We start from the raw sequence: 72089 nt of genomic DNA, 5'->3' as shown, positions 1-72089 counted from the left end.
TAAGCTTTAGAGGTGGGAAGATTCGTGACGCTTGGAGGATGTGTATCGATGATGAATGGAGTCAAGGGGCCGAGCGTTATTCGATTCGAGGATGTAGTTTCGGTTTTATGTCTTTTTATATGTATTTTCGCACTAGTTATGTAATGTTTTATTATTTTAAATTATGTTTTTGTTTTAAAGACAATGGGATCCCATATCCGTTTTGGTATTTACTTTGTAAATAATTCTTATTTTGCAAGTTATTCAATAAATTATGGTATTTTCGTAAAAATGTAAGTTTTATGTATAGTTTCGTTAATGGTCCAAATAGTCTAGAGTAGTGGGTCATTACATTATGTGTCATGCTTTTAGTAGATTTTCCTTGTTGGGCATTAGGCTCATTCCTTTGTTTTATATGTGCAGGAAAATAGTTATGGCGGCGGTAAGATTCTTGGCAGCTTGGGATTGTGTATTGAGGGAGAATGGATTCGGTGGACTGCATGAACGATTAGAGGATGAAGTTGTTTTTAGTCATTTTAATTATGATTTATATGTATTTTTCCGCACCTGATCTTGTAACGAAGTTATTTTCAATTTAAGATATGTTTTATTTTTTTCAAAACAAAGGGATTCCATATCATACCCGAATTTTATGTATGATAACCTTTGCCTTACAGTTTATTTTATAAAGTTATGAATGTTTCACATGTATGTTTTCTTAAGATTAGTATCTATGTATAGTAGTAATTAATTGTCCAAAGTCTAGAATAAGTTGGGTCATTACACAGTAGGCTTACGTGCCTCGTCCTCAACAACCTCCTAGGAATGTCACAAGATCAGGAACCATCAATTTTAGTTATGTTAAGAACCTTTGTGGCTTCAAATATACAGACCTAAGTTGTTCTTCAGAGTACTTAAGCGCCCCTCAAGAAATTTGAGAGTACTATGGGACAAATTGCTACATCATTGAGTAAGCTTGAGGTGGATAATTTTATAGAATTACCCACAAAATTGGAGAGTAATGACATCGATAATGATCCTTTCCCTGAGCCCCTCGAAAATCCTAGTCACGACATTAATAATACATTCGCTAGGGACTAAATCCAATAACGGGTTCCAAAACTAAACCCTAGATCTTAGGACCTCCAATTCCATTAAACACGGTAATGGAATCGTCCCTTGAGCCCTCAAGTGGGCCCCAAAAATAGATCCTCGAAACCCAAGCCTAATTCCCAAAAATCTGAAGAAAAAAAATGACATTTTTGGGCATCTGGCGGGATAGCGGCATCAGAAAGTTTCGGGTTTCCAGACCCCTAGCTCGGTCGCAAACACCCCTAGTGCGGTCACACTATTAAAAAATTGAGGGCCTTCTAGGACACTAGCACAGTCGCTTTAGACCCTAGCAGGTCGCGCTAGGTTCCTGGAACCTCAATTCGCAGCCAAGAATTTCCCTTTTCCCAAATTGTGAATTTCAGCTATCTCAAATCGACCCCAACCAATTCTCAGCCAATTTTTATGTAGAATCTGACCTCAATAAAATTTATACAATCAATATGCAACATAATGATGCTATCAAAACTTTAAATTACCACTTAAAACCACAAATTGCACATTCTAGGGTTCTAACACCCATTTGCCCCAAATCCGAGAATCAAACTAAAATTCTTGAAATTCAATACAAATTCAGGGCTTATATCAGTTGGTAAAGACGTTTCCATCATTAATCTACCCATCTAAACAACCTAAGACCCCTTAAATTTTGAAATTCAATAAAAGCCTCAATTTTACCAAGAACGCCATTAAAGAACAAGTGGGGAAATCATACTTGTTGTTATGATTGCTTGCCTATGAGAAAAAAGGAACCTAATCAGCTGCAAATCCTTCTTGGAACTCAAATTACACTTAGCAGCTAAGGAGAAATTGAAGAAAATCCTTGATCCTAACTTAAACCTTTCGTGTAAGGAAAGTGTTTTCAATAGGATAGAAGAAGAGAGGGAGAGAGCAAATAACGTGAAGTGGATAAAGAAATCAGAATTTGGCCCTTTTTTCTAGTCATAAGGTCAAATGACTATTTTGCCCCTTTCCTGACATTTATCTCGTAAGCACATACAATGGTATTTTGGCCTTTTTACTTAAAACTCTAATTACACCATAAATCTCAAAATTTATCAACTATTATATCGAACATACTTATTCCACCAATTAATTTCATTTCACTAATAATCCTAAAATATTGAAATTCCCAAAATACCCCCTAGGCTCAACCTGAGGTGGACATTTTTCCCCATTGTGACTTTTCCACTCATGTCAAAAATCACATATATCCACATAATAAAAGGGTGTCAAGCACATAACACATAATAATTACAATTATACCCTCAATAGGTCAAAATTATGATAATACTCATTTTTAACGAATGCGAGTCTTTAAACACATTTAATACACATAATCATGCATACTCAACCATATAATAATATAATTCACATAATGACCCCCACATGCCCTCTCGGTACGCTAATCAAAGTACTAAATCTCATTAGGAGTTTTAGGACACTACAACTATCCCCTCCTAATAGAAATTCATCCTCAAAATTACCTAAACAGCTCGGTATACTGGTCCTGCATATCCGACTCTAACTACCAAGTTGCCTCCTCTACCTTGTTGTTCCTCTATAACACCTTCACCAAGGCGATAGTCTTGTTCCGCAAGACTTTATCCTTCTTGTCAAGAATTTGTACCGGTCTCTCCTCATATGATAAGTTCTGTTGTAACTCCAAAATCGCATAACTTAGCACGTGTGTTGTATCTGAGACATACCTCCGAAGAATCGATACATGAAACACATTATGGACTCTCGATAAAGCTATAGGCTTAGCCAATGTATAAGCTACCTGTCCAATCCTCTCCAGGATCTCAAAAGGTTCAACGAACCTAGGGCTCAACTTTCCTGTAATGCCCCGAAATCCCTAATGTGGTTTAATGGCTGGATTAGTAGGCCGGGAGGGCCATAATTGTTTTATTATGCCATTAAATGATTATATGCATGTTTATGTGAATTATATTATAATATGATGTTAAATACATGCATGTGGGTCCACATTTGATTATTAGGGCATTTTGGTAATTTGGCCCGTTGAGGGCGTAATTGTATATTTGTATGCATGTCGGTGACATATTGTTGAGACCACATTATAATGTGGATTTGTTCAAGCCATTCGGCATGAGATGATCCTTGAGTAAAAATTAGCGGTTTAGTCATAACGGGTTTAAGTTCGAGGCTCGGGGTGAGTCTCGGGGTGATTTTAATGATTAGAGCGTTGCCGAGAATTTAAGGGTAACAGGATATGAATTATTGGTGTTTGAGAATATTGAGATTAACGGGAATTGGGGAGCGTTAATTATGATTATCGAAATAGGTGGAGAATGTCAATTTTTCCCTTGGGAGCCTTTAGAAACCTTTATTTGACCTAGGGGTATTTTGGTATTTTCACCCCTAGGATAGATTTAAGCCATTGAAGGCTGTAGAAGGAAGGGGAAAAATAGAGTATCAAACTTAGCTATCGTGCACCATTTCTCTTCATTTTCTCTTTGGATTTTTTAGCCTAACTTGAGGAATCAAGCTTGGGAAATAAATCTTGAGGGCTTGGGAGTGTGTTCCACCATTGAAGAGCATCATAACCTGAGCTTGAGGTAAGTTTCTAGCCACTAAATCTCTGGTTTGCTCTGTTTTTTCTTTGGAATTCAGTTGAGATTTCTAGGTTGGTTGATTGGTTATGTTGGGAGTTTTTGGCTAGGGTTCTTGTGGTTGTGATGCTTTGGGCTTGTGGGTATGTTTTTTGGGTTCATTTGGCACCATAAATGAGGTTTGGAAGCATTGTAATTGAGTTGGAAATGAAGGAGTCGAAGGAAGAAGATTCAGGGGTTGATCAGGCTGGGTGTAGCGCTACAGCGCCCACAAGGGGGCGCTACAGGGCTACCCAGGGGAGGCTAGGGTGGTTTTGGGTTCTGAGAAGAGCGCTGGGGCGCTAGTGAGTAGTGATGTAGCGCTACTCTGTTCCTTCAGAATCCTGTTTTGAGTGTTTTTAAGGGTTTTTGGCTCGGGGTTTCAATCCTTAAGGCCCGAGATTGAATCTACTCACCGTGCGGGTATGTTTTGGGGTGCCGAGAGTGGGGTTAGGTCAAGACTTTCATTGTTGATTTTCATTAATGGAGGTTATAATTGTTAGGAAAATATGTTATTGCTCAATGGAAATATGGAAAAACCAAAATACAACTCTATGCAAAAATACAATGGACAAGATAGTTGATTAAATAAATATTACAACTCAGTTGCTCAAAATATAAGTAAATAGAAAGATGTAGAAGAAGAAGATTACAAACTCAATACTATAATAATACAAGTAAATAAGAAGAACAAAAGAATGAAAACACAAACAAACTCTCACACAACCAAAGTGTAGAGTAGTGGGGATCACCAACTTGAACAAGGTTCAAGACCTTTGTCCAAAAGCTTATTTCCCCCTATTCTCTAAGCACTAAGGGATCTCTCTAGGAAATAGCTCTCTGGAATTATCAAGCCTTTTGGTGTATTTTCCAGCCAAGTGCTTTGTGGATGGAAAATGGTGTGTCTTACAAGTGAGCATTAGGCTCCTATTTATAGAGTTTTGAGACACCCTTTGAATTTCAAATTCCACCAACCCCCATGGATGTTACCAATGATTAATTGGATGTTTTATGGAATTAAAATAGAGATTTGGGAGTTACTTGGCTGTTGGAAACGTTCAAAATTGGATAAAAACTGAATTTGTATGAAGTTGTTAGCCACTAGCGCCACGGCGCTTGTTTCAAGCGCCGCAGCCCTTGGTCATTTTCAACAACCAATTTTTTTAGTTTTTTCCAAAACGTTCCAATTTATTCCCACTTGATTTTGTAACTTCCATACACAATATGGGAGTTAAAATCACATCTCTATCAGTCATTTCTCATATGGCTTTATGAAATCCAATCTCAAATGTGTAACATATAATATACACATTATTGGGTAATATTTGGGAGTTACAAATTTGTAACTGATTTTGTAACTCCAAAATATGTCACATTTGGACACACACATGTGCCAAATTTTGTGACTCTCAATAATATGTTACAAGGTGTGACAAATCACATTTGTGTGACAAATCACATTTTGTCACATTATTTAATCTAATATTATATTATATGAAATAATATAACAATAATTGGTTATGATTAGGTAACCGCTAAGGAATCAAAAGGTCGATCGTTCTCAGGAGTCGTTCTTGTTTTATTTCTTGCTCGAACCAGAGGTAAGAAAACTGCACCCTGAGTATATGACATGCGTGGTTGTTGTTGAGGCATGTTGGTTATTAAATGTGGACATTGACCTGTAACAACTGAGGGAGAAGCCTCAGCTTCTGCTTGTGTCAATGCGAACACTCAAGCTGGGGTCGAGCTGTCCGCTTTTCTGGGTTCTTCCTTTCTTGCCTTAGGGCAATCCTTTTTAAGATGACCCACTGCTCCACATGAGAAGCAGGCCCTTGCCCTACATTCTCCCAAATGACACCTCTTGCATCTAGGGCATTCAGGATAAGACTTTCAGGCTTCACTACCACCTGGACGACCCATTGAAATACCACGGGGACGCCTATCAGGACCTGGAACTGGGAAGATGTCAAGAACCTTCCTCTTCTGCTCACTGTGGCCTCCACCCCTACCAGAACCCACAAATGGAGGACCTGTCCTCCTGAACTCTTTTCTGGCTGCACTGTCTCGCTAGATCTTGTTCTCTGTACTCTCAGCTGTGAGTGCCTTCTCCACCACCTATGCATAGGTAGTAACCCCAGCCACAGTGGTAATACGTACATCACGGGCTAATCTGGGATGTAGCCCCTGAAGGAATCTCTCTCTTCTGGTCCCATCAGTGGGCACCAGTTCCAGGGAAAATTTTGCCAAATGATCAAACTTTAAGGCATACTCAGTGGCTAACAAACCTCCCTGGATTAGCATAATAAACTCCTCAGCTTTAGCTGCCCTGATGGCATCATTGTAGTATTTCTCGTTGAACAGAGTTTGAAACTCTTCCCAACTCAGGGCATTAACATTCTTGGTCTGGGTAATCACCTCCCACCAAATTCGGGCATCCTCCCGAAACATATAAGTGGCACAGGCCACCCTCTCATTACCAGTCACCCTCATGAAATCTAGGATGGTGGCAATCATACTCACCCATTGCTCTGCCTTGGCAGGATCTGCACTACCCTAAAAAACTGGAGGTATTTCCCACTTATCTCGTTAATCATAATTAACGCTCTCCAATTCCCGTTATTCTCGATAATCTCAAACATCAATAATTCATATCCCATTACCCTTTAACTCCCGGCAACGCTCTCATCATTAAAATCACCCCGAGACTCACCCTGAGCTCCGAACTTAAACCTGTTATGACTAAACCGCTAATTAATATTCCAAGATCGTCTCATGCCGAATAACTCGAACAAACCCACATTATAATGTCATCTCAACAATATGTCACCGACATGCATACAAATATACAATTACGCCCTCAACGGGCCAAATTACCAAAACACCCCTGTAAAGTAATGTGGATTCACATGCATGCATTTAACATCATATTATAATACAATTCACATATACATGCATATAATCATTTAATGGCATAATTAAACATTTATGGCCCTCCCGGCCTACTAATCCAGCCATTAAACCGCATTAGGGATTTCGGGGCATTACATCAAGGATGGTCCAGTTTTCTTTTGCCTTTACCTGCACCACATAGCACCCGTGAGCCAAAGATCGGCATGAAAACTTAATATGCTCATGAACAAGTAATAACATGTTACTAAGTCATAACAAGCATGCCTAGCAGTAATAACCCTACTCATGCATGCAAGCAGGTACAAATAAATGTTTGTGAAGTCCTACGCTCTGAGTAGATGACTAATAAGTCTCACGCTCTGAGGTAGATGACTAATAAGTCTCTCTGAGGTAGATGACTAATAAGCCATTCTTTAAATAGATAACTAATAAGTCTATCTCGGTCAGATGACCGATAAGTCTATCTCGGAGGTCCCATACCCTCCTAGCCATGTGACGTGTAGGTCACCTTAGCCTTTCTGGCTCTGGCTCTAAATAACTAGCCTTTAGACTAGACAAGCGCTTTTAGTTTTCATCGAACTTAAGGTCGGTCAAGAATTTCATGCTCAGGACGATAATACTTATTTCAATTAGATCTAATCTTTTCAACTTGCGTTAAACACGCTAAAAGCATTCTTGACTCTTAAGCCAATACCATATGACCAGTGCTCAGTACTACTGTCGAACCTGACTATTAAGTCACAGCTTCACAGTTAATACCGACACCATTGTGGATTCTGACTAATAAGTCAGTGCCATTCACAAGGAAGCAAGATTTGCTAAGCATTTGATATGCAATCAATGTCCACATTTAAACACTCAACATGCCTCATGAATAACCATGCATGTCACATATAGGATGCAATTTTCTTACCTCTGGTTGGAGAGAGAAATAACAAATTAACGACCCTTGAGAACGATCGATCCTTTAATCCCTTAGTGATCACCTAGTCATAACAAAATATAACTTCCAATTAATGAAATTAACAATAAAAGGTTCTTGACCTAAACCTCACTCCCGGAACCCTGAATCGTACTCAAACGGTGAGTAGATTCGATCTCGAGCCTTAGGAATTGAAACCCTGAGCCAAAAACCCTCAAAAGTGCCCAAAATATGCATCAGGAAAAACAGGGTAGTGCTACAGCGCTGCCCCCTTAGCACCCCAGTGCTACAACCAAGGCAGTCTAGCCCCGGACAGTGTTGTAACGCCCTCCCTTGGGCGCTATAGTGCTAGGACCAGGCTGAAACAACCCTGGTTCTTCCTCCTTTGAGTTTTCCATTTCCAACCTTCAAAACATGATCCCAAACTCCATCCAAACCTCCAAATGAACCCCAAATATCTACTCCACATGTCCTAGGCATCATAACCTAACCAAACTTTGCCAAAAACTTCCACCTATTCTCAACTTACAAATCAAAATCCCAACTGAAACTCAATAAGAAAAACAGAGCAAGAACTAGAGTTTTAATGGCTAAAAACTCACCTCAATCTTATAACCATACCCTATTCAATGGTAGAACATAACCCTAGCTTATCAAGACTTGATTCCCTAGCTTGGTTCCTCAAAAAGAGCTTCAAAATCCAAAGAGAAATTAAGAGAAAATGATGATCGGGAGAAGGTGAAGGTGGTGCTCTATTTTCTACAGCCTTCTTCAGCTTAATGGTTGATATATATCCTTTAGGGTCAAAAGACTAAAATACCCTTAGGTCATTTAAAATCCTCTTAAGGCCAACAAGGGTAAAACCGTCCCTTCTCCTATATCTCGTTAATCATAATTAACGCCCTCCAATTCCCGTTATTTTCAATATCCTCAAATACTAATAAATCATATCCCATTACCCTTTAATTCACGGTAATGTTCTAATCACCAAATTACCCCGAGACTCACCCCGAGCCCTGAAATTAACCCTGTTATGACCAAACCAAAAATTTGCATTCAAAGATCGTCTCATGTTGAATGGCTCGAATAAATCCACATTATAATGTGGTCTTACTCATAATTCACCAACATGCATGAAATACACAATTACGCCCTCAACGAGCCAAATTATCAAAATGCCCTTATAATGAAATGTGGACCCATATGCATGCATTTATCATCATATAATAATATAATTCACATAATCATGCATATAATCACTTAATGGAATAATAAATCAATTATGGCCCTCCCGGCCTCCTAATTAAGGTCCTAAACCTTATTATGAAATTTGGGTCATTACACTAGGTCTGATGAATCCTAGGTCAAGTAACTCTTGTAACTGAACCTTCAATTATACCGGATCCATTCTGTATGGTGCGTTGGATGTTGAGATTGGTTAAATATAATGTTTAAGATGTTTACACATTGAGGTGCTAAACACTTAACGGTTTTCACTTAAGGTGAATTGAAAACATGAGATTGTGTAGAAGGAATCTAAAAGTGACTTTTATGAGTCTAAAGTGACACAATTAGGTATCCAAACATTCCCAAAAAGTATGGTAGAATTTGGAGCAATTTTAGGACCATTGGAGGGGTCCAAAGTCAAAGGGGGTGGCGTAGCATCACCAAAATGTGAAGGGCTTCAAAATCCCATTCTACTTAGTTGAAGCTTCAAGCAATAAGGGAAATCTTAGAATAGACATTTTGGACAACAATATTCTTATTTGTGTATAAGCCTTAGAAGTTCCCTAAGTTTGAAGATTCAAGTTGTTCTAAATCAAAGATTGTATCTATCTAACCCTAACATTGTTTTGTATTACTCTATTGTGTTTTCATTGTTAGTATTGATGATTAAATATTTCTAAGTTCATCTTATCATCATTTAATCACTTAGTTTCTTATATTCAAGATTGACATTCATATCATGAATATGTTTCTTTGATTATCAAGATTTTCATTTATACTTTGAATAAGGTTTTTTATTAGCATTTAGGGTTTCAAATATTGAACTATTCTCATTATTAATTGTTGATTTGCAAAGTGTAAATCTATATATTCCCAACAATCAAAATCTCTATTTCTAATTACTTTATTTTTATGTTTTGCATAATCAAAAATGAGGGAAATTTGTTCTTCTTCTACAACCTTCAAATCCTTGTTTCAAGATTTAGTTTGTATGAAACACATAACCATGAAAGATCAAAGAAAGTTCTATTTGGAAATGCTCTACATGAATGTGGATATGGATTCAAAGTCTTCATCAACAAATGATGGGACAACTCAATGGGATTACATACTTAAGGAGATTGGTATCATCAAATTACTTATTTCTAAATGTGTAGATTTCAAGAATTTGAATGAAATGTGTTTGCTGCCATATCTTTGTGAGTTTGAGTTTATTGCTAATATTAATAGTACAATGGTGAATGTTAATGAACAATGAAAGGGTGATTTTTACACTTGTTTTGTTTTTAAAGTTATTGATCATCATATGAGATATTGATCATCGCGACCTTAGAAAAAGACTTATGTTTAGAGAGAATCTATAACCTATCAGAAACTTGTGTTTCAACTTGTGACTTAACTTGTGTTTTGAACTCTCTCTTAACATTCCTTTTATAGACTCAATTAGGTCATTTATTTAATTTAAAAAAATCAATAAAATAATAGCCAATTAACAGCCCTAGGTCGAAATTATCATGAGCTTTAACTTCGTGAAATTTTCCATTTGATTATAAGCTCATTGGACTTAAAATCAAGGCATGTATTATTTTCTATTGATTTAATTAATTAATTAATTATTTAAATCCTTTATCAAATTAATTATTTATAATTTGAACCTTGATTTAAACTTATTTATTAATTTAGATATAAATTTATCTTAATTAATAAATCTGCCATACTTTCTATTCTTTCTCAAAATTACATAACATTGTGAAACTATCCAAAATTGACCTGGTCAACTTTGATAATTAAATCAATTAATTGAGACTATTTAGATGATTTTATCCAAGGTACAGTGGAGACCATGTGCCTATGAAATCAAGCTCTAATAAGTTATCATAAATCTAACAAATAAATTTACTAACTTATTAATTCCTCATGACTCCACTAAAGACTCGGAATTGCATTCTTGAATTCATAGAACGCTCTATAACAAATATAGATACGTTATTAATTATCCATTGTTACAACCATAATTGTCACCCAATCCTCTATAGACGGTCTACAATGAGATGGGACTAAAATACCATTTTACCCCTCATTGTATTTTATCCTTAAAACACTTAGTTCCTTGTAAATGATATTTCGGTAAACTAATTATTAATTACTAAAATGAGATCTCTATCATTTAGCACCTTGAACCAAACTAAAAGGAAACCATCATTTCACTTCTTCATCAGAAGTTATAGATGTTCATATCTATGATTAACACTCCCACTCAATTATACTACCGAGTTCCCAAGATGTAAGTATGGGCTAGTCCGTAGGGTAAGCTGGTAACGAACAAGTCAAAGAACTCAAATAATACAATCAGTTAGAATATTAACCACTCAGAATTGAGATTGAATTGACCTATGGTCAACTATATGATATGACTAGAATAGATAATAACGGTATGTTTACTTATCCTATCAACTGTCAATATCGGTCCAGTCCGATGTAACAAATACATCTGATCTTATCTACTTTGTTAATGTTCTGGAAAGAACATAACACTACAATGTGTAAGTAGATCATATCGTAGATTGGCAAGTCAGAGTAAATCATGTGCACTGACTAATCTTAGGACTAACTTATTTTTAACATATAATCATATTTATATTCAACTGTGATTACGTCACTATTAATATGATTAGTTATGTGCTCGGAATTTAATAAAAGTTTATATTAAACAAAAAATCATAAAAATAAAACATGTGAGCAAAGTGATTGACCAAGTCAAAAAATGATTTCTATTATTTTATTGATAATAAATGAGATTACAAAGAAATTGGGTTTTAATTAGGGCATAAAACCCTAACAAACTCCCACTTGCACTAATTGAAAGTAATGTCTTAATTCTACTAATCTCATTTCTTTGATATGCTTATCAAATGTAGCTTCTGGTAGTGTCTTTGTAAACGGATCTGGAAGATTGTCTTCAGATGCAATCTTCATAACCTTCATATCTCCCCTGGCCACATATTCTCGAATTATGTGATACTTCCTTTCTATGTGCTTACTCCTCTTGTGACTATGAGGTTCTTTCGAGTTGGCTGTCTCTCATGTATTGTCACAAAACAACACAAGTGGTTTATCCATTTATGGAATAACACCAAGATCCGAATAGAACTTCTTTAGCCAGACTATTTCCTTAGCTGCTTCTAACGCGGCTATGTACTCAGCCTCCATGGTGGAATCTGAGATTGCAGACTGTTTTACGCTTCTCCATATCACAGCTCCACCCTGAAGAGTAAACACCATTCCAGAAGTAGACTTCCTCTAATCGACATCAGTCTGAAAATCTGAATCGGTGTAGCCTACAGGGTTCAGAACACTACCCTTGTAGACTAACATATAATTCCTAGTCCGCCTTAAATACTTCAGCATATGCTTAACTGCTATCCAATGTTCCGGTTCTGGGTTTGACTGATACCTACTCACTACTCCTACTGCATAGCAGATATTTGGTCTAGTACACAACATGACATATATTAGACTTCCAACTGCAGACTTATAGTTGTTAATTAATATTTCTAAAAATAAATTTTGATTTTTCAAAATTTTGAAAGGTTTACCTGGTGAAAAAAGTGTATTTATAATGAAAATATAACATTGAAAACTTTTTATTTTTCAAATACATTTCAATTTCTAAATATAGCTAGTGTCTATCATTGGTTGGAAACAACATTAATTATATAAAAAAATAACTAAATTTGAAATTAATGTAGAAAAAAATTATTTACATGTTGATGATTTGCTATACCAAGTCACTATGTTATCAAATCATTATAATTGTTAGTACTTATCTATGGGTAGTAACTATTGAGAAGTCTTCTATATATATATATATATAATCAAGAGTAGTTTACATAAATATGGGAAAAATATATATAGTTTCTAAATTTATGGGGAAAAAATAATTATACAGAATATGGTAAGTTTTGGAAAAAAAAAAGTTTAAAATATGGTAATTATTACCATAAACTTAATTATACAACTCTTTCTTTCTCCTCTTCCTCGATATTCTTCTTCTTCTTCTTCTGAATCAACCCACCATTCCAAAACTACCCTTTCCTCTTCTTCTAAGCTCGTTCTCGTTGTTTATATATATATATATATAATGTCTATGTTTTTGTTTATTTCTGTAATTAATTTTTTAAAGAAACTAAGGAAATTTGTTATGGCATTTTCAGGGCAAAATTTGTCTTTTGCTGCGTGACCCTGAGAAAGCAGCAATGTTATTTGGTGAACAAGATGAAGAAAAATTACAGGTTCCAAATGCATCCTCTCATCTCATGGGAATTCATTACTAGTTTTTATTCTTCTTTTTCTTTCTTCAAATCTGGTTTTATTCTTCTTCTTCTTCTTCTTCTTCTTTTTCACATTTGATTTTGTACTTCATATTTGATTTTTCTGGGTTTTTTTTTCCAAATCTGTTTAAGTAACCAGGTACTATAACGTCTGGTTCATTTTATTCATATCAGATTTTTTTTAGACCTAGGTGTAACCAGTTACAATAACGATGAATTTAGATTCTTTTGTTTAGATTTGATTTTTTTATCGCACCTGACTAAGTAACCAGGTACCATAGCAATTGGTTCTTTTTTTTAGATTTGATTTTTTTTTTCAAACCTTGCTGTAACCAGTTACGATTATGATTAGTTTAGATTTTTTGTTTGAATCTTTTTTTTTCCAAGTCTGGCTAAGTAACTGGTTACTATTGCAACTGTCTCTGTGTTTTGTTCATTTTTTTTTTCAGACCAAGTTGTAACCAGTTACCTTCAAGATCAATTTAGTTTATTTTTTTCATATCAGTTTTTTTTTCTTCCAAATCTCACTAAGTAACCAGTTACAATGCAATTGATATTTTGATAATGGTACATTACTTAAAAAAATAAAAATTATTTTTATAATTGTAACCAGTTACTACAACACCACTTAAATAATAAAACTGATTTTTATAGTTGTAACCGGTTACCACACATCATTAAAAAAAATGGACAGTGGCATATGATTATTATCACACAAAAAAAATCAAAATTGTTTTGATAGTGGTAACCAGTTACTGTGGATAAAATGTTGATTAAAGAAGATAAAAAATGGAAGAAAAGAAGAAGAAATGAGAATAAAAAGTAACTGGTTACACCTAGGTCTAAAAAAAAATCAGATATGAATAAAATGAATCAGGCGTCATAATACGTAGTTACTTAAACAGATTTAGAAAGAAAAAAACCCAAAAAAATCAAATATGAAGTTCAAATACAAAGGCCGATTCATTTGGCTTTCTTACATACCAAGAGAGTGGTTTTCGGATGAGCAGCTAAATTATTGCAGTGTCATAGAGGCTTCCTTTGTGAGTGACAGTACAAGAAGATTGCATGTGGAAAAGTGTGGCCTCTGCCTTTTATTTCAGCATGATGAAGATGAGTTTAAGAAAACAATTGCTCGCTGTATGAAGTCATCGTCACAAAATGAGGATCTTGTTTGCTCACTGCCTCAGAAGTAGTAGTTAGGATAATCAGCTTGGATGATATAGTTGGCAGGATTGACCGTGCCAATAGCGAGGATGGTGGCCAGACCCTCAGCGCATTGAGGCCATGGGATTTGGTCCACAATCATGGATGCCATTACGTGATCTATAGCGGTGATAGTGATTGCCCACAAACAGAGCTAACTACATATATTACTATATGGAGAGGATTGAATTTATACCAGACAACAAGCGTTATACATATACATATATTTATATGTAAAGTCGTAAATAATAGTTAGGTGATGGAATGGCCATCGATCTGGGTGACCTTGCCTTGTTCGTGAGTGTTAAGGTTAGGCTGTTCAATGTGTAGTATGTAGGGTAGGGACCAATGGGTGTTCGGTTGAATTTCATAGTTATCACTTAAAAACTCCAATTCAAATATTGATTGGTTATTAGGATTTGAGTGTTGCTATTTGACACCTCAAAATAGATTAAATTTATAAAAAAAATAATCTCAAAATAATAAAAAATAGGTACCTTGAAAAGAATAAAAGATAAAATATAGTATACAAATAAAGTTTTACAAATATATGGAAAAAAACTCCCATAAAAATGTAAACAAAAAAAATATGCCATAAAAAATTTAAAAAGAAAAACTGCCATATTTTTCAAAGTTTATAAAAAAATCTCATATTTGGTGTAATTTCCTCTCAAATCAATTAAAGAAAAGAAAGTGAGACCACAAGCAATGATTATTATAAATGAAAATAATTAAAACATCACGCCGTTGAAAAGGAACCTGAAGACTATAATTATAATTAGGGTAGGTAACCATTTGTTACCCTGTGTTTTTACAAAGTATCATTTTGATACCCTCTGTTTTCAATAATGCTCATATGGTACCCTGTATTTTAAAATCGTACATATTTGGTACTCTAAACTCAAATTTAATTAATAAAATTTTACTAATTTAATCAAACTACTGTCAATTATGTAAGTTCCAAATTTAAATTTAATTACTTAATTACATATAACTGATGACAGTTTGATCATATTGACAAAATTTTATCTATCAAATCTGAGTCTAGGGTATCAAATATGTATAATTTTAAAATACAGGATACCATATGAGCATTATTGAAAACAGATAGTACCAAAATGATACTTTGCAAAAACATAGGGTACCAAATGAGTAAATTCTCTTATAATTATTTCTAATAATTAAAAATAACTAATCTATAAATGAGAACATGACTGTATTAAATGAAGGAGAGGGGAGATTTATATCCAAAAAGCTGAATAGTCATATTAGTTTTGTGATTATCATATAATTTTAATTTGATTATTGGCAAATGTTGGACCCAAAACGGGTATGTTTAAAAATTTATATATCGCAAGCGCACGAATTGTCCATATAGAATAGTGATCGCGTAAGCAAGGATGTCGAACCCAAAGGAGTTGTCTAAAATCGAAAATGAAACTATTTTAAATCAAAAATAATAAATTCTAACCTAGCTCTAAAGATTGATGAGTTTTAATATTATGAACATAAAATAAAAGATTGAAAAATAAAGCTATTTAAGAGAATAAAAATAAAGCAATAATGAGTTGAAAATAAGTGTTAAAAGAAAAGATTATTAAGATACTAGAATCCACAAAATGTAAGTTTAATAATATTTATTAGTATATTGATTCCCAAGTTTTAGTAATAGTTAAAATAATTTAAACTATCATTTTCCAAAAAAAGATTTATAATTTTAAGCACAAATTTCTTATAAAAAGATAGGATTTTTCTTCACTTTTCAAAATTATAATTTCAAAGCATTTAGTGTAAATCAATCTAATGAAATAACAAATAAATCAATGAACATTATTTATGAGGCAAAACATAATAGTTTTGTTCTAAGCATGGATGTGTACAATTTAATGACACATCTTACACAAAGAATATTATGTTTATGCACCAATGAAGAACAAAGTGTAAATATGTTCTAACAATCTAAAATACAAGATATTTAAGATGAAAGAAATATATGAAGAAGAAAAATCCATAAACTTTGTTGTATTACAAGGGAAATCAACATACAACATAAATATTACCTAGTTACAAGTTGCTTCATCATGATCTTAATAATCTTATGAAAAAGATTAGAAGCACATAACTAGAATAGAAATTACAAAATAAATGACATACATACTTGCAAAATGCTCTTGAAAAACCCAAATGGAGGAGAGAATGGTAGAGAGAAAATGGGAGAAAAAAAATGGTAACCAAAAGTTAAGCACCCCAAAATGGTCTTCAAAACCCTTATTTATAGCCAAAATGAGATTATTAAAATAATCAATTTAAATTAAGTAAATTGATTAAATTAATAATAATATGGTAAATAGGGGTAAATTGTAGGAGTGATGATGATTTTGGGGTAAAAAGTGTGTAGAAAATGGGTAAAAAGTGTCATTTTTAGACAAAAGGGACAAAAAGTACATTGTGGGCTCAAGAGGCACCAAAGGGGCTGTGGCAGGGAGTTGGGCGGCTGTAGGAGGCTTTACACAGCTGGGGTCACGGCTGAGAAGTGGCTGGGCCGTACGGGCCTGGGCCTTGTGCTATGTTGGGCTTCGGAAGGCTGCATAAAAAAGGAGACCATGGCTGGGCATTGATGGTTTCGGCAGACCATGTGAAGAAATTGGTGGGGTGGACAGCTGGCGTGATGAATGTTGCTGCAGAGGTGAGTCAACATGTGGTGATGATGCTGGGAATTGGCAGCAGCTGGGTCCTTTTGGGCATGGGCCTGGTGGGCTGATGGCTTTTCAAAAATGCCAGAATCTCTTTGTTTTTTCCACAAAAATGCCACAAATGAAATAATTCTCCTACAAAATAAATTATAAACTAAATTAAAATTAAATATTTTCATTAATAAAATATACCATATAATTCCCATGAAAACATTAATTAAAATTTAATTTACATAACATTCACTTTTCAATAAAATCAAATTTTTAACATTCAAACTAACAATACTAATTTTAACTAATTCAATTACAACATAACACAATAAAATATCTATAAAAACATATAAAAATCTAGAAAACTACAATAAGACTAATAAATTAAAAATTACATAAAAACTTAATAAGTTAATTAAAAACTCAAGAACTAAGCAACAATTAGTATATAAAATATAGTAAAATAACTCTATTTTGTAGAGTTATCAGCAAACTTAAAAATATATAAAAATATGTAGAGTTTATACTTTTTGGACCTTGGTTTTTGTCTCATTACTTGTTTGAACCTTGTATTTTGACAAATTACTTTTTGGACCCTATATTTTGTAAAATGGTTCAAATAGAACCCTAAACCCGATTTTGGTCAAAATTTTCTCAACTGAAATCACAAATAATTTTCTAAACTAACAATTCAAAACAAAAATAAAATTATTCTGATTAAAAACTGTGTTGGTGTGTTCATTTTTTTCTTCATCAAAATTGAGTTTAAGGGTCTATTTGAACCATTTTACAAAATATAGGGTCCAAAAATGAATTTTATAAAACACAGAGTCCAAACAAGTAATCGGAAAAAACACAGGGTCCAAAAATAATGTATAAACTCAAATATATATATATGGTCAGAGGGAGGTAGAAATTTGATTGGCTAAGACAAAATTCTAAATATAAATATATTGGAAAAAATTTAAGTAAGGTGATGGACCCAAAACGGGTATATTTTAAATATTTATAAATCGCAAGCGCACGAATCGTTCATATAGAATAGTGATCGTGTAAGCAAGGATGTCGAACCCAAAGGAGTTGTCTAAAATTGAAAAGAAAACTATTTTAAACCAAAATTAATAAATTCTAACCTAGCTCCAAAGATTGATGCAAATTTGTAACAATAAAAATAAAATAAAAGACAATAGTATAGAAATTAAAGACAATATATATAAATAAATAAAAGACAATATATATAAATATAAATTAATAATAGAAATGAAGATGGTAAAATAAGATTATTAAGGATTAGAATCCACATAATATAAGTTCAATAATATTTATAAGCACATTGATTCCCAAGTTTTAGTGATAGTTAAAATAAATTAAACTATCATTTTCCAAATAGATTTATAATTTTAAGCACAAATTACTTCTAAAAAGATAAGATTTTTCTTCACTTTTCAAAATTATAATTTCAAAGCATTTAGTGTAAATCAATCTAATGAAATAACAAATAAATCAATGAACATTATTTATAAGGCAAAACATAATATTTTTGTTCTAAGCATGGATGTGTACAATTTAATGACACATCTTACACAAAGAATATTATGTTTTAGCACTAATGAAGAACAAAGTGTAAATATGTGCTAACAATCCAAAATACATGATATTTAAGATGAAAGAAGATATTTGAAGAAGAAAATTCCATAAACTTTGTTGCACAAAATGGGAAATCAACATACAAAATAAACACTATCTAGTTACAAATTGTTTCATCATCACCTTAATAATCTTAAAAAGATTAGAAACTCATAACTAGAATAGAAATTACAAACAAAAAAATTACAAACATAAATAGGAAAATTTGGAGGAGAAACCCCCAAAATTTTCCTCTAAAAATACATAGAAAATAACCAAAAAGAAGAAGAAGATGAAGAGAATGGAGATGTTTTGAAATGTGTAGAATTTTGGTATGGTAACCTCCTCCCAAAAATGGACACCAAACTCTCTTATTTATAGCCAAAAAATAATAATTAAAATAATCAATTTAAATTAATTAAATTGATTAAATTAATTTAATTAATTATAATATGGCAAATATGGGTAAATTATAGGGTGTAATAATGATGTTTTGGTAAAAATGTGTAGAAAAAAGGGTAAAAAGTTGGCATTTTTGTCATAGGGGACAAATGGTACACTTGAGTAATTTATGGGCTCAAGAAGGGAAATGGCAGCAATGTGGTGGCTGGGTGTTGGAGGGGGGCCACGGGTTGGGCCTGGAGTGGGCCTGGGCGCTGGCTGCTTGGGCTTCACATGGTTGAGCCTAGGCCCGTGGGGCTTGTGAGGTGAATGGCTGGAGCAATTGGCGTGGAGGCTGAAGCTTCAGCATCAGGCGGGGAAGACTTGAGGATGGACTTGGGTGAGCAAGAGTTAACAGCTGGCTGGAGGAGTGTGGACAGGTGGCGGCAGGAGCAATCTTGCTGGAGGCATCATGTGATGCTGCTTGGGGCTACTCGGTTGGAGAAAGGAGGTGTGCTGGAAGCAGGGACTGGAGTGGCTGATTGGGAAGTGGAGCTTCATTGGGCCTGGCATTTGGTGCGGCCCAAGGGGGTTGAAATGCCAATTTTCTTTGCTATTTTTCACAAAAATGCCACTTTTTTTCATCATTTTCATTGCTTTTCAAGAGCATAAATTCCCTACAAAATAAATATAAAATAAATCATAATACAATATTTTCAATTATAAAATAAATCAATTTAATTCTTTGAAAATATTAATTATAACTTAATTATATTTTACATTTAAGTTCAATAATACAACATTTTTTTACCACTAACTTAACAATAATAATTCAAATAATTAACTACAACATTTTACAACAAAATGATTATAAAAACACACAAAAGTATATAAAATCATGATAAGACTAATAAATTCAAAATTACTTAAAAACTTAATAAATTATTTAAAAAACTCAAGAATTAAGCAACAATTAGCACATAAAAAGTGGTAAAATAACTCTATTTTGTAGAGTTATTGTGGATGCCAAAAATCCACCAAGAAAAAAATCTCCAGTAAATGGTTAAAATACAAAGCTATAGGTCACTTAGTCACATTATCAGGCTCAGACCTGTAAGTCTTGTGAAACTGGGAGATTATCCCAAGGGAAGCATCACCTTGTGGACTGTGAAGTATGGCCTTGCTAGGCTAGGAGGCCAAGCTACGGGTCACAAGGGGGCAGGCGCATCAAGGGCCTCGCGCCATGCACCCCCCCGACCACACACAAGGGTCTCGCTATGCGAGGCTGCCCTTCCCCCGCATGCGAGGCTACCCTTCCCCCGCATGCGCCTACTAAGGCCACAAGGGTCCCACTATGCGAGGCTGCCCTTCCCCCGCATGCGAGGCTACCCTTCCCCCGCATGCGCCTGCCAAGGCTACAAGGGTCTCACTATGCGAGGCTACCCTTCCCCCGCATGCGCCTGCCAAGGCCACAAGGGTCTCACTATGCGAGGCTGCCCTTCCCCCGCATGCGAGGCTACGCTTCCCCCACATGCGCCTGCCAAGGCCACAAGGGTCTCACTATGCGAGGCTGCCCTTCCCCTGCATGCGAGGCTACCCTTCCCCCGCATGCGCCTGCCAAGGCCACAAGGGTCTCACTATGCGAGGCTGCCCTCATCCGTGCGCCTCGCGACCCAGATGCGCGCCAATGCCTCGCTAAGCAAGACACACCTCACCACGCTCGTGTGCGTCTCGCGAGGTATGACCACACTAAGGAGCCTCGTGCCACCATCGTCTTGTGACCCTCATGCAACCCCATCACGCCTTGTGAGACCCATGTCCGAGCCTCGTGAATGCCCGGGTCATACATGGGTACTCACATAGGCACCAAGGGTCTTGCCTTGTGAGACCCATCCCCATGCCTCATGAATGCCCAAGTCATGTCTGGATACTCGCTTAGGCACCAAGGGTCTTGCCTTGTGAGACCCATCCCCAAGCCTCGTACATGCCTATTTCCAGGCCTCCTACCTGGAGGTAAGGACGGGATAAAAGAAGTATGGATCGACACTTACTAAAATATGAAGAAACCTAGAGAAGGTATTTAGGTAAAGGGGACCACTAGGGATGAGACAAATGTACAAGCACGGGATGTACAACCCTGAAAAAGGGCAAAGGAATGACTCTGACATCTGTGTCCTACAAGTAGTGGAGGTACGAATTTGTACAGAGAGTGGAAGCACTACTTGCATACCTCTGACTATGTACCAGGCCGACACCATAACCTTCTGCTCCACCACGACCTGTGCCACAACCCTGACACTGTACCTATGTACAATCTTGTCCCCTGGGACCACAATGTATGGGGAGCCATTAGAGCTCCAGTATAAATAGATCATCACCCCTCTAGAAAAGGGGTTGGAAAATTGATTGTATGCTAAGGCTTTTGAGTAATATACAATTTCGACTCCATTGCAGTTTTACATATTTACTCTCTCAAGTTTTCTCCATCTTCTTCTGAGATACCTTTGGCAATATAGTCTTAGTTTTCCAACCTTATATCGTTGACGAGATTTCACCGTCAACAGTTATCATAAGGGCAAATCTGTTTTTGGCACGTAGAAAGATTATAACCAAAAAAATTTTACATGACAGTGTACATTATAGTAAAAGCAAACATTACTGTAGTTTTTCAATAAATTTTGAATAATTTACTGTGTCAAAAACAGAGTTCAAATAATAGTTGCATGTGTGCTTTTTTTATACTCATGCAACTATCTATTTTTAACTATATTTTCGGCATCGTAAATTATTAAAAATTTCTTCAATAGTAGTGAAATGTCTGCTCTAACTACAATGTCTATCTCATTAAATAAAAAAAATAGGTTATATCTCTCCAGGTATCAAAAATAGAAATGTCATTACTGGTAAGGACAAAAATGATACCACAAACTAAGAATTTCCATTCCATAAAAAAAAAACCTATACATATATATATAGGGGACGACTACAGTGGCAGCTTCAAAATAACTTGTCTCACACACGTATAAAACAAGCTTCAAAACAACCTATTTTTTATTTTCAGCACTGTAAATTATTTAGAATTTCCTATAAATTTGCAGCGGATTATATATAACTTCATTGTACACTATCATCTAAAAAATGGTTTATGCATTTTTAGACCCTGTGTTTTGCCTCATTACCTGTTTGGACCCTGTGTTTTGACAAATTACTTTTCGGACCCTGTGTTTTCTAAAATAGTTCAAATAGACTCCTAAACCCGATTTCGATCAAAGTTTTTTTTTTAACTAAAATCACAAATAATTCATCAAACTAAGAACTCAAAACAAAAATACAGTTATTCTGCCTAATAACTGTGTTGTTATATTCAATTTTTTATTCATCAAAATCATGTTTAGGGGCCTATTTGAACCATTTTACAAAACACAGGGTCCAAAAAATAATTTGTCAAAACACAAGGTCCAAACAGGTAATGAGGCAAACACACAGGGTCTAAAAATGTATAAACCCTATAAAAAAATTGAATCGTAATCTATCCATATATCGAAACACACGAAAATATGTTGTTTTTAAGCCTCTTTTATACGCTCGTGAAACAAATTATTTTGAAATCTTTTTCGGCACAGTAAATTATTAGGAATTTCCTGAAAATTGGTGGGAAGTCTATTATAACTACACTGTATACTGTCATATAAAAAATTAGGTTATAATTTTTTCACGCACTAAAAACAAAAATGTCCCTACCGGTGGGGACAAAAAGCATGCCCCTATTGTAAAATTTTCTGATATATATAATTACAGTTATCTTACTTCATAATAGAATATCAAAACAAACAACTTATTTTTCTAATTTTTTACTAAATTAACACTTAATTTGTTAGGGCAAAATTTATTATTTGAAGAAAAAAACTTATATTAGAAATAATTTTGTTGAAATTTAATAATATGTTCACTTTTTAAAAAAAATAATATTAGTTTGCACAACAGTTGAATCTAGACACCACAAATAGTTATTAACTATTTAACTACACACAACATAAAATATATGTTTTCGGTCAAAATTATATCCTCTTATAAAAAAAAATTGCAGGAACATTTTAATTAAGAGATTTTTACATAAATACTTAATTCTTGCTAAAAAATTATATTTTTACGGTCAAACATTTTTTTTTTCTAATTTTACAATTTTAAGGAAATTTTAGTCTTTTTTTTATTGTTGTGTTGTTTTTATGTTTTTTTTTTTTAGTTGATCTAATATATATTGTTTTTTTTACTTTATTTTGGATTGATGTATTAAGTTGTTTTCAATTTGTTTTTTAGTTGTTTTCCTAATATCGTATTTTTGTAATTATGAAACTTTGAAAATCGTACTTTTGAAAACATGAGTACGTATTTTTGAAGAAGATAAAAAGTAAAAAAAAAAAAAATGCATTTAATAAAAAACCCATATAATTAATTAATTTTAGAATAAATAGGATTTTTCCCTTCGAACTATTACTACTTGCAATTCGTGCCCTCAGAATTTTTCACGTTGTTAAAAATTCACCTCGAACTATGCACCGTTACCGAATATGAGACTTCTGTTAGTTTCTGGGTGATGTGGCTGACAGAAAGTTGATTTAGCAATTTGGGTACTGGCGTGGCAGTGTCACGTCAATGTCACGTGTATAATTAATAAAAAATAAAAAATAAAATTAATTTTAAAATTATATATTTTTACTTTTTTTTCTTTTTTTTTTATAAAAATAATTTTTACTTCTTTTTTATTTAAATATTAAAAAATCATATACAATAGTAACTTTAATAGTATTTTATTTGTACTATTTGTTTTAGTTTTATTTGCACGTATAATAAATTTCTTATTTGATTGATTATGCTTCAATTTTTCGATGTTGAATTTTAAAAATTAAACAAATAAAAATAATAATATTTTATGAATTGGAGTAGAAAAGTATGATTATAATAAAATTATAAATTAATAAATATTGTATGATTATAATATGACCTGCCACCACTACCCAATAATTTACTATTTTCTTTCGTCTTTTTTATTTGAGGAATATCACTTATCTACTAGCCACGTCATCCTTTTCTACTCCCATTCATAAATCATTATTATTTTTTAATTTGTTTAATGTATTTAATTTTTAAAATTCACCATCTTTTGGAAAAAAAAATTGAAGCATAATTAATCAAACAAGAAATTTATTATATATGCAAATAGAACTAAATCAAATATTACAAATAAAATACTATTAAAGTTACTATTGAGTATAATTTTTTAATATTTAATTAAAAAGAAGTAAAAAATATTTTTATAAAAAAAGGAAAAAAAGTATACTTTTAAATTATTTTTTTTATTTTTTATTTTTTTAATTAATTATTCACGTGGAAGTGCAACATCAGTGCCCAAACTGCCAAATCAACCTTCTATCAACCATGTCATCCAAAAACTAACAGAAGTCTCATATTCGGTAAAGGTGCATAGTTCGAGGGAAATTTTTAACAACGTGAAAAATTCGGGGGCACAAATTGCAAGTGGTAATAATTTGGGGGAAAAAATTCCTATTTATTCTTTATTTGATTTATAGTAAAGTTAAAAAGCTCACTGTCATCCACTTGGCTCCGCCAATTATTGTAGTAATCTGAAAAACGTCTTTTTTTTTTTTGTTAAAATGAATTACTTTAGTGGTCTCTAAAGTATTTGCAAAATTTTCATATTGTCTCTAAGTGTTCAAATTTCTCATATAAATCTTAAATTTTAAAACTAGGTATATATTACTTTCATAGATAATTTATTTTAATGTTGGATTGAAAGAAAAAGATGTTTTAGTCCCTTTCTATTAAATAATATGTACCCCCATTTTTCTAAGGTATAGGGCATGTCACCAATACGGACATTACAAGTAACTCGCAACACTTGTCACTCACTAGGCTGCTTGGAAGGTCTGATCCCCGAGAGGCTCCTTGCACTTGTATAGCTTCCGAGAAGCCTCTCACGATGTGCACTACTCAAAAGGGACTCGAGGGACAGGAATCCACATTTTATGGAAGTGGCATCAATGTCCAAACGGATAATATGGCACGTGTGTCTACCTACCTCTAATGTGATGGTTCGACTGCAATCCTGACTGTCAGCCCATATCGTGCCTTGGAAATAGTGGAAATGCAAGACCACTTAGAGTGTGATTGGTATGTATTTTGGGTTCAATTTTATAGTTTTGAAAACTTAGAGTTTGTGGGTCCCATCAAAATAAGTGAATGGTAAGTTATTTTGTAAAATGGAATCCAAATCAATATTCAAACTTTACACTGCCAAATGAAAAACGAGAAAATATCGTTTTCTCCATTTTGTGAACTAAAGCCATTTTTCTCTTTTTAACTGCTCCACTCCACTCCCATCTACATTTTTCTCTTCTGCCATTATCAACCTAAACTATCTCTAAAATTTGCTATGTTTTATGTATATATATTGTGAGATTTTTATTTATATAAGTTAAATGTGGGTTTTTGTGTTTATATATATATATATATATGTTAAATTTAGAATTATGCAACAGCTGCCCTTAAAGTATTTTATACAAGAGTTTTGACGTAGATTGATATTTGAAAGGGATAATATTTGAAAGGGATAGCATAATATAAATATATATGGCTATTTGGACATATAAAGACTTACAGTACATCATATAACAACAAGAAATGAGGATATATATATATATAACAACAAAAAATGACAAGATAATAACACTGATTAATGAGTAAGATGGTGGGTATGTTTGGTTGGGTAGTTAGACTAATTTAGATATATATATATATATATATATATATATATGTGGAAGACTTCTTAATGGTTACCACCCATACATGGGTACTAACAATTATGATGATGTGGCAACATAGTAACTTGGTATAGCAAGTCATAGGTAAATATTTTTTTTCTACATTAATTTTGAATATAGTTATTATTTTTTTGTCATAATTAATGTTGTTTCTAACCAATGAGACACCATAGCTATATTTAGAAATCGACATGCATTTGAAAAATGAAAAGTTTACAATATTATATTTTCATAATAAATACACATTTTTCATTAGGTAACCCATCCAAAAATTTGAAAAAATCAAATTTTATTTTTAGAAATATTAATTAACAACTATAAATATGGATCATTGATCTTAATCAAATTTTATTCATGTTGCTGATATAGCATACAAAATCTACCAATCACTTATTTTGTTTATGTTGTATTTTCAGATTTTCTACCAATCATATATTCTATTTTTTAAAACTCAAAAACAGTTTACTGACATTGAACTAATCACATTTTCAGAAACATGTTTTCAGTCACTAAATTCAGATTTTCATTTCAGAATCCACTTTTCAAAAATACAGTTTTCTAATCGCGAACCAATCAGACCCTTAGTAACTTGGAAAGGCGACATATGGCAGCAAACGATCCCTATGTAATTTCCAATCATGCAGCCTATGTTGTAACCTAGTCTAACCCCACCTAATTAGGAGTTAGAGCCTAATCAAGCAATTTGCCATTATGACTCACCCATTGCTACCTATAAATAGGACATGGGAATCATTTGTAAACAAGAGAACATTTGAAGGACAAGGTGAAGTTCTACCCATCTGTAAACCATAAAAGGACTTGATCTTTGCAAATACTTCCTCAATACAGTGACTCGTGGACTAGGCATCATTAACAGTCAAACCACGTAAAAACTCTCTATGTCGTTTTTCTTTCAATCTCTCTAACTCTCTAACTCTTGTTGTTGACGAAATATCGCGTCAACAAAATTAGTGAAAAATATTTTTTTTAATTTTTAAAAAAATAATGGCTCAAGAATGAGAAACTCAAAGTTTAAAGTAGAAAATATCACTTTAAAAAAAACACACATGGGAAAATTGCATGAGCTATGAAGTTCATGATCATTTAATGAAATCAACTGAAATGAGAAATTTTAGAAGAAATAAATATGATAAAGAATGAAGAATTGTGTACTCCTCTTCCAAGAATCCAATTTAACTCACGTAACTATTATATGACATTAAACTAAAGGATTTTTTTTACTTATTTTTAGGATTGCTACAGATAAATAATCCATATGTTCTTTATATTCTTCTCCACAATTAAATCTATATATTATATAATACACCCAACATGGCTTTTGAGTCAGCAATGGGATTTCAAGTGTGGTGCACTAGGAGTTTCAAAACAATCACTTCATTAAATGGAACAACACACAAGTATCAAACTCTAGGAAAATTGTTTAGCCTTAACACAAAACTTGAAGTGTCCAATGCACATTATTCCCCTTGATAATCTAGAACCATGTAATATAACACGAAAGATCAATACTCCAAACACCAAATTGACTTAGAACATACACACTATACATAACAGATAACATTTGCGTTGAACAATGTATCACCATATATGATCATGATTATTGGTTTTGATAGATACATAATCATTTCAAAACAGAATCATAACATTGTAATTAGTATCATAGATAATGACACACCATTTCCACAAATATACAGACACAAAATGGAATCCTGCAACTTATCAAATTAAGAATTTTTGTGTTTTTTGCTGGAAAGCAAATCACAGTAACTTGGTCACAAGTATGCTTGTTCCCAAGTTTATAACCTGACTAGATTCTAAACACATCAGTTTGGAATCTCTCATCATATAACCTCCAGTGACCATACCTCTCAGTGTGAAAAACAGACCTGGGTATGTAAAAGTTAGGCCTTTTAACCTCCTTCAGATTCTTCAGATTGGTTGTTCCATTTGCAATATCCCTACTGGTCAAGTTTGCACACCCAAACAAATCCAAGTACTCTAGATCCAAACACCCTTCGGATATGGAAACAAACCCTTTAGCCGTTAACTTGGAGAACCGAAGTTCAAGGTGCTCCAAATAAGGCATATATTTCCCAACTGCAGCAGCCTCAGCATCCCCATCTTGAGGGCAAGCGTTTAGGTACTCATCTGGGACAACTCCAACATGTTGGGAAGGATCTAGCCAATTCATTAAGTTCCTTTTGAGGATTTTAAGGTTAGGACAATTTCTTCCAATCAAGGCCAAAGATTCATGAGATATTTCATAGCAATAGCTAATGTCAATCTCCCTAAGCAAGGAACACCGAAAAGCTACTATAGCCATGGAAGCATCAGTAACATTGGCGCAGCTCCTTATTGAAAGAGCCTCAAGATTCAGACACCTAATAATAAAGTACAATTGGGAAATACTCAATATAGCTTCCAAAAGATCAATGAGCTTCGAAAGCAAAACACTTCCAAACACAAAACAAGTCTACAATGATCAACTACAAACACTTGTAAATGAAATTTATTGCAAACCATTAGTAAAACCCAGATATAAAGGCTCAAATCTTTATCCACAGATACAATACAAGCCAATAAACCATGAGATTCTAACCAAATTGAGATTGAAATGCAAAAGGTTTCATTTTTCAGAAACTTGGGGACATTTAATGATCAGCAAGACCCAAAAATATCGCATAAAACCGATCAAAATCCATTTATGGTTCAACACCTAATTTAACGGCCAATCATAATAAACAAAACCCCATTAAAATCATACATAAAAAGCAATATATTGTTTATACCTTTCGGCAGCGTAAGAGAGCGATCGGTCAGAGCAGTGCCTGGTGCGAATCTGCGTGAGCGACCCATCGCTCCAGACCACGACAGATCGGAGCATGGAATCGATCTTCCTCTCGAACTCAGTGGACCACCATCGAGGCGAGTCGAGCACCGAGTCGAACCGAGTCTCGAGATCGAACGCCGAGTGAAGAGACGGGTCCTTGCACGCGTGCATCCACGACTTGCAGACGAACATGGGCCCAAGCCATCGGTGCTCCAGGGTGAGCCGAGAAAGGATGTTGATCAGGCACTCGTGAGTCAACTCGGCCCAGTCTTGACCGGATCGTGACTCGGTCTCTCCATCTTCACTATTGTCCATGTGGGATAAAGTTCGGTAATTTTCGTTGGCAAATTTTGCACTTCAAATGGGGTAAGGTATCGATGGGCATATCGGTCATTTTAACGGCTGGGTTCTTTCATTGCGGATAAATGCCACGTGGCATATTAAAGGTGTCTCCTTTATCTTTCGCCTCTTGTTCGTATATAATATTATATTTTATTTCATTTAATTTGTTTTTCGTTTTCAATTAATTAGATTATTAAAATTTACTAACGGATATCTTCTGCAATTTCAAAATTACTAGAGGTATAAAAACAACAATGTATACACACTGCCAAAACGCAAGGAAACCTCCTAAAAACCTGTCAAATTCTTGAACTAGGTAGGCATAGGTGTGATGTGAGTGAGGAGTGAGTAACAACCATACGAGTGCACGGATGTGCGCAGAGCATGGGTGGGTGTGAAGCATGCAAGGAGAAGAAGCAATGCAAGTGACAATGTGCATCCAAGTGTGGGAAACAGGTAGTGTGTGTGGAGTTAGGTGCATGCTGCCAGCCATCCAAACAAGAGCATTCAAAGTTGGCCACACAAGATGGATGAGCACCACACGTAGGCAATCATACGATTTAGAAAAACGGCTAAGAAATGACATGCCACCCAGTTAAGACATAGAAAATAGCCATTCTGAAGAGCTGTCTTCAGCTGACGTAGCTCTCCCCAACTAGTCCATAGCTTGAAAGAGCTTTTGCATAGAAGAAAGTCGTGTGATTTGTATTGTTGGTCATCCTCAAAACTAATAATATAACTCTGATACATACGATCGAGACACGTGACATGTGATTTTCCAGTTGATCGACAAACTCATGTGTAATTTAATGACCACACAAGTGATAATCGTAGTGCACCGTGATATCATTCCTATACATATGTAAGTTAGACATGTATCTAAAAGTTAAAAGACTATTTTTCTTACACAAAAGCTTCACAATATATATCATATTTTATATTGCATGTCAAAAATCTCATGTCGGCTCTGATGACAAATCAAGTACATATGCGTTCAAAAAATCCGAAGCAGGATACGAACTTTTCAAACATGGGCGTGAGCCCTCCCACTATAGTAGTCTTCGACCACGATGCAGATGATGTGTGTACATCTCAACAACGTTTACTAAACATGGCCAGACGTCACCAGGTTCCAATTCCTTCGACCAAATGGCATTTTTGTCCCCAAAACCTCGTGTCATGCACATGTCATACCTCCTGGTAGTAGTAAAAAAAAGACACCACCACTTTATTGAGGGTGTCTGTCAATCACCATATGTTGCCTCTAAATACACTAAGTTGTGAGATTGCAGCATCATTTTGCAATCCTTGCATATTGTGATATATATATATATATATATATATATATATATAAAGGTTGAAAGATTACCAACATATTATTTATTACTTTTCATAATTTGCTTCTTGTGTCTGAACTTCCATTCTGGATTTAAGAGAGTTAAGAAGCTGACCAAGTGGGCTATACTTGTTTCCATCACAAAGCCAACAATTTGCATTGAGTTTTAAGCTGTGACATTATTCCTAGACTGATCCTTTCTCAAATTTAATAAGTAAAAACGCAAAACAGTGCATCAATTCAAGTCAGCACTAAAATATGGTTGTAATGTAAAATTATCTTCCCAACTCAAATTTCAAAACCCTTAAGACACATGCCATGTGAGGCTAGATCAAGATGGTAGGTGGGAATGTGTATGTGAGTGCAATAAATGTATCTAAAAAAGGAATGGTTATCAAGCAAAAGGGTCCCCCCACACAAGCTGGTATTCATAATAGCAGAAAATGGGAACATAAATCATTCGAAAACCAAGCTAACCCCTTCATAATCACATTCAATGGTAAGGATACGGATCCAGATTATTAAACCACTAGATAAAAAAAACAATTTGCATTAGAAAAAATTAAAAAATACAACTCAAAAAGTACAGTATGATCAAAAGGGCATAATTTCAAACAAAACTCGTGCATATACAAAATCATTATGCAACCATGAGGTAAATTATTCAATTTTCTTGCATTGGAAAGAATTAGAAAACCTAAACTCAAAAACTACAGTACGAGCAAAAGGGCATTATTTCAAACTAAACTCGCGCATAAACAATATCATTACGAAACCATGCGGTAAAATACTCAATTTGCATTTGAATAAATTAGAAAACTCAACTCAAGAACTACATTACGAGAAAAGGGTATTATTTCAAACAAAACTCGTGCATAAACAATATCACACGGAGAAGGAAATCCAAGTTCAGTGTTCATACACCAATAATGTATATAAACAGAATCGATGAACAAACACCATAAATTACTACATCACAGATCAAACAACGATTCAATTCACGTAATTTAGAATCAAAATACAGATCAGGCCACGTAAAGAGGACGGCGGTCATCGTCAAAGTACTGATCGCGATCGATGAACACAATTGCATAAAGAGCGTAGATTATTCCAGGAACATAACCGAGAATGGTCAACAACAAGCATATACAAAACTCAACCTACACCACCCCAAAAAAAAGAAACCTGGATCAATATCATACAAAATCGATCAATTTTCTCGGCAACCAAACAGAGGGAAAGAAAGACTTACACTGCAACAACCATGTCTGAAGCAAACCCCAAGCGGAGGAAGCAAGATGGCGATGAGTAATTCGCAGCAGATTTCGCAACGGCTCGGCATATCTTAATCTTATCTTCGCCAATGGAGATGGAGATCGTCCGTACAATAAGGGATTTAAGCTTTCGTATTTGATTCAACACTTTCTTAATGAGAGAGAAAACAGAAGATTGAGTGAAAGTGGCTGATCTGAAATGAAATCTGATTCTCTCAATTTCAATCCAATTGTTTTTTTTTAATAACATTTTAATATTAATAATAATAATATATTTATTTATATATGGAATATCGGTTTGACTTTTGACTTTTTCAACCTATAACCAATAGGAGATTGCCGTTTCAGCAACATAATTTTGTTACATTTTGTTTTTAACCATGTGTAGCTATCGAGTGGATGTTTATTTTTTATATTTATGTATTTTGTAATATTATTTTGTTACATAACAAATTATATCTACATCTAGATGGGATCTCGATCTTTTCAAGCTTTTTTAATTGAAAATTTATGGAGCACAACTTCTACATTGAAAATTTATGGAGAAAAAAATGTTACACTCGATTATTATTATTATTATTATTATTATTATTATTATTATTATTATTAATTAAAAGCAACAATTTACCTATTTTTAAAATAGTAAATATTGTCTATAATTTTAATAAAAACTTCTTTAATTTTTTTTTTAAATCTATCCATCTATATATAAAAAAGAGCACTAAGGAGATGATGTGGCACTCTAAAAACTCTTTAAACTACTTTATATATTTTCTCATTTAATCTAATTTTTTTATTAATTTTATAAATTATAATAATAAATGTAATTTTTTAAATTTAAATGATATATTTATAAGATATTATTATTTAAATATATATAAATATATCATTTTTTTTAAACTAAAGGATCAAAACGGGTAATCGGCAAAAATACAGTGTTCAAATAGTCAATCTATCAATTCAAATTTTTAATCTTTTGACAAAACACAATATCTAAAAGTTAATTTTTTAAAATAAAGGCTTCAAACAGGTAATCAGCCAAAATAAGTCTTACACAACATAAATTTTCTCATACATAATTTAGACTTTTTATAAAATAAAAATCATACAAAGCGTATAATAATTGTAATGCCCCGAATTCTCCGATGTGGTTTAATGGCGGGATTAGTAGGCCGGGAGGGCCATACTTGTTTAGTTATGCCATTAAATGATATCATGCATGTATATATGAATTATATTAAAATATGATGTTAAATGCATGCATGTGGGTCCACATTTTAGTTACAGGGGTGTGATGGTAATTTGGCTCGTTGAGGGTATAATTGTATGCATGTCGATGATATGTGTTGAGACCACATTATAATGTGGGTTGGTTCGAGCTATTCGGCATGAGAAGATCTTGGAATATTGATTAGCGGTTTAGTCACAACAGGTTTAAGTGCGGGGCTCGGGTTGAGTCTCGGGGTGATTTTAATGATTAGAGCGTTACCGGGTATTAAAGGGTAACAGGATGTGAATTATTAGTGTTTGAGATTATTGAGAATAGCGGGAATTGGAGAGCGTTAATTATGATTAACGAGATAGGAGGAAAGTACCAAATATGCCCTTGGGAGCCTTTAGAAACTATTAATTGACTAGGGGTAAAATGGACATTTCACCCCTAGGATAGATATATCCTTTGATAGCTGAAAGAAGAAAGTAAAAACAGAGCAAGATTTTGAGTTCTCCCGTACCTTCTTCTCTTCACCTTTCTTTGTGATTTTTGAACCAATCTTGAGGATTCAAGCTTGGGAAGCAAGCCTTGGGAGTTTGGGAGTGTGTTCCTCCATTGAAGAGCATCATAAGCTGAGATTTGGGTAAGTTTCTATCCATAGAATTCTCTGGTTTGCCATGTTTTGGTTTTGTTTTGCAGCTGAGATTTCTAGGGTGAATTCTTGGTTTTGTTGGGAGTTTTGGCTAGGGTTCCTATGCTTGGGATGTTTGGGGTGTGCTAGGATGGTTTTTGGGTTCATTTGGCATCAAGAATGGGATTTGGAAGCTTGGGAATCAGGTTAGAATCGAAGGAGTTGAAGAAGGTCGGTTCAGGGGAGTGCTGGTCTGGAGGTAGTGCTATAGCGCCCACCCTAGGGCGCTACAGCGCTCCTCAGGAGGGATTTTGGCATGTTGGTAGTTCTGAGTATAGCGCTGGGGCGCTAGGGGTTGAGCGCTGTAGCGCTACCCTGTTCCTTCTAAGTCCCGCTTTGAGTGTTTTTAAGGGTTTTTGACTTGGGGTTTTAATCCTTAAGGCCCGAGATCGAATCTACTCAACGTGTGGGCATGTTTCGAGGTACCGGAGTGGTGCTTAGGTTAAGACCCTATTCATGTGGATTCTCATTAATGGAGGTTATAATTGGTTGTGATTAGGTAACCGCTAAGGAACTAAAAGATCGATCGTTCTCAGGGGTCGTCCTTGTTATATTTCTCACTCGAACCTGAGGTAAGAAAACTGCACCCTGTGTATATGTGACATGCGTGATTGCTATTGAGGCATGTTGATTGATAAATGTGGACATGTATTGCATATTAAATGTTAGTGAATGTTGATTACTTGTATATGGCACTGACTAATCAGGGACATTGACCTAAGAGTCAGAAATGGCATAGCGTCATGAACGCCGAGCCAAATGAAGATTAGATCTAATCGATATCAATGTTGAAGGGCTCTAAGGCATTAACACTGGACCAACCCTAAGGTCGATGAACTTATAAGCGCTTGGCTAGTTTGAGACTAGTTATTCAGAGCCAGGGCATATGGCCCCGGTGACTGTTTGTCACATGGCTAGGGAACGTTGTTCCAGGGTTATGACTCTAAGGTCATGAGGAAGGTTATGTTGGTGACTATTCACCATACACCTATCCTGTTCAAACTTGTGAAAGGTTCACTTATCAGTTAAGCCCGAGTGACCCTATCGTCACATGGCTAGAGGGGGCTATACCCACTTTTGTGACTTTTGCGATTGTCACCTATTTGTTTGGACTGTTGGTCCTGAATGATTATTACAATCATTGTTGATATTATATCATGTGTTATTATGCTTTCTCTTGCTAGGCCTTGGCTCATGGGTGTTATGTGGTGTAGGTAAAGGGAAAGAAAAGCTCACCCAGCCTTGAGTGGAGAGCTTAGGTGGTGATGTGTACATATGCGGCTGCTTGACCACCACGGCCAAGGCGTTCTCAGAGGAACAAGGGGGTTTACCCTATTTTGCCGCTTAGGTCGGCGGGATTGTAATTTGAAACAGTAATGACCATTTTGTACTGAGAACAACTTGTAAATGTTTTTATTAGCTCTGCAGAGCAGTTTGTAATGAAAAATATCCATTCCTTTTTATTAGTTTTTCACCTTAACCTGTTAATCATACTTAGAGCACGTTTTTAACCAAAGGACTCGAGTAGCGGGTCAAATTTTCGGTTCACCGTAACTGTTCTAGGGTAACCAGGGCGTTACAACTTGGTATCAGAGCAATGCCAAGGTTAGGGTTCCTGTAGACTGGCTAGGCATGTACACACATCACTGAAGTCAAGCTCGACTCATGGTTTGGTAACTATTTATGTAGTTATATGCATGACTGCTTAAATACAGCATATATGCTTTACCTGTATGCATGAAGCACTATGTTAAACCCGTGCCCTGAAATATTATATCCTCAGCAACTGTGTGCTTATTAGTACTGGGAATTGCTGGAACATACTTATAAGTATGATTGACTATGAACCATTATGTGATACATACTGAGTGTTAAATGTTATAGACATGTATCTGCTTGTATATCTGTATGATTGTGGAATGTGATAATTGTCTGCTTGTTCTTGGACCGTAAGGCGGCAAGAGGTTTAGTTATTACTACCTGACTGGCCGTATTGATCATTATTTCAGCAAGGTATCAGTGACAGAATTATGAATCCAGGGCAGATAGACACTTCAGCTGACCAGAGTGATCAGGGCCAGAATAATAATAATAACCAGGGTCAGGAAAATGACCAGTCTCAGATTCCACAGCCAGCTCCTGTAAACTGGCAGCACATAGTCAGTGATCTGCAGGCTACTATATTGAAACAGGGAGAAGAGCTTCGTCTCCTAAAACAACAGCAAAGGCCTACAGTGGCCAGTGGATCAGAGGCACCTCCTGTGTCGGTGCCAGCAGCTGGGCAGCTGCCTGAGGTTGGAAATAAATGGGAGCCTCTTTACGAAAGGTTCAGGAAGCAACAACCTCCAGTATTTGAAAGCAGTGCAGATCCTGCCAAGGCTGAACAATGGATGAGTGTGATTACCACTATCCTTGACTTTATGAGGGTATCTGGTAATGAGAGGGTAGCCTGCGCCACCTATATGTTTCGGGAGGATGCCCGGATTTTGTGGGAAGTGATTACCCAGACCAAGAATGTGAATGCCCTGACTTGGGAAGAGTTTCAGACTCTATTCAATGAAAAATATTATAATGATGCTATTAGGGCGGCGAAGGCCGATGAGTTTATTAGGCTACTTTAGGGGAACTTATCAGTTACTGAGTATGCCTTGAAATTCGATCGTTTGGCAAAGTTTGCCAAGGAGCTAGTGCCCACTGATGGGACCAGGAGAGAGAGATTCTTGCAGGGGCTACAGCCCAGGTTAGCCCGAGATGTACGTATCATCACTATGGCAGGGGTTACTACCTATGCACAGGTGGTGGAGAAGGCACTCACAGCTGAGAGTACAGAGATCAAGATCTGGCGTGATAGTGCAACCATAAAGGATTTCAGGAGGCCAGGCCCTCCATTTGTGGGTTCTGGTAGGGGCATTGGCCCTAGTGATCAGAAGAGGAAGGTTCCTGACACCTTCCCAGTTCCAGGTCCTGACAGGCGGCCCCGTGGTATTTCTATGGGTCGTTCACGAGGCAGTGAAGCCTGGAAGTCTTATCCTGAGTGCCCAAGGTGCAAGAGGCATCACTTGGGAGAATGTAGGGCAAAGGCCTACTTCTCTTGTGGAGCAGTGGGTCATCTTAAAAAGGATTGCCCTAAGGCAAGAAAAGAAGAACCCAGAAAGGCGGACAGCTCGGCCCCAGCTCGAGTGTTCGCATTGACTCAAGCGGAAGCTGAGGCTTCTCCCTCAGTTGTTACAGGTCAGCTTCTTAGTGCTGGAACCCCTTATAATGTGTTGATTGATTCTGGTGCTACACATTCTTTTGTTGCTAGTAGTGTTATTGATAGATTGTGTAGACCCTGTGATTTTTATGCTGTGGGGTTTGGTACCTTGTTGCCCACTGGAGAGTTAGTGGTATCCAGGAGGTGGGTCAGATCTTTGCCAGTGACAGTGGAAGGCAGAGAGTTGTCAGTGGATTTAATAGAGTTGGTTATGACTGAATTTGATATGATACTGGGTATGGACTGGTTGGCAAAGTATGGGGCAACCATTGATTGCAGAAGGAAGATGGTCACCTTTGAGCCTGAAGGTGATGATCCTTTTGTGTTTGTTGGTGCTGTGCATGGACCTCGTATTCCTATGATTTCTGCATTGAGGGCTAGGGATTTATTGCAAGGAGATTGCATTGGATTCTTAGCCAGTGCGGTTGATACCACCCAGGTCGTGCCAGTGAGACCAGAAGATACCAGGTTAGTTTGTGAGTTTCTGGATGTGTTTCCAGAAGATTTTCCAGGGTTGCCACCGCACAGAGAAATTGAGTTCATTATAGAACTGGCACCAGGGACGGAGCCAGTGTCTAGAGCGCCTTACAAAATGGCCCCAGCTGAGTTGAAAGAATTAAAAGTACAGTTGCAAGAGCTGTTAGACTTGGGTTTTATCAGACCTAGCTTCTCACCTTGGGGTGCGCCAGTTCTGTTTGTAAAGAAGAAGGATGGTTCTCTGAGAATGTGTATTGATTATAGGGAACTGAATAAGCTAACAATTAAGAATAAGTATCATTTGCCAAGGATAGATGATTTGTTCGATCAGTTGCAAGGCAAGAAGGTATTCTCTAAGATCGACCTTCGTTCTGGTTATCATCAGTTGAGGGTCAAGGAGGGAGATATACCTAAGACTGATTTCCGTACCAGGTATGGGCATTATGAGTTTCTCGTTATGCCATTTGGATTGACTAATGCCCCTGCTGCTTTTATGGATTTGATGAATAGAGTGTTCAAGGATTACTTAGACCAGTTTGTGATTATCTTTATTGATGACATTCTGGTATCTTCTCAGTTAGAGTCAGAACATGAGTATCACTTGATATTGGTTCTACAGAGATTGAGAGAACACAGACTGTTTGCTAAGTTCAAGAAATGTGAGTTCTTGTTGTCTCAGGTATCTTTTCTTGGACATATTGTTAGTAAGGAGGGGATTAAAGTAGATCCAGCAAAGATCGAAGCGGTCAGAGATTGGCCAATGCCAAAGAATGCTTCTGAGGTTAGAAGTTTCATTGGATTGGCAGGTTATTATAGACGTTTCGTGGAAGGGTTCTCAAAGATAGCTAGTGCTTTTACCGAGCTAACATGCAAGAGCCAGAAGTTTGTGTGGTCAGATAAGTGTGAGAACAACTTCCAGGAACTGAAGCAAAGGTTGATTTCAGCTCCAATCCTGAGTCTTCCAACAGGTCAGGAGAAGTTTGTGATTTACTGTGATGCTTCTCATCAGGGATTGGGCTGTGTTCTGATGCAATCAGAGAAGGTAATTACTTATGCTTCTCCTTGGGGTGTCTCTGCCCGATACTTTTTCAACTGGCCCGACCGGAGAAGAAATTCTATCTCGTCTTTGAGGTGATTGCATTCATTCGTTTCATGACCATAATCTCCATGGAAACGAAAAAACTTATTCATGTCTCTCTTCCTCATCTCTTTCCTGATGGGTGGAGGTTTCTTGTAGGGAACCTCTTCATGACTAGCAAGATATATTTCTGCTCGGCTAGCCGAGAGAGTGGTGTAATTAGTGAACTGAGGCTCATACTTGGTTGGCTTTTTGTTTGAACTCAACTTTGCTTTCTTTTCCTCATGGTGGTCAGACCCGTTATTTCCACGTTTCTTTCCATCATTCTTAGGAGGGTCAGTTGATCCGCCTGGATTGTTTATGACATTCTCCTCTTTCTCGATTGCATCATCCAATTTCATATACTTGTCTGCTCGGTCAAGAAATTGTTGAAGTGTTGAAATTGGATTTCTATGTATACTATCCCACAAAGGGCTCCGATAAGTTATCCTAGCGGATATGGCAACCATCTTCCCCTCATCTCCTACAGCAGTTGCTCTATTGGCTTCTCTCATGAATCTCTGTATATAATTCTTTAAAGACTCGTCTTTTCCTTGTTTGATATCTGCCAAGTGGTTGGCATAAACTGGTGGAGTCTGGGCAGTGTTGAATTTTCTACAAAACTCCTTCCTGGATGCTTCCCAAGAGGTAATGGAGTTCGGCTTAAACTTCCAACACCATTCCTGGGCGATATCTGACAAAGTAGTCGGGAAAACTCTACACCGATAATCGTCACTTACCTCGAGCAGTTCCATCTGGTCCTCGAATTTCCCAACATGTCTAATGGGATCTGCCTTTTCTGTATATACTGGCAGAACCGATGCTTTATATTTTGCCGGCGGCTGAGCTGCTCTAATCCGGGCACAAAATGGGCTTCCACTTCGGTGGTCTATCACATCCATCTCGAAAGGTCATTTTGACAAACCTTGCACTGTAGCCGTTAGCACGTCAAGCTGGGCTTGGATGGCTGGTGCAACTGACGAAGTTCCAAGGTCTTGACCACCTGGTCGGGCATTACCATCTAGTGCACTGCCGTCAAATATTTCTACTTGACTGGCAGGGCGGTTCAGATTTTGCCCTTCTACCGGGACGGTCCTCCTCTTGTTGGTGATAACGTCCCTTAGATCCTTCCGAGAAGCATGCTCTCCTGCCTGATCGAACACTGTACTCTTCAATTTTTCAGAGGGCTTACTACGCGGGACTTGCTCTCTCCCGCTACACTACTGGCCGGGGTGTAGTGGAGGCTTTTCGGTACGCCCCAGGTAGTCTTTTCCTCCTTGTTGGTCGTTTCCCTCCTTTTCCTTTGACTGGTCGGTGTGATGACTATTAGCCTCATCACGACCATGCCCATCTTTGAATTGTGAGGTCCTCTTATCTCGAGGAGTCCTGGTCTGATCCTACTTGGGTGGAGTATTTTTACTACCCGATCGGTGACTCTCTGATCTAAAAGTTTCTGATTGGTGGCTCCTGGAGGGGGTTCTAGAGTGCTCCCTTTGCGTCGAGGCAGTTCTAGATCGGTCCCCATCATCTTCCCGACCAGGGGGGTTACTCCTGCTTCTGTCCGGTCCCCGAGAATTGGCTCTGTCAGTGGTCCTCCGACCAACATTATTATTTCTTGCTCCCTGGGTGGTTGCTTGTGCCGCGGCTTGAGCATTGGCTTGGGCCAATTGGGCAGCCGCTTCTAGAGCAAGTGTTGCTTCACGATGTCTCCGGTCAACTTCCTCTTGTCGCTGTCTGAGCTCTTCGCTTCTGGCTTCCATATCGCGCCTTTGTTGCTCTAACGCAGCTCTCTGCCTGGCCATCTCTTCAGCGAAAGACTCCTGCCGAGCATTGAATTGCACCATCTCCTCTTGGAAAGAACCTATTGCTTCCTGGAGTTGTTCAACTTCTGGAGTGGTCTCCTCGAGATATACCCTGGGCTCAGTCTTTGGGTTCTACGGTCCAGGACCTTCTGATCTAGCAGACTCTTTTGACGTGCCTGACTTTTTGGATACCACACTGGTATTCTTGGACGCCATCTTGATACGATAGTCGTGTGTTTCTTCTCTTCAGGCTCTCAATGAAAGCACCAAAATGTTGACCACGATTTTGGCCAACGATGAGTAGACGTCAAAACTACAATGAACCTTTAAGAAAAAAATACGACACAGATAATTTTATAGTGGTTCAGCCCCAATTTCTTGGTAATAGCCTAATCCACTTGGAATTGTGATATATATCCTACACTTAAGATCAGATGAACTTGAGCCAACTGAGTTTCTTAAGTGTAAGTAGAAAAATACATAGTTTCTCTCTCTAAACTCTCTTAGAAAATGCCCCAAGAATCCCCCAAGTAACAATCCCAAAGTCTCCAAAATAGAGAGTTTTTTTCAGTCTAAAATATCAGATCCCCCAAAATGATGTCATGAGCCATTTATTTATAGGCTCATGGATCGTACATCAGATATTCCCTTTGACCGGGTCATTTCTGTTACTCTCACAATATTTAATTAATAATAACATTTAAAATACAACAATATGTGACTTCTTTGGGATAAACTGAGAGATTCCCGCGTAGGCATGACTAATTCTAGCCAAAGTCGTTACTGAAACTTCGCTTGCATAACGATGATCTGTCTAGTCGGCCAACTTCACTCCTTGAAGAAAGACTGATCGGCCAAAACACTCGACTGGTCGGCCAAAACAGCTGACTGGTCGCCCATGCACTCCACCAGTCGGCCAAATACTTCACTGGTCGGTCATGCACTCCACAGGTCGGCCATGCACTCCACCGATCAGCCAAATACTTCACTGGTCGGCTATGCACTCCACCGGTCGGCCAAATACTTCACTGGTCGGCCATGCACTCCACCGGTCGCCCAAACACCTAACTGGTCGGCCATGCACTCCACCGGTCGGCCAAATACTTCACCGATTGGCCATGCACTCCACCGGTCAGCCAAACACCTCACTGGTCGACCATGCACTCCACTGGTCTAACATGACACATCTCTGGTCTAACATGGCACATCTTTGGTCTATCATGACACTTTTCTGGTCTAACATGGCACATCTCTGGTCTAACATGGCACATCTCTGGTCTAGCAAAACACTTGACTAGTCGGCCAAAACAATTGACTAGTCGGCCAAAGCATTTGACTGGTCAGTCAAAAATCTTTACCGGCCGGACAGAAATTCTATCAGATCGGCCAGATCACTTTATCACAACTCCGAAGAGCCAACACATTTATTGACTATTAATGTGCCATTTACTGACCATGCATTGCCACTTGTCACTTCTGATTGCCATGTTATCGAACTGAAATTTTGGGGATAACACTTAATATCATATTTTCCTTTGCTCTAATTTTTTTCTCCTCTTCTCTCTAAATTATGTATATATATATACTAGGTACAAACAACGTACAATATGCACGTTTGTTTAGTTTTATTTATATAATTTATTAATTATTTTTATTAATTTTATATTAATATCATATAAATTTTAAATAAATATCCTATTTTAATTAAATAATTTATTTATTTTTGTTTAAGTTTATGTTTATTCTAACTTTTGAATTTGAGAGTGAAAACAAGAGATTATATATTATATGTTTAATGTAATATTAAATATTATACGTAGATTTTAAATTTAATAAGTTTCTTGCTAGTTTAAAAAAAACAATTTGTTATTAATTCACAGTAGATTATATTATATGTTTAATATGATATTATTCTAATAAGTGAGTTTAAGTTTAATTAAATTTTATTTTAAGTTATAAAACGTATGATTTTATTATTTTTAAATGATTATCATTGAAAAATATCTAAAAAATATCATATTTTAATTTGTTTAATTATTTATTATTTTTAAATAATTATCATTGTAAAATATCTCAAAAATATCCTATTTTAATTTGTTTTATTATTTATATCTTTAAATAATTATCAATGTAAAATATCTCAAAAATATCATACTTTAATTTTTTTAATTATTTATTTTATTTTATTTAAGTTAAGTGTTTACAAAATACCGTTAAATATAAGAATATTTTGTTAAATATAAGAATATTATTTTAAAGTTAACATTAAAAAAATAGAAAACCGATAAAAACCAAAAATTTCTGTTATCTACACACTTATTATATAGAAGAGATATATATAAAGGAGAGCACCAAAGAGATGATGTGGCACTCTAAAAACTTTGCAAACCACTCTATCTATTTTCTCATTTAATCTATTTTTTTTATTCATTTTATAGATTATAATAATAATTAATGTAATTTTTTAAATTTAAATGAGATATTTATAAGATATTATTATTTAAATATAGATAAATATATATTTGTGAATCTATATATATTCTAAACATTCTCTATTAATCTCATATTTTCCTCAACTCTAATTTTTTTTTCTCTTCTTCTTTCTAAATTCTTTCAATTTTAATTTTCATTGAATTCCAATTTATATCTCCAAATTTGATTGATTTACATGTTAATGATAACACGATCCTCTCAGGTATTTATTCAATTATTAATGTTTGTTAATCTTTAAAGTTTGAGTATTTATTCAACTATTAATGTTTGTTAATCTTTAAAGTTTTTATTTTAAATTATTGATCTTGATATTCAAACATCTTCATCTTATTTTTCTATCATGTTTTAGATGTTATCGAATGGTTTATGTTGTGTGGGTGATATTGAGATTGTTGAAGGTGTTTGGGAAAAAAGAGACATCAAAATTTTAACAAATTAGTAAGTATAAGTTAATCGATAAATCTTCAAATAGATTCTATAGCATCATTAATCGAAAGATTTTTCACCATCTCCAATGGTGTGGAAGCTATTACGAGTTATAATATATGTATATTTTATTTAATTACTATTATTATTTAAAATGAATAAAAAATAAGAAAAATAATCAAATTGATATAACCATCTTATTTTTTATCTGCTTATTTGTGGTTAATTAATTTACTATTTGTTGACGCCGTTTTTCGTCAAACAGTGAAAGAAGAGCACAAAAACAATAATAAATAATGGCCAAATACAATAAAACAAATCAAACACGCGATTTTTACGTGGTTCAGCAGTTAAATCTGCCTAGTCCACGAGTCTCTGTTATTAAACTCAAGATTATCTCTGAAAATTCTTAAACATGAATTCTTCAGAGTTTTTTCTCCAGGATCAAAATTTCGGTCCTTTACAATGGTGTATGGCTTCTCTATTTATAGAGAAGGATGCAGAATACTATCCCACATATTTTGGGTAGTTACTCTTTTTGTGTTAATTAAATAAATGGCTTTAAATGCCTATAATCAGATATAAAAGGAAACGTCCCTGAAGACCAGGAAACGCATAACTGATCAAATAATATCCCACGATTCTAGGGGATTTATATTAATAAATGAGGATTATATCTCATATTTATAATACTTGTAAATATTCAAAGTGATTATTGCATATCTCCAAGGCTTTAGTCTCCCAGGTTTCCTGTCACCTTTCGAGCTGGAAACATCTTCTGAGGTCACTCAACCTGTTCGAGATCGTATGCGCGTCGAGCTCGGGGAACCCTGATCCGAAGTTGTCTCCGAAGATGAATGTGTTCCCGGGGCTATCTTTCGAGATCATGAACTCTTCGAGGTCACCATACTCGAGATCATCCATATCCTGCAAGCTCGGCATATGATCTTGGAGCTTGCTTCCAACCTTATGAGTCCACTTATTTGCGAATCCAACTTTCGAGGTCATAATTAACATGGCTCGAAATCTGGGTATAACACTATTATTATTTTAAATTTAAATAAGATATTAATTTTTTTATTTATAATAATATGTTTATATCTATTTTTTTAGACTTTTTTAAATTAAAGATATTTTATAAAAAATATCTTTTTGTATATGAATTTAAATTTAAATAATTATTTTTTAAATTAATTAAATATTATTTTCGATGGATATTATTAAATATATTATTATTATTATTATTATTATTATTATTATAATATGTGAAGTTTTGGTACAATTTGAATTGATTCTTATAATTATGATACAAAAGCCTATAATCTCTCTCAATAATCATTTCCTTTTTTTGAAAGAGATACAAGTAAATTGAATGGAAAAAAATCTAAATTTACCATCCCATCAAAATATGATGCTACATAGAAAATATAATATATATGTATACGTATTTTTATATCTTTTAGTAGCAATAGTATATAATAACTTATTACACCTGCCAACTTATTATAAAACTAACAAGTATGAATAATGTTACTGATCAATAACATATTCGCACATCTAGGAAGTTACCATACAAGGTAAACAATAATCATGCCCAGAAATCTAATTCATCAAATCTAAATGAAGTAAATGTTCTCTATGCATAAAATAACTTAATAATAGGAAGCAAAAACTCTCCTAAAACTTGGTTTTATAGAATTAAGCTACTAAAGTTCAATTTGTTCCTAAGCTCAAATAATCAACAAATCAAAATATGGGATATTGCCATTGCCTTGAGAATAATGAAATAAGCCAATTGAAGCAATTTTATTTGGCAAAAATATAAATAATACCTATAAATTTCGTCGTCAGATATATTTTAAATGACAATGTCAAAATTGGAAAATGTAACACATTTTTTTAAATAAAAGGAGAATTCAAGTCAAAATCTCAAATCTATTTCTAATTTTTCTACATTTTTTATTCTATTTTATTTAATTTATGATTATTAATTTATTAACAAACAAAATATCTAAAATCATCAATAATGGCAATGCCTCTTCCGTAACTCTTTTTTTAAATATTTATTAATGACTAATTTTCTAATAATTATTATAATAAATCAACCATATATAAATTCACATTTATCTTGAAGATTTTTCAATTCTCATAATCTTTTTATTGTTTCATATTTCAAATTCAAAATTTAAAATATCTTAATTTTTTAATAAATAACTGTTGACAGTAAGAACTCGTCAACTAAGTTAGATCAAGAACTTCATGATTTATAAAAGAAGTAGATTCAAATCAAACGAACTTTAAGCACACTTTCTTATGATTTGAAGAACACAAAATGTAAATGCTAAAATTTTAGAATGAAAAATAGAGACAATGTAGAGTGTCTATTTTCGTTAACAATGAGTGGTTACAAAATTCTCTCCAAAAATTCCTTCTAAAAATTCGCCCTCCCTTCTCAGGTGAAGGGAGGTCATATTTATAGTAGAACACTATTGGCTCATTATACATGGTGGTCCCTGGGGACACGACTCTGCATATGCAGTTTACAAATGGCAGTGGTGCCAGGAGCGTGGTGGTCGGCTCAAGTACATGCTCAGGGTCTGCGAGAGCACCTCCACTTTAGTACCAAGTTATACCTCCACCATCTCTTTAGTACAAACGTCAGAGGTTGGCTGGGAAGGACCACATCAGGTACCCTACTCGTACGACCACTACTTGTCTGGCGTGGTGTTTAGGGTCAGACGCGTGGGGCCTTCAGGGTTGTACCCCCGTACGTACTTCGTATCCGTATGATCTCTTTGAGTCACTTGTAGGTTTTCTTATACTCATAATGCATCCTACTCTCTTAAACTTTAAGTGTTGAAGCCTTTATGGGTCATCATGGGAGATACGATCCTAAAAGGCATGGGAGGCCAGAGCCTTGAGGTGCCCGTCGCGAAGGGAAGGACCGGGTGCGAGGTTATGCCTTGCGAGGTGTGGCTCGAGACGTGGGCCAGTGGCGCGAGGCGCTGGTGCACAGCAGGGGCCTGTGGCGCGAGGCGGGTTCACGAGGTGGAGGCAAGGGCCACGAGTGGGTGTGGCGTGAGGTGTGGCGCGAGACGTGGGCCAGTGGCGCGAGGCGATGGTGTGCAGCAGGGGCTTGTGGCGCGAGGCGGAGGTAGGGGCCATGAGTGTGTCTCGTGCGAGGTGTAGCGCGAGACGCGGGCCAATGACACGAGGCGCTGGTGTGCAGCAGGGGCCTGTGGCGCGAGGTGGGCTCGTGAGGCAGAGGCAGGGGTCACAAGTGGGTGTCGCGCGAGGTGTGGCGCAAGATGCAGGCTAGTGGCGTGAGGTGCTGGTGCGCAGCAAGGGCCTGTGGCACGAGGTGGGCTCGCAAGGCGGAGGCAGGGGCCATGAGTGGGTGTTGCGCGAGGTGTGACGTGAGGCGCTGGTGCGCAACAGGGGCCTATGGCGCGAGGCGAAGGAATGGGCCACAGCGGGCATCTCGCAGAGGTACCCGAGCGAGACCTCTGAGTCATGCATGAGGCGAGCATCTCTTAAAGTTACCTAGGCGAGACTGCATCTCCAAGCGCAGGTTGAGTGTCTTGCGATGCTACCCAGGCAAGATCGCTGTCCTAGCGCAAGGCTCGCGCCTCGCGGGACCACTCGTGTGAAACGGCTGTGTTAGGCACGACGCAAGGTCGAAACAATGGTAATGCTGAGACCATGATTGATGCCTTTTTCACTGAGTCAATGCTCCAAGAGACCAACGGGGCTTTGGTCATGGTTATCGGGACCTTTGAGAGGCTTCAGACAATAGTTGGGAGTCTTTCATTGGTGTGGAGATTTTAGCATCCACAATAACTAATTTGTTTTTAATAATTATAATAATAAATAATCATATATAATTGACATTTATTTCAAAATTTTCCATTTGTATTTATCTTTTTATTGTTTTGACATTGCAAATTTAAAATAAAAATATTTTTATTTATATTTAAATAAAATATTTAGAAATAACTAATTTTTTTTAATAATTATAATAATAAATGAATCATATATAAATTGACATTTATCTTCAAGATTTATTGTTTTGATATTTCAAATTTAAAACCAAAATATCTTAACAATTAAAAATATCAACATGTATACAAGTGATATTAATATGATTAAGAACATTATTAATTAAATTAATAAAAATATTTGTTTAAAAAAATGAATGATTGTGCAAAAAGTCATGATTTATAAATTTTCTACCCTAAAAATATAAAAATCTTTAAAAAAATTATATAATAAACACAAAAACAACGCAAAGCATATAAAATAATACTAATATTAAATAAAAGCACACTTACAACAAATAGTTTGTATTTTATTTTTAGCACTTTAATTATTTAGAATTTCTTGAAAACTTGGAGGAGGCTCGCTATATAATGAACATTATCATAAAAAAAAAATTACAATCAAGACACTCTTACATATTCATATAATGAGTATGTTGCGGGTAAGATGAAAAGGAATCTCTTACACACAATCTTCCAAAAAATATTTTAAAATATATATTTTTTAATCATTACAAAAATCTACGCGAAGCGCGACTATGTTTTCTAGTATATATATAATAGAATGAATTATAGTTCTATAGTATATATAAATATTTATATCAATAATTTTTACATATATGATAATTAAACACAACAGTGACATATATATATTTACATGGCTACATGACATATATATAAAAAATACAATAATATTAAAAAAAGAAATTAATAATAGAAATAAAATAAGAATAAAAAAAGTCATAATGTAGACAAGTGTATACATGCATCAACTATTTTTAGATTTCTAATGTAATGCCCCAAATTTCCTAATAAGGTTTAGGACCTTGATTAGGAGGCCGGGATGGCCATAATTGATTTATTATGTTATTTAATGATTATATGCATGTGTTACGTGAATTATATTATTATATGAGGGTGGATGGATGCATATGGGAGTATTTATTATTATAAGGGTATTTTGGTAATTTGGCCACTATGGGCGTAATTGTATATTTTGGGTGTGTGATTGTGCTTAACTAATATAGCCACATTATAAGGTGGATTGGTTCGAGCTATTCGACATGAGACGATCATGAGATGTAAGAGTTCGGTCTAGTCATAACGGGTTTAAGTTCGGGGCTCGGGGTGAGTCTCGGGGTGAATTTAATGATTAGAGCATTACCGGGAATTAAAAGGTAATGAGATATGATTTATTGGTATTTGGGAATATTGAGAATAGCGGGAATTGGAGAGCGTTAATTATAATTAACGAGATAGGCGGGAAAGGACGGTTTTACCCTCGGAAGCCTTTAAAGGGATTTATTTGGCCTAGGGGCATTATGGTCTTTTGACCTTAAGGATTTATATCAGCCTTGGGAATTTTAGAAGGCTGTGGAATGATAATAAAACAGAGCCTATCCTCATCTCTCCCTTTCTCTCCCGTACAAGCTTCTTCCTTCATCCTTTCTTTGAATTTTGAGAGCCATTTTGAGGAGTTGAGCTAGGAGATCAAAGGTGGGAGTTAGGGAACTTGATTCAGACATTTAAGGGGACTCAAAATCGTTTTTAAGGTGAGTTCTAGCCATTGAATTCAGGTTATGCTCTGTTTTCCTTTTGGTTTTCAACTTAAGGTTTTTGATGTAGAAAGTGGGAATCAAGGGGAGTTTTTGTGTATGTTTGGTTGGGTTTTGATGAGGGGGAGTTATGGGTAATGTTTAGAGGTTTAATTGAGTGTTTGGAGAAGGTTTGGAACTAGTTTGAAGGCTTGGTTCTAAGGAAATATGCAGGGGAGGTCGAGCTGGTGCGTTGTTGATTTTTGGTTGATCTGGGTAATGAGTCGCGGCCTGGCTTTTGTGTGCCGCAGCCTAAGGTGGCTTCTGAGGAAAATATGCCTTTGTCAGGGAGATGAGCCGCGGCATGGCTGTGGTGAGCCGCGGCCCATCAGGGCAGATTTGACCAAAATTGTGTTTTTAGCTTAGGGATGCTTACCATAGGCCTCGGGGTTGATCTTACTACTTGGTTAAGTGGGGATTGATGTCTCGGAGGCTAGATATTGATTTGGGAACTTATGTTGATCATTTTTATTGATGATACCTTATATTTGGTTATGACTAGGTGACCGTTAAAGGACTAAAAGTTGATCGTTCTCAAGGGTCGTTCTTTTAATCGTTCTAGCTCGACTTTGAGGTAAGAGAACTGCACCCTGTGTATATGAGACATGCATGGCTATTATCGATGCATGTTGGTTGATTATTGAGTATGACATGCATGGTTATTATTGATGCATGTCGGTTGATTATTGTGGTATGACATGCATGGCTATTCTTGATGCATGTTGGTTGACTATTAAACGTGACATGCATGGCTGTTATTGGTGCATGTTGGATTGTTGGATATATTGCATATGATGCATGAGAAACATGTGATTAGGACATGCTTTGTATACCGGGTATGATATTGTTCAGAGCTTGTGCCTCTGTGGTTGTGCATGGTCCTAATTGTACTAGTATCTGTTTAGTAAGCATGCTGAACACCTTGTTTACGAGTATTGGACATGTGATATATAGTTGGTGGCATGACTTACTTGTGTATGGCACTGACTAGTCAGGGACCGACCCTAAAGTTGAGAATCATGCATTGAATGGCTCTATGGCATTAATGCCAGACCGACCCTAAGGTCGATGATCACGCATTGAATAGCTCAATGGCATTAATGCGGGGCCGACCCTAAGGTCGAAGAACTTATAAGCGCTTTCCTGGTCTATGACCAGATGTTTATAGCCAAGGTATATGACCCCGGTGACTGTTTTTCACATGGCTAGGGGACGTTGTACATAGCATGACTCTAGAGTCGGGAGGAAGGTTATGTTGGTGACCATTCACCATGCACCTGTCCTGATCAAACTTATGAAAGAATCACTTATCAGTTAAGCCCTGGTGACTCTATCGTCACATGGCTAAAGGGGAGCTATGCTCATTATTGTGACTTTTGGCTATTGTCACCTATTTGCTTGGACTGATAGTCCTGAATGGTTATTATGATCATTGTTGATATTATATCATGCTTTACTGTGTTTTCTTGCTGGGCTTTGGCTCACGGGTGCTACGTGGTGCAGGTAAAGGCAAGAGGAAGCTGGTCCATCCTTGAGTTGGAGGGCTTAGGTGATGAGGTGTACATATGCAGCTGCTCGTCCGCCACGGTCGAGGTTTAAAGTGGAACTAGGGTTGAACCCTGTTTTGCCGCTTAGAACGGCCTGTTGTAAATATTTTCTGTAATAAACTCTAAAATTATATTTTCGGGATCCCAGTGTATATATTAAACGTTCTAGTGAAACGTTACATCTTAACCAAAGTTTTTAATCCTTAAACCGCTAATCATACTTAGTTCACGATTTTGGCCAAATGACTCGATTAGCGAGTTTAGCACTGTTTACAAGGCACACTGTAACAGTCCCTGAAGTTTGGGTCGTTACATCCAATGTATTTTACAGTGTCCTTTGGTGAATTTGATGAAGAAAAAGATCTTTAATCACTTGATAAAAAATAAACTATCACACAAATTTATAAGATAAAAAATTAATATGATATGTATGTCTTTATTATTTTAAAATAAATATGATTTAATTATTTAAATTATCATAAAATATCTTTAAAATATCGTATTTTAATTAATTAATTTATTTTTGTTTAAGTTTATGTTTGTTTTAGTTTTTTAATTTGGTAGTGACAACAAAAGATTATATATTGTTACGCCCAAATTTCAAGGATGAATAAATGAGCCTCAAAATGTAGGCTCGTAAAGCTCGAAAATAGCAAGCAGTGGCTGAACACTTGTATAAATAGGTGATTCATGATATGTTGTTGTTGGCAATCGAGCACAAGTTGAAAGGTTTGAGCTTAAGTTTCAAACTCGAAAGAAAGAATCTTCTCCAGAGTATGTGGGTATTATTCAAGCCTTGGTTGCAAGCTCGAAGGCGTTGGTCTCCGAAGACTGAGTTCGAAGAAACCACAAGGTGAGGAGGAGGCTAACTGAAATAATGAGCTCGAAGTCTTGGTCGATCTCGAAAGCGCATTAACCTTGCATTCGAGATTAACAACGCATTTTGCGCATGACAGTTGTTAGGAAATCCCTATTCCTTAGGGATTTGTTGTTAACAGATATTAAATCTCAATTATTAGGGGATATTATGTAATTAAAGTATATATTTAAATTTATTTCAAATTTGAATAAATGATTGTAACTTCCCTGAATCAGTGGAAGATATTCACCTAACCAGGCCTATAAATAGCCTGGTATTTTTCATTTGTATTCACACGCAAATTGGTACTGAGAATACTATGTTGAATATCTTTGAGAAAGCTTTGAGAGAGTATTACAAATCAATAATATTGACTTGTGGACTAGGTAGATTTTAACTGCTGAACAACGTAAAAATTCTACTGTTCTTTTCTTCTTTTTTAAAAATTGGTTAGTGCTCCTCAAATTTAAGTTGACGAAGAACGGTGTCAACATATATTATATAATCTAAACACAACATTGACATAGATATATATTTACATGGCTACATGACATATATATAAAATACAATAATATTTTAAAATAAATTAATAATAGAAATAAAATAAGAATAGAAAAAGTCGTAGTGTAGACAGTAGTATACATGCATCAACTATTTTTAGTTTCTAATGTATCTCTACTACTACAAAAATAGTCATTTGCGTCAGTGGAGCACTGCCACAATTAATTTTTTGCGTCGATTTTAAAAGTGACGCGAAATCCCATAATGAAAACCAGCCTAACATTTGTGCCAGTGGACCACTGACGCAAACCTGATGTAACGCTCTGGTTACTCTAAGACCGCTACTGTGAACTTTGAACCGTGCTTAACTCGCTAATCGAGTTCTTTGGTTCTAAACGTGCATCTGGGTGCTATTAATAGGTTACGGTGTAAAACTGGTCAAAAGGAAAGGATATATTTTATTTAAAACATAAAATTGTTCATGGGCCCACAAAAAAACATTTACAAGTTATTTACAATTCAAAACGGTCATTACAGTGTAAATTTACAACCTGCCAACCTAAGCAGCAAAAATAGGGTTAACCCCTAGTCCCTCTGAAAAAACTCCTTGGCCGTGGTGGTCAAGCGGCCGCATGTGTACACATCACCACCTAAGCTCTCCACTCAAGGCTGGGTGAGCTTTTCTTTCCCTTTACCTGCACCACGTAGCACCCATGAGCCAAAGCCTAGCAAGAAAACTCAATACTGCATATATATATAATATCAAATGATGATCATGATAGTCATCCAGGACTTATAGTCCTAAACTGATGAGTGACAGATGTATAAGTCACTGGCATGGGTTCCACACCCTTTACAAGTGAGTGATCGAGTCACTAACTTAAACAGGATAAGTGACTGATGAGCGAGTCACCAAGGTAAACCAAGGGAGTGACCATGGAGTCACTACTGTGGGTTTCGTACCCTTAGCCATGTGACGATGGGGTCACCTGGGCCTTCTGGCTCTAGCTGTGAGTTACTAGTCATGGAACTAGGCAAGCGCTTTTAGTTTTCATCGAACTTGGGGTCGATCCGACATTAATGCTCATGATGAGTCATTCAATGCTGATGTCGATTAGATCTAATCTTTTATCGGCTCTACGTTCATGACGCTTATGCTGCTCTTGACTCTTATGTTAGTAACATACGACCAGTGCTCAAAACTACTGTTGAACTTGACTAGTAAGTCACAGCTTCACAACTAGTTCTGACACCATTGCCGATTCTGACTAGTAGGTCAGTGCCATTCACAAGTAAGCAAGATTTGCTAAGCATTTGATATGCAATCAATGTCCACATTTAAACACTCAACATGCCTCAATAATAACCATGCATGTCACTTATGGGGTGCAGTTTTCTTACCTGTGGTTCGAGCGAGAAATAGTAAAAGAACGACCCTTGAGAACGATTGACATTTTGATTCCTTAGCGGTTACCTAGTCATAACCAATATAAAATCCCATCAATAAAATGAGTAATAAAAGGCTCCTGGGCCAAGACCTAGCCTCCGGGACATTGAATCCTACTAAATCGGGTAGTAGGAACAATCCCGAGGCCTAAGGTTTGAGTTCCCATGATCAAAACACTACTTTGGCCACAAAAACCCTCAAGCGTCGAGGCCCCACCTCTCTGAGCCGCGGCTGATAACTCTACAAAATAGAGTTATTTTACCACATTTTATAAGCCAATTGTTGCTTAGTTCTTGAGTTTTTAATTAATTTATCAATTTTTTAAGTAATTTTGAATTTATTAGTTTTATTTTGATTTTATGTATTTTGATTTATTTTTTGTATTTATTTTGTTTAATTATGTTGTTACTAATTTATGTGTGTTTAATTTCTTTATGTAGGTGTATTTGTTGGGGCAAATGAAATGTTGATAAAATGTTGGTATAAAGAAATGAAGAAATCAAGCCCAAAATGAAAGGCCCAATCCAATTCTTGACAATGCCATGTCATCAATCCATGTGCTTCTTTCTCCACCATTGGATTTGTAACTATAGGAAAAGATGACAATTTTGAACATGAATCCATGTGTTTTTTTTTAGACCAATAGGAGTGTTATCATTTACCAAAGAATTTATCTATAAATAGGAGTCTCATTTCACCATTTCAAACACACCTTCTCTTACACCACTTCTTCCATCTCTCTATTCTCTCCATCCTTTTCTTTTCTTAGATTAGTTTTTTTTTTTATGTATTTTTAGAGGAATAATTTGGAGGCTCCTCCTCCAAATTTTCCTATTTATGTTGTAATTTTTATTTTGTTTTTGATAGTTATGGGTTTCTAATCCACTTAAAATTATTAAGGTGGAGGATGAACCAAGATATAACTATATAGTGTTTATTTTATGTTGACCTCCCAAAATGAGCAATAAAGTTTATGATTTTTCTTTCTAAATATTTCTTTCATCGATAATATCATGTATTTTAGATTGTTAGAACATATTTTACTTGGTTCTTAATTGTGCAAAAGCATAGTATTCTTTGATTAAGATGTGTCATTAAATTGTTCACATCCAATGCTTAGAACAAAAATACTATATTTTGCTTTAGAAATAACATTATTTGATTTTTTTGTAGTTTCATTAAATTGATTCATAACTAATGCTTTGAAGTTATACTATTGAAGTGAAGGAAAATCTATATTTTTGAATTAAAGAGAGCTTAAAGGAAGTATAATGTTTTGGAAAAGGTAATTAGATTGATTTCAATTATCACTAAAAATTGGGAAGTCAACATATTAATAAATATTATTATTTATATTTTGTGGATTCTAAAATCTTAATAATTTTATAAATAACTATTAAAAACAAATCTTTTTAGTTTATTTATTTTAATTTTTTTTAGTATTTTCTTTCTTTATTTTAAAACAAAACACATCAATCTTTGGAACAAGGTTAGAAATTTATTTCATTTTGGTAAAAATAGTTTCTCTTTTGATTTAAGTCAACTCTTTTGGGTTCAACCTCGTGCTTACACGAACAATATTCTATAAATACGATTCGTGCGCTTGCTAGTATAAATTTTTAAAACATACCCGTTTTGGGTCCATCAGCGGCCCCCAGCCATGACAGAGGCGCCAGCCTCAAGCATTTAGACCAAGCGCCGCGACCCTCCTTCCCCAGCGCCACGGCCCCCAGGCCCTTCAGTTCCACCGTCGACTTGCACCAAGCTCGGGCCGCAGCGCCCAAGAACAGGGCGACCCCACCTGGAAACTCAACCATAACCCTGATTTTCCACTTCTAAATCCTTCCAAAAACCTACCCAAACATCTTCGAATCCAAAAATCAAAGTTCTCAAACATCTCAATGATCCAAAATCATCAAATCCTGAGGCTTAAACAAATCAAAAACTCATCAACACTCAAAATCCAAATCAGAGCTTGGATACCCTAAAACTCAAAAATTAAAGCTTAGATTACCTTTGATTAAGTTGTTTCTCCCTAAATCCTTCGGCCAAGAAGCTTCTAATTTTTCCTAGGATCGCTATGCCTCGATCCTCGCTTGATTACGACTCCTAAAACCCAAGTTTCCTTCAAAATTGCGACGAACGGTCAAAAAGGATAACAGGTGCCAGAGAAAAGGTGTTTAAACATAGTTTTCCCTCTGACAGTTTACTTCAAGCTTAAGTAATCTCAACTACATCCTAATGCTTGGGGTCCCAAAAACGTCCCCGGGGGCAAAATAGTCAAAACTCTCAGAATTTCCTCCTGATCTCACTAACTCCCAATGTATCATCAAATAATCATTCTCATTATCCAATATCCCAATAATTGACCCCATTATGAAAAAATCGCTAACTTGCATCCTAAGATCGTCTCATGCCGAATAGCTCGAACATATCCACATAATAATTGGATCTCACCCATAAATCACAAATATGCACCAAAATATACAAATATGCCCTCAACAGACCAAATTACCAAATGCCCTTATAATGAAATGTTGACCCTCATGCATGCATTTAACATCATATTATAATATAATTCACATAAACATGCATATAATAATTTAATGGCATAATACATCAAGTATGACCCTCCCGACCTACTAATCCAATCATTAAACCATATTAGGGATTTTGGGGCATTACACCTGACATTTGTGGCAGTTCTCCACTGACTCAAACACTAACATTTGTGACATTTCTGCATTGCCACAAATGCTCTGTTTGTGGCAGTGCCCTACTAACACAAACTACCTTAATTAAAAAAATCAAAATCAAATCTCAAAACGCAAATTTAAAAAAAAAATAAATCTATACATTATTCAAAATCAACAAAATTAGTGCAACAAAATTTTGAAATATACAACTTATGTAACGCCCTAATTTCTCATAAATTATCGTGAACACAGTGTTGGATCATAAACATAAACATTGCTCTTTTATTGAATGAAAATTAAAATAAGTACATGGATCCATGGTTTTCCAAAAAAAAAAAAAAATTGTCTTTAACATACTAAAATGCGCAACATTAAATAAAACTTTAAAAGAAACATGCTTTAATGAAAATAAGACCACTTGATCTTCCCGACTATATGGTCCCCACGAGTACATCACGAAGCTCCTAGGTTCCACTCGCCACTGGCCTTTCTATCTTTGATTGCCTGAATCAACAACATCATAAGGGGTGAGCTTCTAAGCTCAGTAAGGAAAATACAAATAAGAGTTAGTCATATAATCGTACAATCAAACATATCATAAATTTCACAAGGGTCATAATAGAACTTATTTATACTAATCATACAATATCATAAAACCCTAGGTCATAACATAGCCTAAGTCATAATCATAAATCATAATCTAAATCATAGTTCATAGTCATAAGTCATAATTCATAGGTCATAATCAAAGGTCATAGGTCATAGGTCATAATAACAAGACATATATAATAAAAAGATAAGTGCTTATACAGGGGTGGCAATTAAGCCCCAGACAATAGTTCGTCATACACCGGACATCAACTTAGGTCTGTCATAAAATTTTGGCAACTGAGCCTACCAGACATAGGTCTGTTATACATCATTGGACACCTTAGGTCCTGCCACACTTATCCCTTTATTGTACCTGAAATGTTAGGTCATACAAAACATAAACTAAGTCATAAACTAAACTACCTAATTTTATTTACCTTGAGTGTGGAGAGAAAAAAAGAGAGAAGATATTGCTTGCTATAGAAAACGTCCAATCAACCTTAGAACAAATAAGATATTTATATTAGAGCCTTATAATAAGAGTATACTTTCAAGAATTTTCTAAACCTCATAAAGACATACCTTCAACCCAGAACCAAAATGATGAAATCCCGAGTCTTCTCTCTAATGTCTATCTCCAACAACAACACCAAGAGTTTGGATACTTGGGTAGATTTTGGCTATATATAGGCTTGATGGGGTTCAATATTTAGGCTATAATAAGGTTTAGAAAGGCAATAGTGTTTAAGGCAAAATAAAGAAAATAAAATAAAAAGATCTCGAGCACTATAAGGACTAGTGTTTCGACTATGGCTGTGTAGAGTGTTTATGGCAAAATGGAGAGAACTTTTGGGACTATTTTGAAATTATGAGAGGTTTTTGAGAGCTTTTGAGTTTGAGAAAAATGGTGAAGGGTAAGTCTCTATTTATAGGCTTCAAACCCCAACTACCTTCCTTGATTTTCTCCACACTATTCAACTTAAATTTTAAAAATCAAACCTTACCTCCATTATATGGTTTTGGCCAGCCTAGTATTACTCTCTTCTTGTTGCTACATCATCTCCAAGTATGCCACATAGTTTCCATTTGGTTCAAACTTTAGTCAAAGTCCAAACTACTATCCTATATCTCGTAACTCTGGACCCTTTTGTAGTAAAATTAACGTAACTAGAGTTGTAGAAGTCCGAATTAAATAAATTTTAAACTGTTGGAAAGATAATTCAATTATATACAACTTTTTAGAAATACTATTTTTCCAAAATCATAATATAACTGGGTCAAAACTAAGTCCGAAGTTATAGCACCCCAAAGTTACGAAAACTTCATTTACTTATCTAAGTTCAACTATCACACTACTATCTCTACTTAGTTATTTGACTACTTAAATTAAATCTTTTAAATCTCCATTTATATAACTATCCTTGACACATAGTCACTTCATTTAAATAGTTTTAATCTTGCCTATCTTTAAAATTTAAAAAGAGTCAAATCCTTCCTATTTTTGTGCCAAACCTAAGACTAAGCTATTTTGGTTTTCATTTTAATCCTAATACTTGGACTTAGTTTAATGCCACATGTTCACTTCTTAATCCATCAAATAACATGTGCATTTAATACTTAATAAAACTATACACTATTTAATCATATGCTAAAATAATTATAATTACCCAAACTATGATTATTTCTAAGTCATAAAATCAAACTTAAATAATTCAAACTTAAAGCAATCTTTATTCCACAACTCAAGTCATAACTAAATCTAACCTAAGATCATATTTAAGGAGCTTATAAGAAAATAATAACCTTGGTTATTACAACTTAGAAATGTAAAAGCAATAATACATTATCAAAACTTCATTAACAATAAAAGCAGCAATTTACAAGCCATTAACACACAAAAAAAAAATTAAACTTTATACAATCAACCAAATTTCCTTTACAAATTTCTATAAACTTAGCTACAAAAATTCAGAACAAAATTACAATAATGTTGAGACTCAATCTGTCCAAGCCACCACCACCACTACTTGCCACCACCACCACCAATAACCTCCTGCAATATGAAACCCAAGCAGAGGCAAAAAAAAATGTTAACAATACTAAAACTATCAAGAACATGATTTAAAAAAAAAAACAGAAAATAGCCCCCCAACCTCATCACCCAAACCCCCAAGCCCATCACCCAACCCCAACCTTGAGCCCCATCACCCAACCCCAACCCCGAGCCTCATCATCCAAACCCCCGAGCCCCATCACCCAACCCCAATCCGAGCTCTATCACCCAACCCCAACCCCTAGCCCCCTGTCCTTACAACCCCAAATTCATGCCCCCTGGACCACCCACAACCCTGATCCCCCTAACCTTAAACAACACACACACACACACAGAGGGAGAGAGAGAGAGAGAGAGAGAGAGAGAGAGAGAGATAGCTATCCTTTTGTTCGAAGAAGACCCACGAGCCCCTGCTATTTTCCCATGACCCACGAGCTCCTGCCGTTTTCCCAAGACCTCGAGCTCATTGCTTGCACCATTTTCCCAAGACCCCCGAGCTCCCTGGACTTAAACAACACTGAGAAATAAAGAAAGAGTTACCCATCATTTTCCCAAGACCCACGAACCTCCGAGCATGTTTGCCCAAGATACCGAGTCACCGTCATTTGCGCCATTGGCTCATGACCCCCGAGCCCCAGTCGTTCGTCGCCATGAGTGAGTGAGTGAGTGAGAGAGGGACCATGAGGGAGAGAATGTGTGTGAGAGAGGTAGGCTGAGAAAGAGACGAGAGAACGACTGAGAAGAGAAAGAGATGACAAAACAAATGAGAAGAGAAAGAGACACAAATGGGAAAATTAGGTTAAAATTAAATAGGCTTCGACTCTTAAGTTTTTATTTATTTGTAATATGGGCTTTAGAGTTAGTGGTTCACTGACGCAAATGGTATGATTTGCATCATCATGGCACTGACGCAAATGGTATGATTTGCATCATCATGGCACTGACGCAAATAACATATTTGTGACAGTGCAAAATTGACGCAAACTACAAAAATAAATGGTGTTAGTTTTAGTACTGACGTCGTTACTGCTTTTTTATGTCACCTCCCAACTGACGCAAATACCAATATTTGGTCAACGGCATCAGTCAACTTTGTTGACTGACACTAAAGACATTTTTTGTAGTAGTGCTCACAATGTCTTTTGGTGAATTTGATGAAGAAAAAGATCTCTTGTCACTTGATAAAAAAATAAACTATCACACAAATTTATAAGATAAAAAAAATGATATGTATGTCTTTATTATTTTTAAACAAATATGATTTAATTATTTAAATTATCATGAAATATCTTTAAAATATCATATTTAATTCATTTATTTATTTATTTTTGTTTAAGTTTATATTTGTTTTAGTTTTTGAATTTGACAATGACAATAAAAGATTATATATTATATGTTTAATATAATATTAAGTTTAATTTTAATTAAATTTTATTTAAATTATAAAATACGTGGTTTTATTATTTTTAAATAATTATCATTGTGAAATATCTTTAAAATATCCTATTTTAATTTGTTTAATTATTTATTTAATTTTATTTAAGTTTATGTCATGTTTAGAATCTACTGTTAAATATAAGAATATTCTGTTAAAATTAACAGAAAAAAATAAAAAAATTATTAATACCAAGAATTTCTGTTATCCACACACTTTTTATATTGAAGAGATTATTATTATTATTATTATTTTAAACTTCTCCATTGGAAAAATATGGTAAAATAACATTCATGGTGTGTTTGCTTACGGGATTAAGGAATGTGAATGGGGAATGAGTTTCAATACTTTTGTTTACTTCTCTTAATTTTTGAGAATGAGAATGAAATATGTGAGACTCACACTAATTTAAGATTTAGGAATGGGATTGGAAATCCCATGAGATTGGGGTGTTGGCATTCTCATTCTTCCTCAAATAATAACATATCATTCTTGTCCTTATTTAATTAAAAAAATTGAATAAATTTTGGGAAAATTACATTTTGCATAACAAAAAAACTATAAGATTTACAATAATAATAGAGTGTATACTATTTACATTATCACGACATTTTTATTCCCTATTTTAGTAAATATTAGTATATTTAGTTTTATTTTATATGTCTTCATATTTGGTAAGTATTTTAATATTTGGTGTGTTTCTCAAATTAAATTTGATGGGACTATTTTGAAAATGAAAATTTTCCCTATTACCCTTGGGTTACGGGTTTGGGGGTTTCCAATACAATTTATTGTTTCAATAAAAAATATCATAATAGTTCTCTCTCTCCAAAAAGGTTTCCCTTCCCTCTCAAAGACTCTCACCCAAAACCCATTTCTCCTCCATTGCCGACTGCATTTCGCCGCCTATCTCCACCACTCGGTATCGTCACCGCCCATCTCCATGATTCAGTGTCGTTGCCGCCCATCTCCGTCCCTGTATTTCCTCCAATGTCGTCGTGTACTCTCCTCCATAGCCTAATTTCGTCATTGTTCTAAATCCTAACTTCAGCGATTTTCCTCCATTGTCGGCGTGTACTCTCCTCCATAGCCATCTCCATTGCTGAATGCTCTCCTCATCAAAAACATGAAACCCATCTTAAACGTTGTTGAGCCTTCCCTATCTAAAATGGCTATTCTTAGGAGCGCCGGTGAGCAAACCCCCGAGAAGACAACGAGCGACGGCTCCGAAGGGTCTTCCAAACGGAACCCACCATCGCCGCCTAGCACGAGGAAGAACCATGAGCCTCCTGATATTTCACATCGTTCAACCAAGAAGAAGAAGGTTGAGGAAGAGATGGAGGTGTGCTCAGAGTCTGATTCCGATGAAGAAGGCCCACCCGACACTCCATTGTTAAAGGTTTGGTTTTTATCCCTTCTTTGATCTTGTTTGTACCTGGATATGAACTGAATGGTTTATTTTTGTGGATAGAAGTTATTGGTAATGGTTTATTTTTTTGACAATCAAAATCTCTTTGGTTTAATTTAAACAGTTTGGTTTATTAATTTGTTTGTACTTGTATATGAACTTATTGGTTTATTTCTGTGGATAGAAGTTATTGGTCATGGTTTATTTTGTTGATATCAAAATCTCTTTGGTTTAATTTATACAGTTTGGTTTATTATCTTGTTTGTACCTGTATATGAACTAATTGGTTTATTTTTGTGCATAGAAGTTATTGGTGATGGTTTATTTTTTTGATAAACAACATCTCTTTGGTTTAATTTAAACAGTTTGGTTTATTTTAATTGAACATGTTGAATGGATTTGTTTATTTCGATGTATAGATTCGGGTTGTTTATTATCGTGATCGTTAATTTTGGTAACCAATAAAACTGTTTTGGTTTATTTTTTATTGTTTGGTTTATTTTAATTGTGTATTTTTTGTGAATAAATGTGCTGGTTTATTATGTTGTTTGATGATTTTTCTTTTTTTATGAGATATGTGGTCTATTTTGTAGATTGAATTTGTCATTACAGTTTGTTGCTATTGTAATTATTAAGGTTTATTTTTATTGTACATGTTGTTGAGTGAATTTTTTTAATTTGATTAATGCAATATAAGATGTTCCAAAAAAATAACTGTGAGAGATGTTTCTTTGAAGAAGCATATGAACCTCATATAGTCTACATCCACTAAATTAATATTGGTCTTTCCACGAAATCGACAAATTGCTTTAAAAATAGGAGTTTTGGTCTTTGTCTTTGCAAATCTTGCCCAATTTTCCATAAAACTGTAGTTGATAAATATTCTGATTTCTTTTGAGTTGTTTTATATATATATATATATATTTATTGATTTTTAATTGTAATAATAAACAAGTTTGGGATCTATATTTCAAAGCAGAGGATATGATCGGTGGGAAGCTTGTGTACACATCAGACTATGATCATAGAAGAGTGATCAAGGAGAATCTATCCAAAGAATAACTTGCTATGTTGAGGAAATCGACTATTGGATACCTTATTGGCATCAATCCTTTTGTATACCAGTCACAACTCCTGCACCATGTGTTTGTGAGGGAGGTTAAATAACCGAACCCCGATGAGAATTTGTTTTATGTTGGTGAGAAGAGGATTAGGTTTGGTATGGCTGAGTTTGGTCTTATAACTAAATTGAAGTGCGTTGGAGAATCTGATTTGTCACATTTTGCTCAAGTTGAAAATGGGATGTGTGATAGATACTTTCCTGACCAAACTTTCAAGTATGGAGATATCAAGGATAGGTGTACAGTCAAGTATAGAAACGATGTTGTGGCTGTGAAGTTTGCTAAATTGCGTCTAACAGACAACTTTTTGCTTTCAAAGGATAAAGACAAACGAGTTGATGGGGCAAGCTAGCATTTGAAGCAACATTCCCTTCTCTTCTCTGAGGAAATGTGTCAAGGGGAAGAACTTGAAGAACACTATATATGCTAAGAAGCCCAAGGTTTTTAAATGGAAGAAGCTAAGCTTCATGTACAAGTTGGAGGGTTGTCCTTGGTTATTCCATGTCTAGGTATATAAGTGCATCAAGACCTCGAGGAAGAAACACATTTGTCAATGTTTACCAAATTCACCATGCTTAACTGTATATATGATTTATATATATCACGAAATAAATATTTTTTTTTTATTTTTCTGATTTTTCAAATATGTATATTTCTCTGTTGTTGAATCACTAACCATACACATTAAAAAAGATTTGTTTATTATACTATAAATCCAATTTTAATGTTTTAAACTTTGAATAATATGTATATTTAATATGCTTAACTTAATATAATGAATCAAATTCAATACTTTCTGAAATTGTGTTTGTTTACCCTTGATTTGGCCAACGACACGGAGTCAGAATAATGACAAAGAAATAAGAAAGCAATCAAGAATGGAATCAAATGGTAAAGAAATGACACAAATGATTTATAGTGGTTCGGCTCCAATTGTGTAGTAATAATCTACGTCCACTTAATAATATTATTGATGTTGAATCCCAATGTCGTGATCAAAGAATTAGGGTTCTTGAGTTTCACAAGCCTTAGGAGAATTACAACTTTTCAGTGGATAATTGCTCTATGCTCTCTGTATGAGTATTCAGAAAAAAGGTTCCAAAGTCCTTTCCTTGAGCCATCTCATTCATATTTATAGGCTCAATGGGGTTACATGGGCCAATTGACCTTAATTATACTTAATATCAGTGTATCAAGGCAATAAAGAGAAAATAATAAATGTAGTTATTACAAGATTACATATCTTTAAAGGAAATAAACCGAAGCATGCGACCAAGCTGGTCGCATCTAATCGCGAGATCTGATGAAGCAACAAGGAGCTGGTCGATAGGCGAACAACACTTCTTCACTCTGACGCTGCCACGTGTAATAAGTTTTTGCCATGTCATCAGAAGCTATTTTTGGGTAAACATTTTCCCCCCAAGTTTATTTTACTGCGACTAGCATAAAGTAAACTTAGGAAACTAACCCTTCGCGTACCCCACCAACTTTGTCAGAGTTGCCCATGCCTTTTCGAAAAAGGCAACCAATCATGTTTTTTCAGTTTCCAAAAAATTGTTAGACGACTATTGCGTTTCTGTAACGCCCCACGTCACTATGGCTGCTTCCTGGAATGACGACTGGCCCTACAAACCAACACGAGTCTTTCCAGCGTGCTTTGTCCTCACTCGCACGCTTCTTGGGAAAACTTCCCAGGAGGTCGCCCATCTTGAGATTACTCCAGGTCAAGCACGCTTAACTTTGGAGTTCTCAAGGGATGGACTACCGAAAAGAGGATGCATCTTGTTGATATAGGTAGTACCCATCAATCTATTTAAGCCTTCTTCAACTGTGTAGTCTCATACCTACACAGTCTTAGAATCATCACACTGGACCTTCCCCAGGCGGTGTGGGATTGCACAGCTTACCCGGTCTTTCCCCTTACGGATCACAGGATTCTGACTGTCACAGTTTCCCCATGCTTTGAAAAAAGTAATTCCATGATTACCTCTTTTACAGTGCTACGATCAATATAAATAATCCCTCAGGATCATTTTTCACTTTTTACTTTTCACTTTCTCTTCAAGAACACTGAAGAACAAGGCATGGAAAACTCAGAAACCTCAAACGAACTTGACGATCCACGAAGTTTCTGCCCAGCCAACCGACTTAGTGTCTCAGAAACTCGCTTCAATCTTTTATCCAAGTAAGTTTATCGACCTTTTCAGTTGTTGAAATGCCATACAATATCTATTTTATATCTATTTTGTATCATGAGTTATTGAATGTTCTTGAAAGAAACTGTTTGGGGGTAAATGGGCATATTGATTTGCACTAAATTTGGTAGGAGAATAACATGTTTCTGGGATGATGAAGTAGTTGGGTAGTTAGGATTATAACTATAGGGCGTGAAATCAAAGTAAAAATTCGATTTCCAAGCTTGTAGAAAAAACTAGGTTTTTCCCGCCCTTTCAGAGTCGAAAAGTTTTTCCTTCTTAATCCATTTTCCAAACTGTTCGCTTGAAATATAGTGTTTTTTGTCAGAATGCTATTGGTCGTATAAAAGCTTAACTTTTACACACGAGCAACGTTATTCCAACTTTTAAACATCTTGATTTTGGCCATTAGATTCTCATCTCCCCTTTTCTGTTCGCAGATTTTCATGCAAGATCCGTGGGGAGGTGAGAGGCCAATCGACGATGATATGCTGGCCCAACTGCTCGAGGACGAAGAACAATCGTCACGACTAATTCCGGAGATCCCTTTTTCTTGAAACACCTCAAGTAATCCTTTGACCCCACCTCAAAACATGGGTCGAGTAAAGTCTACAGCACAGAAAAAGAAATGAACCAACTCTTCTTCAAATCATCCTGCTCCTCGGGTTGAAATTCCTTCAACCAGTGGTCGGGATGAAAATACTCCTAATCCAGAAATCCAAAAATCAATCCCAACTTCGAAACGTCCTTTGACCAGTCATCGAATGGTACGTTGCTCTTCCTAGCCGAATCACGGATAGGATGATAGCCAATTAGATCAGGAAGTACGGACTTCCTGGGGTAACCTTAGTCCAACCCACTAGAGACCAGCGGGCAAACCTGCCTGGAGGTGCTTTCAGTGCCTGGTCGCGGTTTCATATTGAGGCCGGAGCGATCCTGCCCTCCATCCTTTTTTCCAAGGAGTGGCCAACTATTTTCCAAATAACCCCAAATGGGTATAGAATGCTTTCCGCACTCTATATCCTTTAAAGTCATAAAAAGTGGCTTGTTCCTACGCCACACGAGGTCAACTACTTGTTCGACCTCAAATCTAACCCCAACCAAGAATATACGGGGTTTTTTCATTTTTGCCACTAGGAAACGACCCGCACCTTTCTGAGTGAGACCACCTTCATCTCCAACGTGGGGAAGTACCACCTGGAGTACTTTTTGACTACCGACATGGTTGCCAATAACCTAGCCTTCACCCAAGGAGGTAATATCTTTGCTCTCCTGGTTGTTTATTTTACTTGTATTTTATTTGCATTCCCCTTAGAGATTTAGTATATTTCAGGTCCATGGCTGCGACCAGCTCCTACTCCAGAAGTGGAAGTCTGAGTAACACTCTTGGCCAATATGACTGACGTAGAGAAGAGCGTCAAACAGCTGGTCACTGAAGCCAACCTGAGACTGGTCGGGCTTCTGGCACCTCACCAAGATGTGAGGGAGTCAACGACGGGGAGTGCCATCGGTGAGGAAATTCCCGAGCAGCACCTAGATGTGTCGCAACCTTAAAGGAGGAGACCAACTAGAGTGACAATCAGGGAACCCTCCAGCACCCCGCGAGCGGCCGCTCCCCCTGCCCCTTCGGGACAGGGAAAAAAGAAAGCTTCTGAATCCCTTGCACCTATCGATGAGTCTTCGGATGAGAACGGTACTGATCTCTCGCTCATAGATAGTTTGCCAATTCCCTGTCACTTATTTGACGGGGACGACAACTTTAAGTAACTCCAAACTTAGATTCAGATTTCTTCCAGGCAGTAAGTGAGGGTAGCAGTAGTTCAGTAAGTAATGTAGCGACCAGTAATTATAGCTTGGGTATTTTACTTACAATTTCCTTTGTTTCCTTCTTTGTCATAGCATACTCACTTATTTGTACTATCTAACTGTGTGTATTTTCCTTCATTTTTTTTTTTGATGAAAAGGAACTTATATTGAACCACAAAACAAATACAAACACAAGCTCAAAAAGAGCCCCTCAAGCCGAGGATTACAAAAAATTAACTTTCTCTAAGAAAGCTACATCTTTCCTCTTCAACTTAAATCTATATAAATTCTCAAGTCTATATTTCAGGCATTTTTGCACTAATGCAAACACTGCATTAACTGAAACAGAACAAAGGTTAAAAATGCAATTATTTCTGTTCCACCAAATGAAATAAACCGCAGCAGCAAGTCCAGCAGCTAACAGTTTTTGCTGCAAACAATTCGGCTTCCCCACCATCCATTCAACCCAATCATTGAGCTGAACTGGCCAGATAGTGCACCCCAACCAAGCAGCAATTTTACTCCTCAGCATCTGGGAAAACTTACACTGAAAAAAGAGATGATCGTGACTCTCTTGATGCACTTCACAGATAGGACATAAAACAGATGGAATACTCATCTGGCATTTTAATAGGTTATCTCTAGTCAGCAGATGTCTCAAAGTGACTTGCCAAAGAATGAATCGATGTTTTGGCGCAGAGAGGTTACACCAGATCATAGAAGCATACTGCATTTTATCTCTGTGAAGAAGCAGGTTATACAACTTACTGACTTTCAACTTGTTATTCTGCACAGCTCTTCCAATCAACTCTCTATTAATACTAGTTCTCAAAGTAATGAGTTTTCGCCAGTACCAACTGACATCCAATTGAAGCTGATAGTCCCAAACACTCTGCCCTTTAAGATATATAGCATTAACCCATTTCACCCACAGGATATCCTGTTTAGAAGAGACAGCCCACAAATACTTAGCTAAAAGGACCATATTCCACTTGACCCCTTCTTTAAACCCGAGACCCCCAAGCTCCTTCGAAAGGCACACCTGATCCCAACCAGTAAGGTGAATTTTGCTTCTATTTTCATTACCTTTGCTGGCACCCCAAAGAAACTTCCTACACAGATGATCAATCTCATATATAACACTCTTTGGAAGAAAAAATATGCTCATCCAAAAAGCTCTTAGCCCCAACAGAACAGGCTGAATAAGCTGAGATCTTCCAGCAAAAGACAAATGTCGATTTGACCAATGATGTAACTTCAGCTGGATTTTCTCTATGATAACAGCACAATCTCCTGCTTTCCACTTCGTAGGTCTCAAAGGAACCCCTAAATATTTGAGAGGAAAATCACCCCTCTGAGAACCTAATATCCTTCATAATTTCCTTGGTTTCAGCTGCAGTCATACCCCCAAAATAAGCTCTAGATTTCTCCACATTAGCTGTCAAACCAGAAACTTTGCTAAAGGAGTCGAAACACTCTGAAATAATTTGGACAGACCTACCCGTGCCTTTACAAAACAACACCAAATCATTCGCAAAGCAAAGACTCACCAACTTAAGCTTCTTGCATCTAGGATGAAACCGAAACTCCTTATGTTGAGAGGCTTGGATGAGAAGTCTAGTCAAATACTCCATCACAAGAACAAATAATAAGGGAGACATCGGGCCCCCTTGCTTCAAACCTTTCCTACCAGTAAAACACCCTTGAATTCTCCCATTCATCAATATAGAATAATCTGAGTCCTGTAAACAGATCTTAATCCAATTAATAAACTGAGCCGGAATACAAAATGCAGCAAGAATATCTTCGAGACAACTCCAATCGATGGAATCATACGCCTTACTCAAATCCACTTTCATCACACATCTAGAAGAGATATTCTTCCTTTTATACCCTTTAAGAATATCCTGAAAAATAAGAATATTGTGAGCTAAAAGTCTATCCTTAACAAATGCTCCTTGATTTTGGTGAATTAGCCAAGGAAGGACCCCATTCAATCTACTACAAATCAGCTTGGAAATACATTTATACAAAGTATTACAACAAGCAATAGGCCTGTACTCCATTGCCTTAGTTGGGTGCTCAACCTTAGGAATCAATGACAACATTGCATTATTAAAGCCTTGAGGAAGGTGACCCATCTGAAAAAAACTCAGAATAGCATCTGAGATTTCATCACCAATCTCATTCCATAAAGCTTTAAAAAAACCCGCCCCGTAACCATCCGGACCCGGACTCTTATTTGAACCAATGCTAAACATGGCACTCTTAACATCCTTCTTAGTAAATGGTCTAATTAGATCCAACTGTTGCTCTAAAGAGAGAATATTACCATGTTTGAAACACTCCCTGCAAATGGCCCCCGAAGCTTTACTCTGACTTCCCAACACACTGCGAAAGTGATTTAAGAAATGATCCACAACAACCTCATAGTTATCTATAATCTGACCACTTTCAGAAAAAAATGAAGTGATACGGTTTATGTCCTTCCTCTTTTTTAAGTACGCATGAAAAAAAGCTGTATTATCATCCCCCGATTTAAGCCAATTAACTTTGCTCCTCTGTCTCAAAAAGCTGTCATACAGCCGAGAAGTCTGAACCAAATTACTAAGGGCCTGCTGTTATGCTGTTTGAAACTCAGTCGAATGAATATCCTGCTGGAGCTGGATCTGAGCCAGATTATAAGCGTCTTTAGCAACCTGAAATTTATGGTCAATATCACCAATCACAAACTTATTAAAGTGACGCAAAACAGGTCTTAATCTCCTCAATTTAACCACGATTCTGTTAAGTCCTTGAGCTGCTACTGGTTTGATCCAACTCTTCATAACAGTAGCTTTAAAATCATCATGATCAGCCCACATGTTAAAATAACGAAACGGCTTTGCACCAGAATCCATCTCATTTGCTATTTTAATAATGCAAAAACAATGATCAGAGCAAATATCCCAATTAACTGCAGCTACTGAATCAGGGAACAAATCCAACCAATCTTCATTCTTAAAAATGCGATCAATCTTGGAGTAAATTCGAGCCCCACCAGACTGATTGTTAGTCCACGTAAACTGAGATCCCACAGACCGAAGAGCATCCACTAAGCCTAAAGATCTCCATTTTTGCGCATCTATTAGCTCAGCTGCAGACATAGGCCGACCCCCAGTTCTATCTTTAACTTCAAAAACTGAATTAAAGTCTCCAACCAATAACCAAGGCTTCACTGGTAAACTCAGACAAGAGAGGCCTTGCCATAAAGGAACTCTTTCCAGAATTGTGTTCTTACCATAAACAAAGGTCACACAATACTCTCTAACAGATCTGACCTCCTTAACAACCATATGAACATATTGGTCACTTTCTTGTAAAACTTCCACCTTGAAAAGCTCACTCTTCCAAAAACATAAAATTCGACCCTCACTCTTATTTCCTCTAAAACAAGACCAATTACCAAAATAACTACTCATTGTCACTTCCAACTTAACTCCTCTAAGCTTGGTCTCAAGGAAAGCTCCCAGCCCAATTTTATTGATTTTACAAAAATCACTAAGGGATCTTTGTTTATCCCTCTTATTCATACCTCTAACGTTCCAGCTAAGGATTTGGACGTCCCCCATTTAGTTTTTGTCCTGCTGAATCAACCAATTTTAAACCCTCCACCTGTTTGTCCTGCAACACACTATAAGTATTCTGAAATTTGCTCTTAGCCTTAGTAGCCAATCTCTTCCCCCCACCCACTCTTTTAGGGGTTATCCAGTCTTTCTCCTTTGTTACACTCTGTACTTCAGTCCCATTTTCCCCAGCAACTTGGCCAGAATCAGAGCCATGAGCAATAAGTACTCCATTCGCATCATTTTGAACCTGAACGCTAGTGGTCAACTGACTGCCATCCCCCTGCTGATCTGTGTTATCCGAGTCTTGTACTAAAGCTGAGCAGGAGGAATCAATATGCACTTCAGACGGCTGGCCTACATTTTCACCATCTAATTTTTGAACTTTGGGCTTCCATATCTCTACCTTTTTCCTGGTACATAATGACTCAGTATGGCCAAACACCTTACAGTTCTTACATTGAGTTGGCAACCATTCAAACTCAATAAGTTGCTCCATTAATTGCCCTCTTTCATTTAAAAACTGAATAGCCTTTGGAATTTCATCTGCTATCTCAATCTCCACCAAGACCCGAGCAAATTGCATCATAGATCTGTCCTTAGTAACCTTGTCCACAAGAATCGGTTTCCCAATGGTACTCACCAAAGCACTCAAACATTTGGACCCCCAATATTGCAAACTCAGACCTGGTAATCTAACGCAAACAGGAACATATTTGACTAACTTCATGTGATCTAATTCAGTAGTCCATGGTCTCATAACAATAGGCTTCCTATCAAAATGCAGAACCCCATTCTCTAAAACCAGATCTCTAGTAGCTTCATCTCTAAACTTCACAAGAGTATGACCTGCATTTAACCTCGCAATCCTTTCAATACCTAGATTTCCCCACATTCTCTTTATGAATCCTTCAAAGACTGCAAAAGGGGGGTTAGCCCCTAACACCATACAAACCACAGCTGAGTTCCAAATAGCTGCTTCAACCGCAATTTCATCAAGATCCACTTGAGCAACACGAAGCCCATTCTGAACTATAGGTTCTGCAAATTGTAGACGGCCTCCTCCCTGATTCGACAGCAACTCCTTAAACGAGGACCACCTTTCTTTAGCTGATTGAGAAATTCAGAGCCTCCCTCAACCTGCTCACTCTATTTTACATTCGAACTACCTTCCCCAGTCGCAATCCCTTTCAGCACCGAGCTACCCACTTCAGGAAAATCATCCAAAGAATCTTTGAAAATTTCTTCCACTTCACACACAGGAATCTTACCATTGATAACGAAATCTTCTTCACCCAACTTCTCATTCCCCAATTCATTATTCTCCTTGTCGATCGAAACCGGCTTCTGGATACCTTTCTTGCACCTCGCCATGGAGAAGCTAGAGAGAGAATCCGCACGCCTTTGTTTTTTTGTATATTCCTTCTTGCAGACATGCCATCCGAAGAAATGTTCGATCATTACAGTGCGCCTGATGCTCCTGCGAGCAAGAAGAAGGCGAGCAGGCGGCATCGCGAGCAGTGCAGCAAAGAGCCTCCGGCCAAGAAAACCCGCACTGAGGACCCTCCAGCAGCTGGTCCTTCAAAAAATACAACACCACCTCCATCCCTTCTCTAGCAGCAAACTCCGCCTGCACCGGTCGAGTCGACCCCTTCTCCAGTGGCTCTTGTCGATCAGACACAGCCAGTGGTTGAACATATCGAGCCGCGCTCTAAGATTAGTCAAGGACAGGATGACAAGGATCCTAAGGCACGAGCGCAACCGAGAAGCTATGGCCGGGACAGAATCGATGGATGTCGACCAGATCTTGAACTGCGCTCTAAACGAGCTTGCCAGTGTAATTTGTCTCTTCCTGTTGAGACAATCTTTTTATTTATAATAGTCATTTTAACTTTTGTTTTGATCGCAAGCAATGCTGACCGTGACTGCCAGCCGGCTCCGCTCGGGGGTCATCATTGAGAAATCCAAGTCGTTCGAGCAACGGCACGCTGAGGAGCTTAAGGTCGTCGAAGCGAAATATGTCGAGCAGCTTGAGGTGGCTCAGAAGGCAAATACGGCATTGCTCGAGGAGAAAAATAAAATGGTTGA

At 36.1% G+C, this 72089-nt stretch overlaps 2 protein-coding genes and 1 long non-coding RNA gene across 3 annotated transcripts; 1 reads left to right on the top strand and 2 right to left on the bottom strand.

The window, feature by feature from the left end:
- Window positions 1-27357: 27357 nt before the first annotated feature.
- Window positions 27358-29045, bottom strand: LOC133782969 (F-box protein SKIP1-like). Its single transcript, XM_062222461.1, has 2 exons — window positions 28641-29045; window positions 27358-28232 (listed from the first exon to the last, which is right to left on the bottom strand). The coding sequence occupies exons 1-2, from the start codon at window positions 28994-28996 to the stop codon at window positions 27659-27661; spliced, it is 930 nt and encodes a 309-aa protein (XP_062078445.1). The 5' UTR covers window positions 28997-29045; the 3' UTR covers window positions 27358-27658.
- A 2147-nt stretch (window positions 29046-31192) lies between these two features.
- On the bottom strand, window positions 31193-31868 carry LOC133782970 (UPF0057 membrane protein At4g30660-like). Its single transcript, XM_062222462.1, has 2 exons — window positions 31612-31868; window positions 31193-31519 (listed from the first exon to the last, which is right to left on the bottom strand). Exons 1-2 carry the CDS (start codon window positions 31699-31701, stop codon window positions 31385-31387), a joined length of 225 nt encoding a protein of 74 aa, XP_062078446.1. The 5' UTR covers window positions 31702-31868; the 3' UTR covers window positions 31193-31384.
- Window positions 31869-60656: 28788 nt separating this feature from the next.
- On the top strand, window positions 60657-63021 carry LOC133782968 (uncharacterized). Its single transcript, XR_009870741.1, has 2 exons — window positions 60657-61265; window positions 62254-63021. It is a non-coding gene; the product is annotated as an uncharacterized LOC133782968 (long non-coding RNA).
- Window positions 63022-72089: the final 9068 nt, after the last annotated feature.

This window comes from Humulus lupulus, chromosome 6 (assembly GCF_963169125.1).
Source record: "Humulus lupulus chromosome 6, drHumLupu1.1, whole genome shotgun sequence".
Classification (NCBI taxonomy): domain Eukaryota; kingdom Viridiplantae; phylum Streptophyta; class Magnoliopsida; order Rosales; family Cannabaceae; genus Humulus; species Humulus lupulus.
This window is presented reverse-complemented; position numbering and strand designations above follow the sequence as displayed.

What these genes read in the sequence shown, in the direction of transcription:
- LOC133782969 (XM_062222461.1), bottom strand. Translation starts at nt 28,996, where the DNA reads ATGGACAATAGTGAAGATGGAGAGACCGAGTCACGATCCGGTCAAGAC. An exon ending in CTCTCTTACGCTGCCGAAAG is followed by an intron (nt 28,233 to 28,640) that starts GTATAAACAATA and finishes CTTTATTATTAG; the next exon opens with GTGTCTGAATCTTGAGGCTC.
- LOC133782970 (XM_062222462.1), bottom strand. Translation starts at nt 31,701, where the DNA reads ATGCCGAGCCGTTGCGAAATCTGCTGCGAATTACTCATCGCCATCTTG. An exon ending in TCAGACATGGTTGTTGCAGT is followed by an intron (nt 31,520 to 31,611) that starts GTAAGTCTTTCT and finishes GGGGTGGTGTAG; the next exon opens with GTTGAGTTTTGTATATGCTT.